At 44.3% G+C, this 72,089-nt stretch overlaps 1 protein-coding gene across 1 annotated transcript; it reads right to left on the minus strand.

Annotated features, from left to right (window-relative positions):
• Positions 1 to 1,293: 1,293 nt before the first annotated feature.
• Positions 1,294 to 31,724, minus strand: LOC143925743 (NXPE family member 4-like). The gene is made up of 5 exons (XM_077450195.1): positions 31,617 to 31,724; positions 21,114 to 21,835; positions 14,079 to 14,140; positions 6,064 to 6,282; positions 1,294 to 2,527 (listed from the first exon to the last, which is right to left on the minus strand). Exons 1-5 carry the CDS (start codon positions 31,722 to 31,724, stop codon positions 1,980 to 1,982), a joined length of 1,659 nt encoding a protein of 552 aa, XP_077306321.1. The 3' UTR covers positions 1,294 to 1,979.
• Positions 31,725 to 72,089: the final 40,365 nt, after the last annotated feature.

Genomic DNA, 72,089 nt, shown 5'->3' on the forward strand with positions numbered 1-72,089 from the left:
CTCCACCCTAGCTCCTATCAGACAACTCTATATTAACCTGTGCACTGCTAGCCTATCCTGCTGATCAACCTTTGTGTGTTAGCTTCCTGTTTCCTGCCGTGTGCTCTGCTACTGTTTTCCGTTACCGACTTTGGCGTGTTTTGACTATCCCTGTTTGCCTGTGATCCTGACCTTTTGGCGTGTACCCGACTATTCTTGTCTGCTTGGGGCCCCGACCTTGGCTTTGTCCCTCACCATCCCTATCCTCCTGTTGCCTACTGTGGGTGTGAGCTGGGGGACCCTGGGGGTCGCGACCTGGAGCCAGTTGCAGCCAAGTCCATCCTCACCACTCGAGGCTCTGGTGAACACCTGCTGGCTCTTAGACTCCGCGCCCCAGGGAATCTTACGCTCCAACCCCAGTGGGATTTGTCCCCCATCTGCAGCAGTCAGCCATAGGGTCCACAACCTTGCGGTGCACCCCTAAACCCTACGGTGTGCATCTGTCACCTGGGCTCTAGGTGACCTGACACGATGTGTATGCAACAGTTTCGGACACAATCCGTCGGACTAAATCCGACGGACAAAATCCGACGGATTTGGTTGGCAGAATCTCCGACCGTGTGTACAGGGGCTAAGAAGGTAAGAACTGGATGGTAGGCTTCAAATTATGGAATAGCCAGCACAATCAGCAGACTCAAACCCCATTGAGCTGGTTTGAGGATGAACTGAACAGAAGAGTGACGGCAAAGCAACTTACTTTTGTGAGAACTTCTGCAACAGTGTTGGGAAGAACTTTCCAAACAATATTTGATTTCCATCAGAAAAAGAATGCCACAAGTGTGTTCAGCTGTTATATCTACAAATAGTGGCTATTTTGATAAGTCAAAAATGTAGATTACTTTTTTTTTTTTTTAAAGAAAACGATGATGTCCAATTGTTTATTTTTTCTATGATTTCTTTTCAGCGTACATTGAGATATTAAACTGTGTAAATTTTGTAAAAAAAACTGGAAAAATTGAGATGTTCTAAAATGTTTAATCAGTAGTAGGTTTATATAATATATATTGTGTAGGACGCCAAGTATGGGTTCTAGATGGGAGTACACAAAAGGTGAAAGGTGAAAATAACCCAGCAGTTGAGCGGTTAACTGCTCACTGACTCACCAGTTAGGTGCGGTATATGCCTGATAGAAAGACTAAATTCGGGAAAAAAACAGCTGTTTAGTACAGAAGCAGGCACTACAAATTATCCAAGCAACGCAGTATGAAAAAAGTTTAATGAAAAATTAATAAAAACATGTAGAATAACATCCACTTGAAAAAGTAAAAAGAAAGAAAGGAGGAAATGTGAGGAGAAGAGAGGGAGCAGAAATTATAAAGCCATTATGCATTGTCTTGCTGTGGATTAAATAAATGTTCTATGACCACTGAAGACTTTATATAGTCAGATGGATATACCTTCAGACTGTTCAAAGGTGACCTTTTTTGATCTCTACATATCCCATCCTCCGTAATCTACTCCCCTATGGGTTTTTGACCCTTTCTCTCAGTTCTTGCTCTCTGATCTTCTTCCTTGATCCCTTCCTTTCCTCCTGAGTTTATACCGTTCACCTCTCTAACCAATTTTCACCATATCCTTCTTTTTCCAACCCTTCTCCCTTCTCAGCGTTTTGTCTTGTGCTTAACCAGTGGTCTAGACGGAGGACCTGTGATTATAGGCCCATAAACAGGTCCTCAAACAACACTTTATGATAGGCCTAGAAAGTTCACTGCAGCAAATATTTCTTGTATACTTTAGCTTTATGGTCTGTGATCTCTATCAGATACTTTAGCTCCTGTTTGGCTGTGTCTTCAAACCAGTAAAAACAACTGTAACAGAAAAGTGACCTTTTGTTTATGACAAATACAATGTCATTATGTCAGCGGATATGTTCTCTGAACTATTAATTGCAGCTGACGAATTAATAATAGATGGCTCTCAGTCTCTTTTTGTTAAACCATTTATGAACAGGCAAAACTGAATGTCAGGCTTATAATACCCTCCAACGTATTCCCCGGAGGATGAACTGTCTCTGTTGCGGATGCCACTGTCATGTCCCAGGCATCTACAAAACCCACATTGACCCCTTGGAAAACCTCTTTAAGCACCAGGTATTGAGAATAACCATGAAAATCACCAATTCTTTCTGGTGGAGCATGTCTTTCTCTGGTGTTTTCAGTTTTGATGATAACCTTGGTTTCTGGGCTCCGGAGGAAAAGGCGTTCCACCGCTCTGCGGATGTTCAGTGCCCGTCTAATAAAAAGATTCAGAGGGAATTGTCGGAAGTGCTGTCCCATGGTAATGACAAAGATAGTGTCCTTTCCCCCACCTTGTCTGTCAATCTGGCGGCTCGTGTACATGTCGTCCATGAAGTTGTAGAACTCAAAGCTCTCAAGGGGAAACCCATGTCTTTTATAAGATACATAAATATCCTTTTCCATGTTTATAGCCTCAAGAGTCTTCTCCCAATAACTCCATCCAGTCCAGTGGTACCGAAAATATTTCACAACTGGGTGAGACAAGAAAAACCTACCATGTTATATATGCTCACTGGATAATATCATCATTTGCATGGTCTTTTCAAGTGTAAGTAAGGGAAAAATAAGAAATATTTGTTTGCATCTTTACAATACAGTTACAGTTCCCCCTGATTTTATCTCTTTAGAGACCAACCATGGGCCATTTTTCTATATAAGGGCCTGCAGCCAGTTACAAAATATAAAAAAGCAGCCCAGCCTTCGATATTTGCCTTCAAACCAAAGTTTTCCCTTGCAGTACTTTGTTTTTGGCATAAGATGTATCACTAATGCCCAGTGTAAGACAAAGGACATGCTAAGAATGCCATGACCCCACCATCTCATGGGGGCAACACTCTGAAGTGTATTTATGCAGAGAGTGGAGCTGATGTAATTTCCTCCACATCTTCGGGGGTCACCTTCCCCTGAGGAAGATCAGGGAGGAAGAGGGGTCTATGGGTGCGATTTACTAAAACTAGAGCACATAGAATATTGTGCAGCTGTGCATAGTAACCTACTGTATACACCTACAGTATATAGTAACCATTTCTAGTAACCAGTTAGCTTCTAGGTTTTATTGTTAAAATTTTATTGAACAAGCTGAAGTTACGCTGGCCATACATTATACCATTTTCTTACTCAATTTCCTTTAGATTTACCTTAAACTATTTAGTGTAAGGGATTGTCTAATTTGCATACGTTGAAAGTGTTTAGGTTTGACCTCATATTATATGGCTTTGGTAAATCTAAAAGAAAATTGTATAATAACATTGTATAATGTATGGTCAGCCTTAGAAGCTGATTAGTTACTATGCTGCACCAAATTCTGTGTGCTCCAATTTTAGTAAATCCTCCCCTATGTGTCACATGCAAGACCATTAAAACATGACATAGGACAGCTCTGTATTTCTGACATGATGAGGCCTGCCTCAATTTCGTGGATGAAAGACATCCAGAATCCAGCATCGCCTAGGCCTTACCTCCCCATCATTACTGTTCTTGGTCTACCCTCTTCAGTCATTGGTCTTCAGTTCTTTCAGTTATGGAGGCTCAGCATCACATTTGGGTAATCTGCATAGGGTGTCCTGCATGCAAATGCAGCTTTCCTAGGAGCACCCACCCCTCCAGACTGACAACTACCGAGCAAGGCATTTTGATATTTTCATAAAAACAAATCAGAATAAACTTCAGCTTAATCAGACCAAAATGTTCATAGTCAGGGTTTACATATACATTTAAGTTGTATTTAAGATTCCGTTTTTTCTTTTCTTTTTTTTTGTTTATAACAAGCATATCATACCTGCTCTGTCCTGGTCCTCCTTTTCTCGGGTCCCTCGTCTGCACTCCTCCCCCTTGACCAGTGCCCCCAATAGCAAGACACTTTCTATGGTGGCACTGGTGCGTGCTCACTCCTGAGCTCTGCCTTGTGCATCCATAAGACACATAGAGCTGCCGCTCAACCCTGCCCCCCTCTCTCTCCTCTCCTCTGGCTCAATGGGTGTCACTAACATCAGTGGGAGCCAATGGCTCTAGCTGCTGTCTCGGTCAATGAGGAAAGGGAGTCTCGGGACAGCCTAGGCTCTCGTGCTCACCACCGGATAAGGAGGGGGCTCAGATAGGTATTAGGGGGCTGTGGGGGCAGCAACACAAAGAAGTTTTTTTTTACCTTCATACAAAGAATGCAACCACTTTAACAAATAAAAGCAAACTATAGTTAACCTCACTGGCGGTATGATTATTTCAGATTTTAGGTGCTGAAAGCGGTACCATTATTTTGCATGAAAATTTGGCATTTTATATTGTAGTCCTGTAATTCTTAGGAATAACTCACTTAAATCTGTCCAAACCAGAGTCTAGCAGACATCCCGGGTATGATAAAGTTTGAAAAATGAAATAATAAATTATAATATAATAAATAACTATAAATAATTATACCAAATAATAATATAACAATAATAAAAATTATTCAATAATGTAATCAAATCAAAAACACTGAATTTTGCTCAGTTGCAGAATTGTCACTGTCATTACTTTTCAGTATTTGATGACGGATCTCCCCAAAAATCACTATCGCTCAATTCTGCGAGTGATTCTAATTTATTATCGCTGTTTTATAGCTGGTCTAAAATCATTTTTGATGTAAAGGGACAGTTTTGGTTGCTATGGACAATCTCCAGTTTCCAGGCATTAAGAACAGTTTTTATAATATAAAACTGCATGCAGGACACTGGGCAGACCACTAGGGACAAAGGGGATGTGAAATAATTACATACAGCAATGTAATCTGTAAAATTACATTATACTGTAAGTAATGTGTGTGTTTCACTTTTTGAATTTGGCGCCGTTCTCTATCCCCGTGCGTCGCAGCGCTCGCAGGGAACGGAGATTGGCTCCGTGATAGATCGAGCGTAGCACAGCTCGCTCGTGCAGTGGGGAGACATCGCTAGATCCAGGGGACAAAGTAAGTAAGAGCTCCCTGCATTCAGCGATGTGATCCCGAGTCTGGCTCGGGGTTACCACTTTTGGTATAAAATTTCCACCCTGAGCCAGACTCGGGAATACCGGCAGCGGGGTTAAACATAAACCTGTCAATGTTCCCTAGTTTCAAAAAACATACTGACTGAGAATTTGAAAAATACTCTTTTTTTCATTAGTCTAGTGCAGTGGTCTCCAGACTGTGGCCCATGGTTCAAATGTGGCCCTTTGCTTGCCTGTATGCGGCACTATAAGAGGCACTATCTCTTTCATTAACACCAATTGATTGGGCACTATTCCTTCCACTGCCACAGCAATGGGGTACTAGTCCACCCACTGACACCAATGACAGGGCACCATTCATCCCACTGACAATGATGAGGCACCATTCCTCCAAATGACACCAATGATGGGACACAGTTTCTCCCACTGACACCAATGATGGGGCATCCTTCCTTCCACTGACACCAATGATAGGGCATCCTTCCTCTCACTGACACCAATGATGGGGCATCATTCCTCCCACTGACACCAATGACGGGGGACTGATTCTCCCACTAATACCTATGATGGGATACTATTCCTCTTCCAACTGTCCAGGAGCTATATCATTTTTTAACTCCCACTGACCACAAAGGCTCAAACATTGTTTACACCCACTGGCACTTGGGCATTTTCTATTCCAACTCTCCATAGTCCGCCCCTCCTAAAGTCTAATAGAAAGTAAGCTGTCCCTTTATTTCAAAAGTTTGTAGACTGATGTCTACGTCTAGTGCATCATCTGATGTGGGCAGGATCGCTTTGAGTCAGCTGGACTGATTTCCCCCCCCCCCCCCCCAACTTGTTCTTCACCACAATTGGCAGCCTCATTGACCAGTCATGAGGTTCCCCCTCTAAATCCCACACTTTCTATTTGGTCTAGTGCTCACTAGCCAATAGTAAGCCATTAAAAGGGAACTAACTTCATGGTTAAAATATGTATTTGCCTCTAAAAGAGTGCTCTGGAATTGAGGGCTCCTGCCGTCAGGGTTCAGGCATGTTAGAAAGTACTTACTTTGGATGCCCTCTGTGAAGTGCATGATGAACTGTCGCAATGTTGAATCTCCAATCAGGAAGAGGTTCTTCCCCTGTAGGCATTTCACAAAGTCCTCTGCAGCTTTGTAGGTGGTCATTGTGCAGTAGGCAGGATTCCAAATATTATTAAAAAAGAATCCACTTGGAAATGTGGAATTCATTCCTGGTTGACATTTCGGCTTTGGAGTTAAATTGGTTTCTGAAAGAATGATGGTTTTGCAAAGGGAGTTAATATTACATAGTAAAATCGAAGGTATAAAGTCAGTCTTTAAAAGGACCACAAGTTCAACCTCACAAAAATTGTCCTTTGCACCCATAGAACTCCGAGGGACCTATCTTTTATAAGATTGTTTTGTATAAAAAGGTCAGCTAAATATGAAAGAAAGGTGTTCATGAAGAGAAAAAAGGTACTGCTCTTTACTTAAAAAGCAAACTTAAAAAAGGTCCATCCACCTGAATTCACTGGAGTTACCATAGTCATAGCAGGCTATGCGTACTACACCACTTCTCTTAATGCTTGTTGGTTGTAAGGATTTACAATAACCACGCCAATACTGGGCACTTTCAGTCCCTTTCTACCCAGGCCAATTGTCAGCTTTCAACGTGGTCTCATTTTGAATGACAATTGTGCGGTCATGCAATGCTGTACCCAAACTACAGTTTGATCAGTTTTTTGAGACAGACATAGCTTTCTTTTGGTGGTATTTAATCACCACTGGGTTTTTTATTTTTTGCTAAACAAATGAAAACAAATCCAAAATTTTGAAAACAAAAAAAAGTTTTTCTTAGGTCCTGTTACACATTTTTTTCAGTACAGTAAGTACATTTTTTCCTCTACTGATGTATGCTGATGAGGTTGCACTGATGGGCACTGATTAGGCTGCACTGATGAGGCGACACTAATATGCAGCACTGATGGGCACTGATAGGTGGCACTTATGAGGTGACACTAATATGCAGCACTGATGGGCACTGATATGCAACACTGGTGAGCACTGATAGGTGGCATTGATGAGCACCGATGGGCAGCCTTTATAGGCACTGATGGGTACTAGTAAGTGGCACTCATGAGCACTGATAAGTGGCACTGATGGGCACTGGTGGGCGGAACTGATGGCTGGCACTCACAGATGGTACTGATAGGCAGCACTGATGAGGAGGCACTAACAGGCATCATTGATGGACACTAAAAGGCAGCACTGATGGACACTGATTGGCATCACTGATGGGCACAGGTGGGCATCACTGGTGGGCACTGGCAGGCATTCCTGATGGAACTGCACTGATAATCAATGTACTGATTATCAGCGCAGAACCCTCATGTCAGGAGAGCCGATAACAGGTACTTCCTATTTACACTGTGATCAGCTGTGATTGGACACAACTAATCACATGGTAAAGAGCCTACATCATACAAACATTATCTATACACATCCACTACTTAAAGTGGTTGTAAACCCTTACAACACTCTTTGACCTACAGGTAAGCCTAAATTAAGGCTTATCTGTAGGTCCAAGAAATATCTCCTAAACCTATATGATTTAGGAGATATTTGCCCGAAGACAGGCATCGCTGTCTACGGCGCATGCGCCGCACTGAGCACGGCACCGTCAACTATGGAGATGCCGTGCGTGTCGGCTCCTGTGCGCATGCGCGGGAGTGACGTCATCGCGGCTTTGCCGAATGACAGCGGCAGAGCTGCGAGACCCCACCGAGAAGATGGATGCACCGGACTACAGGGGACAGCGGTGACTTCGCTGGCTCCTGTGTCAGGTAAGTGACACATAATGGACTACTATGTGATGCACAGTAGTCCATTATGCTTTGCCTTTGCAGGGAATGAAAGAGGAAGTAAACCCATCAGGGTTTACTTCCTCTTTAATGACACTGTAATCTATTTTTCATGAAATTGTATAACTGCCTTTTTATGGCTCCTTATAACTCCCCTCCATGAGCTTCAGAACCTCTCATTTTCCTCCCTCACTTCCATTTCTTTGGGACAAGCAGCGCATGTTAATTGTGGTCGTATACTGTAAACTGATTTATGCACACCACACATCCCATAGTCCATAAGCCATAGTCCATTTCAGGAGCAAGCAAGCAAGAGTGGCTACATCCCTTCATTGAGTGGGACCATGGAGAATAAACATAGCCACCCTCTAACAGAGAGTCAGGTCACAGCTGCAAAATAAAAAGAAATTTGGAAATTTGGAAGATGCTGAAAGCATTAAAAGGGACTTTTCGAGCCCCCCCACCCCCCCAAAAAAAAATAATACTTACATATCATTATTTAAAACAGTGTTTAGTGTTACTTTAATTCACTGAACCATTGCCCCTCCCCCACCTCACCCCCACTTCACTAGCCACTAAGGCCCCATTCACACCTGAGTGTTTTGTAGCTTGAGGCCTGAAGGCACAAAACACTGGAAGGGAAATAATCAATTATTCTCTATGGAGATGATTCAGATCTCCACTCCAAAATGCCTGAAGCTTGAAGCTCCAAAACGCCTGAAGGTCAAACAAGTTCTGGAACTTTTTTCTTAGGCAGATTACGGGCGTTTTTCTGCTTTTTATAATGGTGACCTTTTGACCTGTACAAATTGCTGCAAAAACACGTAAAAATCGCTCCAAGAATCACGGTAAAATCTTGTTGAATGCCTGAAAACACTACGCTCCAGAACAGTCTACTCTGCTCTTCCCAAGACCTTCTGCTCTCTCAAAATCCCTCGTCATCCCACCATGCTCACCTCCAGGACTTCTCCAAAGCCTCTTCCATCCTCTGGAACTCCTTACCCCAATCTTTTTGGCTATGTCTTATTCTGTCAATCTTTAAGCGGTCAACTCTTCTTTTCAGGGAAGTCTATCCTGCCTCCACCTAAAAACTGTACTTCTACTTTCCCCATCAGCTAATCCCTCACACTTTTATACCACTTTGCCCACCCTTTTAGATGTTAGGTTTCTCCTAATTGTCTTGTATTGAATTGTGTAGTGACATATTACTGTCTTCTTTTATTTTGTAAGGCATCTCACAAACCATATAAATCCTGTATAATAATACAACATAATAATAGAAACAGATGTTTTGTAGATAAACGCAAAGAAAAGTTCAAGTGCACTTACTAAATCCTCCTCACAGTCTTAAATGGTTGTGTCTACGATCATTCAATTATCAAGAAAATGAAGAAAGATAAAACAACAAATATACACAAAGACCCAGAACCTTCTCCATCGTTGACTCCACCAGTTGTATTGCTCTTGGAATGCGAGATGCGAGTTTTTTGCCCCCAAGTACATAAATTTCCATTTATCAACATCAAACCTAACTTGCCACATAGTTGCCCAATTAACCACTTCAGCTCCTGAATGTTTTACCCCCACCCCCTTCCTGACCAAGCCATTTTTTGCGATATGGCGCCGTGTTGCTTTAAATGACGGTCGTGCGACGCTGTACCCAAATAAAATTGATGTCCTTTTCTTCCAACAAATAGAGCTATCTTTTGGTGGTATTTGATCACCTCTGCGGTTTTTATTTTTTGCGCTATAAACAAAAGAAGAGCGACAATTTTGAAAAAATAAAAATAAAACATTTTTTTTGCTTTCTGCTATAAAACATATCCAATAAAAAAAGTTAAAATGTCTTCATAAATTTAGGCCAATATGTATTCTGCTACATATTTTTGGGAAAATATCACAATAAACGTATATTGATTGGTTTGCGCAAAAGTTATAGCGTCTACAAACTATGGGATAGATTTAGGGACTTTTTATTTTTTAAATATGTTTTACTAGTAAAGGCAGCAATCAGCAATTTTTAGCAGGACTGCGATATGGCGGCGGACAAATCTGACACTAATGCCACGTACACACGATCGAATTGTCCGGCGTACTTAGTCCGGCCAACAATCCGGCGGATAGTCTGGCGGACTTTCTACCGAGCGGACTTGGCCACACACGGACACACAGCGTTTGCTAGCGCAATGGCGTACAGCACGTACGACGGGACTAGAAAAAGGAAGTTCAATAGCCAGTAGCCAATAGCTACCTTTTCGTACTTGCTTCTGAGCATGCGTCATTCTTAAGCCGCGTACATACGGGCGGACTGTCTGTCCAACTTAGTCCGCCGAAACACATTTCAGCGGACAGTCCGCTCGTGTGTGGGATTCAGCTGACTTTTTCAGCGTGCAGTCTGGCGGACTAAGTCTTTCGGAATTTCCGTAATATTGTCCGTCAGACTTTGGTTTCAGCGGACAATCCGCTCGTGAGTAGGCTAGTTGGACGGACTAAGTATGGCGCATGCTCAGAAAGGATTTACACGGCGAAAGGTTGCATTGCTGTGTATTGGACGTCCTATTTCTAGTCCCGTCGTACGTGCTGTACACGTCATCGCGCAAGCTTTCAACGGACTGTTTGTTCATCGTGTGTGGTCAAGTCCGTTCATTCGAAAGTAGGACGGACTGTCCGTCGGATTGTCTGACGGACTAAGTTGGCCATACAGTCCGCCCGTGTGTACGTGGCTTTAGTCCGCTGGACTAGCATACTGACGAACGTATTGTCCGCTGAAACCCAAGTCCGGCGGAAAGATTGGACTGCAAAAATACTTTATAAGTCCGCCGGACTTTACACTGAGAAAGTCCGCTGAAGCCCACACACGATCGAATTGTCCAGTGAAATGCGTTTCGGCGGACTAAGTTTGATTGTGTGTACGCAGCATAAGTGGCACTTTTTTGGGGACCAGATACACCAATACAGGGATCAGTGGTAAAAAAAATGCACTGTCACTGTATAAATGACACTGGCAGGGAAGGGATTAACAGCTGGGAAAATAAAATGATTAAAGTGGAAATAAACCCATCGATTTAACAGTTACGTTCCTGGTATGTGCTGGAAATGTATGGGCTCATTTACACTTCAACACACATTAACAGCTAGTTTACACTTGCTTCAAAACAAGGCATCAGACAGGCTTTGTTAACCACTTGCTTACTGGGCACTTAAACACCCTTCCTGCCCAGACCAATTTTCAGCTTTCGGCGCTCTTACACTTTGAATGACAATTACTCAGTCATGCAACACTGTACCCATATTAATTTTTTGTCCTTTTTTTCCCACAAATAGAGCTTTCTTTTGGTGGTATTTGATCACCTCTGGGGTTTTTATTTTTTGCGCTATAAATGAAAAAAGACCAAAAATTTTGAAAAAAACGCATATTTCTTTGTTTCTGTGACAAAATTATGCAAATTATAAATTTTTCTTCATAAATTTTGGCCACAATTTATACTGCTACATGTCTTTGGTAAAAATAACCCAAATTAGTGGATATTATTTGGTCTTTGTGAAAGTTAAAGAGTCTACAAGCTGTGGTGCGAATCATACAAAATTGATCACATCTGATGTACTGGTGGCCTATCTCACTTCTTGTGACCCGAAAAAGCCAGGAAAGTACAAATACCCCCCAAATGACCCCTTTTTAGAAAGTAGACATTCCAAGGTATTTAGTAAGAGGAATGGTGAGCTTTTTGATGTTGTCATTTTTTTCCCACAATTCTTTGCAAAATTAAGATTTTTTATTTTTTTAATTTTTTTCCACAAAATTGTCATTGTAATAGGTTATTTTTCTCACATGGCATGTGTATACCATAAATGACACACCCAAAAAAATTCTGCTACTCTTCCTGAGTATTACAATACCACATGTGTGGGACTTTTTCACAGCCAGGCCACATACTGAGGCCCAACATGCAGGGAGCGCCATCAGGTGTTCTAGGAGCATAAATTACACATCTAACTTGTTGACTACCTATTACACTTTTAAAAGCCCTGGAGCACCAGGACAGTGACACGTGACACTGATGACTGATGGCACTGATACGTGGCAATGATGACACTTATACGTGGCACTGATGACACGTGGCACTGATGACAGATGGCACTAATATGTGGCACTGATGACAGATGGCACTTATACGTGGCACTGATGACACGTGGCACTAATACGTGGCACTGATGACACGTGGCACTAATACGTGGCACCGATGACAGATGGCACTAATATGTGGCACCGATGACACGTGAGACTGATGACAGATGGCACTGATAAGTGGCATTGATGACACGTGACACTGACAACAGATGGCACGTGACACTGACAGGTGGCACTGATGAAAAATGGCACTGATACGTGGCACTGATGACAGATGGCACTAATATGTGGCACTGATGACAGATGGCACTATGTGGCACTGATGACACGTGGCACTGATGACAGATGGCACTTATACGTGACACTGATGACAGATGGCACTGGGGACAAATGGCACTGACAACAGGTGGCACTGGGGACAGATAGCATTAACAGGTGGCACTGGGGGGATGGCACTGGGGAGGATGGCACTGGGGTGGATGGCACTGGGGCGGATGGCACTTTTTCTTTTTTTTTCACTTACGGCCGCTGCAGCCGTTCATCTCTCCCCTCTCACACGCTGTCTGTGTGAGGGGGGAGAGCGGCGCTGAGAGATGATCTCATATGTTTACATATGAGATCATCTCACATTGGACACGCCGATCGCGCTGTAAATGGCTGCTGTGATTGGCCGTTTACAGCGATCTGTGTTTGCCTGTCTCTGGGGGACATGGCAAACACAAAACTTCCCTTCCCCGTGGCGGCGCGCATTGCGGAAGTAAATACCAGGACGTCCAGGGACGGCCTCCCGGACAAGAGCGCCCGCTCTATAGCCGTCATTCGGCTATAGGGCTGGCGGGAAGCGGTTAAAGCTCTCTGAACACCAGTCAAAGCTCTTGTCACTAAATAAAATGGTTAGCTTACAGTCCTGTTTACACCTTGCTTTTGTTTTGCTTTGCTTTGGTTTTTCTTCAAAAATGATACCCCATGTAGCTTTAGTTGTGCTTCAAAGCATCTTCAAAGCCTCCATAGAAGTCTATGGCAAAGCTCACTTGAAGCCCCACTGAAGCCCCATCGAAGCCACATTGAAGCCTCATGAAGCCTCACCAAAGCCTCATCGAAGCCCCATAGAATCTCCACCAAAGCCTCATCGAAGGCCCACTGAAGCCCCACTAAAGCCTTATCGTAGCCCCACCAAAGCCTCACCAAAGCCTCATCGAAGTCCCATCGAAGCACTAAGCAAAAGCAAGGTGTAAACAGGACTGTAAGCTAACCATTTTATTTAGTGAGAGGAGCTTTTACTGGCATTCAGAGAGCTTTAACAAAGCATGTCTGAAGCCTTGTTTTGAAGCAAGTGTAAACTAGCCCTAACTGTCACATTGTTTGTCCTGTCAACCAAACTGTCAAACGATCCAGAAGCTGGTGTCATAACTAATCACATGTACAGCATCATGGTCGTTGAAGCTCAAATAGAGGCCAAGATGGCAGCTTCCTTGGCTGAAAGTGATAGGTGGGTTTACTTCCACTTTAAATGTGTTCCCTGTGAGTGCTTTTTAACTGTGGGGGGTGCTTTGACTAAGGAAAAACAGAGAAAGCAGAAACACAAGATCTCCATTTTCCTCTCTGGCAGAACAGCAGTCTACCTTGTTTACAGACATTCTGCCTCTCTCTGAGCAATCGCTGGGTCCGCCAGACGTGCTGATTGATTCCAGCTCTGTCCAATCACGTAGGAGAAAATCACATACAGGGAAACCCGTATCCAATTTGCAACAATGTGAACTCAGCCTTAAACCCTTTACATTCTACAATTTTTTTTTTTTTTTTTTTAAGTTTATGTAAAGCTAATTCGGACGCAACAGTTGGGTAATTAGGATGCCAGAGGAGGCATATATTATCTTTCTTTAAGATAATAACAGTAGTTCAGGGAAGTTCCACACATTATTGTTGAGTTATACCCTGTACATCCTAACAATTATTTTATTTTAGTTTTTAAGCCTATGTAAAGCCAATTAGGATGCTATGGTGTTGAAACTTGAGACAAGCAGAAATTTGTAATATCCAAGGCCAATACCTTCTAATTAATGAATGTACTTACCATTGCATTTTGTAACTGTTATAGGTCCCAATTTTTGGGCAATTTCGATGCCCACGCTTGACCTACAAAAAATGTTTGAAGTTACTTTCAAATGTATAGCTAGCAAAGCGATCTGGTAAAAAAAAAAAGAGTAAAGATTCCAGAACAGCCTTTCTCAACCTATTTACTCCAGAGGAACCCCTAAAATAATTTACATTTCTTGGGTAACCCATATTAAAATCGGTTCATCAGAGATCAATCAGAAGAATACCCCTGACATTGGTGGTCAGTAGAAAGAATGAAACCCTTACAGCGGTGGACAGAATACCACCCTCAAAGACAGCTAAAAAGATCATTGGGGTCATGTTGTTGGCTCCGTCAAGTGGTGTTGGATTTAGAATTGTGCAAGTAAATGGGAATTCAACCAGCCACAGTCCAGGGAAAACCTAGAAACTGTAAACCCCTGTACACACGGTCGGAGATTTCCACAACCAAATCCGTCGGATTTTGCCCGTTGGATTTTGTCCGTCGAACTGTTGCATACACACGGTCGGACAAAGTTGGCGAAAAAATCCGATCTTTCAGAACGTGATGACGTAATTTAGTTACGATGGGACTACATTCAGGCTAGTAGCCAATAGCTTTTGATGTAGGAATTTGATCTCAGCATGCGTGGCACTTGGTCCGATCAAAATTCTCTACACATGATCGGAGTATGTCCGATCAGCCCAGTTGGTCGGGAAATATTTCCAACATGTTGGAAAATTGGGTCTGACGGATATTCGGATGGAATCAGTCCGATGTATATCACACACAGTCGGATTATCCGACACGGTCCGATAGGACACATTCCGACGGATTCTCCGATCGTGTGTACAAAGGCTTAGAGGAACCATAGAATTTCACAGAAGCCTGGTTGAGAATGGCTGTTCTAGAAGAATGTAAAAGATCTAAAGCTCCAATAAAAAAACTAAATTATCCACTTTTCTTGCTTGACCGTGGGTTTATTGTAGAAAATATAGACACAAAAACTCAAGGTTCTTTTATTGATTTCAATTCATTTACATATACTTTTCTACAATGCAACTTTGCCCAAGCAAGGAGAGTGGAGTGGTTTGATTTTTGTGAAGTTTCACTTCAGAAGGTCTGGGCAAGGTCTGAAAGCCTCAAGGCCTTGGGATGTGTGGAGCTGATGTCCATGTGGCAGCAAAGATCTGCTTCACTTTTTATTTAAAGTGTATGCCAAAATGTTTTTTTTTTTTTTAGTCTTGAATAGAGTGGGAGAAGTTCTGTTTCACCAGAGAGAAAATTTTCAACAAGAACACAGACAAAAAGAAAATCACAGTGGTTCTAGTCTACCCCTACGCAACCAAATAAAATCTCAAAAGAAGGTGCTCTATCTAGCACATTTTGGAATACTGTTTAAATATTTGACTGTTAAAGAGTTTGAAGAATGTCTGCAATCCTAGGCAGGATTGTAAATGGTTGAGTGGAGCTTAGTGTAAAGTATGGAATTTCACTTCTGATTTGACATAAGGAAGTTTAGGGCTGCCTTTAGTGGCAAAATGAAGAACAACCAGGCTCACATCTAACCTATGCTCACCTTACCTCCTTCGAGTCCCCTTTAGGATCTACTGATGGCAATGGTGCTTTGCTTACCATAAAACCATACCGTTTGAGAACCAGCAGAGACAGCCTGCTGTCTTTGATGATATTGCAAGAAAAGTAAACTATGACCAATTACGTTGGCATATGACCAAAAAGACAGACAACAAGAACTCTCCAATCGGCAAAGAGCAAACGTTTTTGTGATGGAATAGCTATACGTCTGACACAACCATGGGTGTGTTGGACCTCTGCAGAGAGATCACTGCTGCCAAACTGAAAGTCATTATCTACAGCCTTATTTTGCATCTTTTTCACACTTAAATCACTCAGATTAGAAAACGAAGTGTAATATTACACAAAGATAATCCAATTAAATACAAAATGCATTTTTTAAATGATGATTTCATTTATTAAGGGAAAAAATCTGTCTAAACCTGCATGGCCCTATGTGAAAAAGTAATTGCAACCCCCCTTGCTAAATCATGAGCGAACTGTAACCACATTTTTTGGAAAGTGGAGTAAATCTCAATTGGCACTCCTGGGCCTGATTACTAAAGGGCCTGATCTAAAGAAATTCAAGAACAGATGAGAAACAAAATAATTGACATGTATCAGTCTGGAAAGGGTTACAAAGCCATTTCTAATGCCGGGTACACACGATCGGACTTTCTGGCAGAAAAGGTCTGACAGCATAATTTCATTGCATATTCCAAAAATGTTTGAGCTTCAGGTGACTTTTTTTTTCAAAAAGTCTGACAGACCTAGAAATAGAACATGTTTAAAATCTTTCCGATGGAATCAATTCCTATCAGGAAAACCTCTTGTCTGTATGCTAGTCCGACAATCCAAATATGACGCAATGGCAGCTATTGCTACTGGCAATTGAACTTCCTTTTCTAGTCCCATCATACTTCATCGAAATGAACAGACTTTGGTGTGATCATTAGTGATGGCCGAACGGTTCGCCCGGCGGTCGTTTCGCCGCAAATTTCGGCTGTTCGCGGTCCGCCCGTTCGGCGGACTATTGGCGCCGTTCGCCCGGCGGACTTCCGTGTTTACTGTGTAAAAGAACTTTGACCTATGATGACACATCCATCATGGGGTACAGGACAGCCAATTGAGACATTACAGCACATGGACACTTGGACATTCCCCCTAACTTATAAGTACACCCGATCCGGCGGCCATTTTACATTCTTTCTTCTGTCACTATAGGGAGAGGTTGCTGTGTGGAGCAGGGAGAGATTGCAGTGACCCAAATCATTAGCTATTTGGTACAAAAAAGTTCTTTTCAGGACTGGTATAGGTGTTAGGTGTATATAGGTTTGCTGTGCTACTGGTTGTTGCAGCAGCCTGAGTGTCTTTTGTCAGTTTAGAGAAAGGGACAGGACGGTGTGTCTGCTGTAGGGACAGTCAGTTTAGTCATTAGCTGTTAGTATCAGGTCCAAAAAAGTCCTATTCCAGTTATTGTTCCAGTAGCCTCTGTTTTGTCAGTTTATATAGGGACAGGCAGGAAGCAGTGTGTGAGGCAGTGAGGGTCAGTTTAATCAGTAGCTGTTACTATATTAGGTCCACAAAGGTTCTTTTCAGGACTGGTATCAGTGGTATGGTAATAGGCTTGTACACGTATAATATTCTTTCTTCCAAATATAGAAAGAATATTATACTTGACTGCTGCCCTTCTGCTGCAGTCTGCTAATCATTCACAACCTACTTGTTCCACAAAGCTCCTTATAAGGACTGGTAACTTGGTCTGTCTAGGGTGCTACAGTACATAGGGTTAAGTGAGGTACAGTCTGCCATTCTATAAGTACTGGTATAGGTCCACAGTACATAGGGTTGAGGTGCACTACTGCTGACCGCTGCCCTATACTGCAGCAGTCCTTCATCGGTATAGGGACTGACGTACAGTCTGCTAATCACTCACACACAACCTACTTGGTCCACAAAGGTCCTTATAAGGACTGGTAAGGTATAGTGTACTACAGTACATAGGGTTGAGTGAGGTACAGTCTACCATTCTATAAGGACTGGTATAGGTCCACAATACATAGGGTTGAGGTGCACTACTGCTGACCGCTGCCCTATACTGCAGCAGTCCTTCATCAGTATAGGGACTGACGTACAGTCTGCTAATCACTCACACACAACCTACTTGGTCCACAAAGGTCCTTATAAGGACTGGTAACTTGGTCTGTCTAGGGTGCTACAGTACATAGGGTTGAGTGAGGTACAGTCTGCCATTCTATAAGGACTGGTGTAGGTCCACAATACATAGGGTTGAGGTGCACTACTGCTAACTGCTGCCCTATACTGCAGCAGTCCTTCATCGGTATAGGGACTGACGTACAGTCTGCTAATCAGTCACTTCCTTTTCTCACTTCCATGGCTCACTTCCTTGTCCAAAAAAAGCACACCGTACTATATGCCCGTACCCTCCTCTTTGAAGAGGTTGAGCGGTGTCATATTTCTACTGGGGCTGCTTATTATGAGGAGCTCCCACAATCCCTGTGCTGTGCTGACATCCTCCTGGGGCTGTACCTCTGCTGTGCATATTATGAGGGGCTCCCACCATCCCTGTGCTGTACTGACTTCTTCCTGGGGCTGTACCTCTGCTGTGCATATTTTGAGGTGCTCCCACCATCCCTGTGCTATGCTCATTATGAGGGGCTCCCACCATCCCTGTGCTGTGCTGACTTACTCCTGGGGTTGCTTATTATGAGGGGCTCCCACCATCCCTGTGCTATGCTGACATCCTCCTGGGGCTGCTTATTATGAGGGGCTCCCACCATCCCTGTGCTATGCTGACATCCTCCTGGGGCTGCTTATTATGAGGGGCTCCCACCATCCCTGTGCTATGCTGACATCCTCCTGGGGCTGCTTATTATGAGGGGCTCCCACCATCCCTGTGCTATGCTCATTATGAGGGGCTCCCACCATCCCTGGGGCTGCTTATGGTGCAGGTGTCAGTGCTGTATATCACGGTGCTGATGTCAGTACTCTCTATCACTGTGCTGATGTCAGTACTCTCTATCACGGTGCTGCTGTCAGTGCTGTATATCACGGTGCTGGTGTTAGTGCTTTATGTCACGCTGCTGATGTCAGTGCTCTCTATCACGGTGCTGTTGTCAGATGACTCTATCACGGTGCAGGTGTCATTGCTGTATGTCACGCTGCTGATGTCAGTGCTCTCTGTCATGGTGCTGCTGTCAGTGCTGTATATCACGGTGCTGGTGTGAGTGCTTTATGTCACGCTGCTGATGTCAGTACTCTCTATCACGGTGCTGCTGTCAGTGCTGTACATCACGGTGCTGGTGTGAGTGCTTTCTGTCACGCTGCTTATGTCAGTGCTCTCTATCACGGTGCTGCTGTCAGTGCTGTATATCACGGTGCTGGTGTGAGTGCTTTATGTCACGCTGCTGATGTCAGTGCTCTCTATCACGGTGCTGTTGATAGATCACTCTATCACGGTGCAGGTGTCATTGCTGTATGTCACGCTGCTGATGTCAGTGCTCTCTATCACGGTGCTGTTGTCAGATGACTCTATCACGGTGCAGGTGTCATTGCTGTATGTCACGCTGCTGGTGATCATCTCCTGCACCCTCTTCTTTGCCTACCCTGGTCCCTGACCTTCCCTCTCCTCCATTGCCTTCATGCGCTCTACAGTCCTGAATTGTCACAACAATTTCCCATATAAAAAAAGAATGCTTGTAGTTGTCGATCCCAGATTCACCTCATACATGTGTTATGTCATTGGCCATGTGGTGGGACTATGTTTGCACAGCTATTAATTATTTTGTGGCTGCAAATTTGACCTGTAGGTTTGCAAAGTTCGCCTCCCATTGAAGTCAATGGGGCCCGCCGCGAACGTTCCGGTTCGCGAACTATCGGCCGCGTTCACGGTCCGCGTTCTCGAAACGTCCCGTCGGAAGTTCGTCCATCAATAGTGATCATGTATAGGCCAGTCTGTTCGGTCATAACTCCATTGGAAACTCAGTCAGAAAGACCGTCAGAGTTTATTCTGATGGAAAGTCCGGTCGTGTGTACGCGGCATAAGGCTTTGGGACTCCAGCGAACCATGGTGAGAGACATTATCCACAAATGGAGAAAACTTGAAACAGTGGTGAACCTTCCCAGAAGTGGCCAGTCTACAAAAATTACTCCAAGAGCACAACGATGACTCATCCAGGAGGTCATAAAAGAATCCAGAACAACATTTAAAGGACTGCAGGCCTCACTTGCCTCTGGTAAGGTCAGTGTTCATGATTGAACAAGAAAGAGACTGGGCAAAAACGGCATCCATGGGAGAGTTCCATGGCGAAAGCCAATGCTGACCAGAAGGAGCACAAAGGCTTGTCTCACATATGCCAAAAAACATCTTGACTATCCCCAAGACTTTTGGGCAAATATTCTGTGGACAGATGAGACAAAAGTTGAACTTTTTGGAAGGTGTGTGTCCCGTTACATGTGGCGTGAAATGAACACAGCATTTCATTAAAAGACCATACCAACAGTCACCCAAGGTGCTAGTAGTGTGATGGTTTGGGGCGGCTTTGTAGCTTCAGGACCTGGACAACTTGCAATAATTGGTTGAACCATGAATTCTGCGCTCTGCCAGAAAATCCTGAAGGAGAATGTCCGGCCATCAGTTTGTGACCTCAAGCTCAAATGCACTTGGGTTATGCAGCAGTAAAATTATCTGAAACACACAAGCAAATCCACCTCTGAAATTATTGTTTTGGAGTAGCCTAGTCAAAGTTTGGACTTAAATCCCAATGAGATGCTGTGGTATGACCTTAAACAGGTTTTTCATGCTGAAAAATCCTCCAATATGGCTGAATTAAAATAATTCTACAAAGAAGAGTGGGCCAAAATTCCTCCACAGACATGTTAAAGACTCATTGCCGGTTATCTCAAATGCTTGATTGCAGTTGTTGACGCCAAGGGTGGCACAACCAGTTATTATGTTTAAGGGGCAATTACATTTGTATTTTTGTAAATATCTCTTAAACTGTGTAGGTTTAGGAGATATTTCTTGGACTTACAGGTAAGCCTTAATCTAGGCTTACCTGTAGGTCAAAGTGATTTGTAAGGGGTTACAACCACTTTAAGACTTTAGAACCACTTTAACTGTGACAAATATGCAAAAATATATAAAAATCAGGAAAAGGGGAAATACTTTTTCACAGCACTGTATGTATATTAACAGTATTACCCATTGTTCTCTTCAGTTGGAGCAAACATAAGACTATAAACAATTCCCATGAAGAATGCATCATACTGGGTCTTTTTCATGGTTAAAAAGGATCTTCTCTGTCTAGAAATACCTACAAAACAATGTTCACATTTCCCAGTATGTTATTAACTTAGCATTCATACACAGTGAAAAAACCCTAAATAGTTTGTGGGGTATTGTGTGGTATTTTTCTTGTTTGATATATATTTTACCCTTCAACCAACGGTTTCTCTTCAGGCTTCAAAAAAGATGCACGGAGGTCCACGGCTCTCATGTCTCTTAAACAGTCACAAGGTAAGTTAGGAGGTTTTTGGCAGTAGAACACCTCTTCATAGAGTTTGTCTTTATATTCACAAATCTCTCCAGCTGAATTCGGTTGAAAGCCACAAGTAGAATAAGCCTCTTGACCTAAGTAGACATATTTCCCCTGGAAGCCAATAACTCCCAAACTTGCATGTCTTGACCTCCAGAGGGCTGCAATCCCTTCACTGGGGTGCCATATCAAAATGGAGACCTTGATTTGGCCTGCCCAGTATAAAGGAAAGTGGACAAGGTAAGACCCATTGTTCATGTCTTCCACCTTTCCTGATACAGAAGCTCCAAGTTCTATAGAAAACAGCCTAGGTCTTAAAAAATCCCCTCCATAGATCTTTCTGTTATACAAATAATCATACATGTCCACTTGTATAATAAAGTCTTCCCCAACACAATATCGTTCTCTGGGATTCACTAAAAACACTTTGCTGTTTTGCGCGCTGGTGGTTTTGTTAAAAGTAGTGAATGTCACATTAGGGATAAGGCTTTGAATTTTGTTAAAAATGGCATCAGTTTGAATTTGCAGTTGACTTTTTTTTGGTGGAAGTTCTGGCTCTGGGACTTTCTCCTCCTTCTCCGGAACAATATGTAATATTCCCAGCGTACCACTGAAAGAGTGCTGTAAAGGAAATAAAAAAGTTTCTTAATGTTTTTTTTCCTACCAGTGCTTAAATACTGTAATATTAAAGTATATGTAAACCCAACATTTCAAATTCCTGATATGTGCCTGCTGTATCATGTACTTGTATGAGAAAGTATCCTGTTGTCTTTGTATTGCTTCCTTTGTGGTAAATCCCTGGTGTTCAGTGGCATATCATCCATGCGTATAATGTGTCCAATGCACATGGGCCCTGAAGGGAGTGGGGTCCACTGTGCTTTAACGCACAATACACCCGTGGAGTGAATAAAAAAATGCAACCGTACCCAGTCATATCATTTACATTTTGTATCATCCTGCCTCCAGGCTAGAGGATCCTAAGCTGACCATACATTATACAATTCTCTTATTCAATTTCCTTTAAATGTAGTATAAAGGCCTGGCTGGTTGCATACAAGTTGAACGTGTTTAAGTTTGACCTCATATTATATGGTTTTGGTAAATCTAAAGGAAAATTGTTCAAGATAATTGTATAATGTGTGGCCAGTCTAAGTGCAAGGGACTGCACCCCAGTCCTGCCTGCTGTGGCGCTGCCTGCTCCCTGTACAGGATCTCGTGTGATTTCTTCCAGTCATACACAGATCCTGCAGCTTACTATGAGCAGTCCGCGGCTATCTGGGGTGGAATCGGCATCAGTGAAGGGGCAGGGCAAGGGTGCAATTCTAACTGCACCTGCACCCAGGAGAGAAAAGAAATTCCCCATGCCGCTTAGGTATATAAATTTTTGGAGTGGTTACTGTGCACTCTGTGACAGGCTGATCTGGGGGTGGGGGTAATTGTGGCTGTGTACCCTGTGACAGGATGATGGGGGTGTGAAGGGATTGTGACTGTGCACCCTGTGACATGCTGATCTGGGGGAGGATCAGGGACGGACTGTCCATTAAGGGCTCATGGGCCCCTATCCATGTGTCCAGCCACCATGCAGGACGCCAGATGCATGGATTCCAATGAGGGGGGTTGAAGTACATGATTAGAGCCAGAGACTCTAATAGGCTTCAAAATAGGGTGGGCTCAGGGCACAGAGCACTGCGAATTGAGCCTACTCAGGTGTGTTACAATAGCAAATGAATATTTTCTATTGTCACACTGATCCTCCTCCCGGACAATCAGGAAGCAGGTCCTGAGACCCGTCACCCAATTGGCTGAAAGGACAGGTGATCCAGTTGGACGCCTAGGAGGAGGAGACGCATGGAGGAACCCGCTGTGATGCAGATGAGGACAGATACTCCATATTCCCATTGCACACATTCCTGGATAAGCTCTCAAAAGTTTGGGTGCAGCAACAACTAGCTGGAAACTAGCTGCTAACTGGTTCAGAAATTCACAAAGCACATATTTGCAGGACACACCATGGATCAATGAAGTAGCATCCAAATGGATTGTTTATTGCATGACCACATCAAAAGAACAGTGCAGTGTTTCAGAGTCACCCAGGACCCCTTCGTCAGGCATGTGATGCCTGACAAAAGGGTCCTGTATGACTCAGAAACTTTGAACTGGTAATGGGATCATGCAATAAACAATCCATCTGGATGCTACTTCGTTGAGATTTTGGTTTTGGTTACTTGTGATAATTGGGTTGTTGGGCGGATCTATGGACAGTGGACACGGAGAGAGTACTAAATGAAGTTCCCCATATTTGAAAGACATCTACAGCTATGTTTTACATGTGGTGTTTGCCTTCAGTAGAGGGAGAATCTCCCAGTCTCCCGGAGCATACCCCTCTCATTTGAGTAGGGGTACTCGGGGTGGGAGGTATTTGGGGAGGTTCTCAAGAGGGACAGGGACTGTATAGCAGAGAGAAATCCCTCAAGTGGTAGATACATTTGGGCAAGGTCATCTAGAGAAGTGGTTCTGAACCTCAGGCTTCAGATACCCCAAACGGGCCATGTTTTGGGAACTTCCCTTCGATAAAATAGCTCTTATCAATACCATGTCATTAATCTTGATTTAAAGCAGCTGTGCAAAGTAAAGGAAAACCTTAAAACATGGCCTGTTGGGGGTACTTGAGGACTGAGGTTGAGAACCACTGCTTTAGAGCCCAGGGCGAACATGCAAAACTGCGCCCCCCCCCTTCAAGATGTATGAGCCTTGTGTCAGCAAAAATCCCCCCTAAAAACCTGAGCACTAATCTGCATGCTTAACCCCAAGCATAAATTCCCCCAGTACAAATCTGCCCCACTGCTGAAATCCCCCATCTCTACACAAATCTTTGTCCTCATCCGATAAATCCCCTCAACAAAAAAGTCACCCCTGCTAGCACAAATCCTCTACCACTCGAATTTTCCCTCTAAGTACACATCCTCTCCCACCCCCACTCCAAATCCCCCCTCTGAACACAAATACACCAGTGTGGTGGTGCATTTGCATTATTTAAATAGGTTCCTTTTTCATTGTTTGGTTTTGATAAGTAATGGATGTTCGTGTTTCAGGTGGATTATACGTAAGATTGATTGGGATGATGGTGTTTTTCTTTTGCATTTGTCATAGATTTAAAGCACTTATCCAGGATGGGAGGATTGATGACCTTTTACATCTACTGGTTGACAGTTTAATTCTAAGTATTTTTCCCCACCACTCCTCAATATGATTATTATGTTATGTCTGATCTCCATGTCATGGTTATCCAGTTTTGCTTTATTGGTAGCAGTTATTAGACATCCTTATGCTTATGTTTGGCAAGATATAGAATATAATGTTGATGAGATAAATGAACCACACACGCTGTGATTGCATATGCCAAATATAAGGTGAGGTAGGCTTACCTGGTAATCCTTTCATTTATATAAATCTGGGGTGGTGTTATGCTGTTGCTTTTCTAACATTGATTTGTCATATACAGTTCCACCCATTTGCATGAAACAACACATACTAATATCTCTGTGGACTCTTGTGAGTGTTGGATATCCTGGAGGGTGCTATCTGTTTTCTGTCCTTGTTTTGCCTCCCCACAGCCTTAGCCCTTGTACACACGGTTGGACATTCCGACAACAAAATCTGTCGGATTTTGTCAGACGGATTTTGTCCGAAACTTGTGTTGCATACACACGGTCGGACAAAGTTGTTGGAAAATCCGATCGTACGGAACGTGATGACGTTATTTCGTTACGACGGGACTACATTCAGGCTAGTAGCCAATAGCTTTGGTCTAGGAATTTGGTCTGAGCATTTTGTCCGATCGGAATTCTCTACACACAATCGCACAAAGTCCAATCGGATCGTGTTGTCGGAAAGTTTTATAGCCCAGCTCTAAAATTTTGTCTGACAACACGGTCCGATCGGACATTTTCCATCGGAATGTCCGACCGTGTGTACAAGGGCTTAGTGGGTCCGTGACTATCTCCCCAACTATATGTTGTTGTTGGGTGTCAGTAGGTGCCTGTTTTTTTCTTCTTCTTTTTTTGTGTTCTCTCATTTCTCCCTTCCCCTCCCAGACTGAATAGATTCTATATGTTTTTCAAGTATTACTATTGATGGATAGTTGAAAATTCTAGACACCAACCTAAGCAATATACTTATGTTTGTCTTTTGGACTTCTATATTGAAATTACATATAACAATAAGCATATGGTTGGGTGGGAGGGGAGCCTATAATCAAAAACTGGCACATTTCCCTACAATAAATGAACTATGTTGAAAGGATAGGGATATTGTGGGAAAGAAAGAGGGATTTTTAGGTTCCAGATACAGTATCAACTATGACAATATAGATTTTAAGAGATTCATCTAAATTTTATTTGTCCACAGTTTAAAAACATATATGACATCATGAATACACATTACATCAACAAAAACAATATACAACCATTCTGTGCAAACAAAGAATTTATGGATCATGGATCAATGCGTTTTGCCCAAAAACAGGAGATGGGCTTCTTCAGGAACCAGTCCCCCAATTAAATCCCCCTTCCCCCCATCCCCATGTCAGTCTGTCCCCAAGTATAAGCCCCATCCCATTTCAGTCTGTCCCTCAATCCAATCCCCACTAGGTCAATCTGTCCCCCAGTACAATCCTCTCATTTCCCAGGTCAGTCTGTCCCCCAGTGTAATCAACCCCACATCAGTGTTTCCTCCAGTTTTATCCCCCTAGGTCAGTCTGACTGACCGGTGGGATTGTACTGGGGAACAGGCTGACCTGGGGTGCATTATACAGGGGGACGAACTGACCTGAGGGTAATAAACTAGGGGACAGACTGACCTGGTAGATTATACTGGGGGACAGATTGACTAGGGATGGTTGATTGTGTAGACTGTGATAGAATGACTTGAGGGAGGTGGATAATTGTACTGGGGTCTGTCCCCCAGTAAAATCCCTCCCATCCCCATGTCAATTTGCCCCCAAGAATAAGCCCCTATCCAACTCAGTTTGTGTAGTATAATCCCCCCAGGTCAATCTGCCCCCAGTACAATCCTCCCATTTCCCAAGTCTGTCTTTTCCCCCCACTAAATACCTCCCCACATCAGTCTGTCCTCCAGTATAATCCCCCTAGGTCAGTCTGTCGTTTAGTATAGCGGTGCTGGGGAACAGACTGACTTGGGGGAGAACTATACTGGGTGACAGAATGACATGGTGGAATTATACTGGGGGACAGACTAACCTGAGTGATTATATTGGGGGAAAGATTAACCTGGGTTGTACTGGAGGACACACTGACCTGGGGGGAGTATACTGAGGGACAGCCTGACCTGGGGGGGGATTATACTGGGAGACAGACTGACCGGGGGAAATTATACTGGGAGACAGACTGACGGGGGATTCCACTGTAGGATAGATTGAACTGGGTGGGGAGTGTTTATACTGGGGGATAGATTGACCTGTGAGACACAATTTGGCCACACCCACTTTTTTCCCAGGTGTGCTATGTGCACCGCATTACTCATTTACTTTGTGCGCCCAAAGATGCCCCAGGTCTTTTACAATCCTAGCAAGACCCCTTGCATAATAAAAAACATCCCCACTCTTCACTGTGGCACACTAAGCAAACAACATTTTTTTTTATCATGCAATTGGGCCCAACTTATGATCTTGCACACAGGCCCACTAATTTTATAAAACGCCCCTGCTGGTTTTCTAGAGAGGCCCTCTGTTTTCCTATAAAAAAAACTGACCACACTAAGCAAGAAAACACATCGTGGTCAGTTCTAGCTTTGGTGGGAACTTCTTCTCCTAGCTCTTATACAGCTGAAAATAGAGGGAATGTGATCTTTCATAAAAAAAAGGTATTTATAATTTTTTTTTATATTAATACAAAAATTGTTTGCCTTTCTTTTCTATTTTAAACTGAATGGGTTGTTTTATAAGGTGAGTGTTTACAATTACTTAAAAAAAAAATCTATGTACCATATCTGGTGGGAATGTCCTAGGATATGTGGTATTTGGAATGTCATCTTTGCAGTGATTCAAAGGGTGTCCCTCATACTTCCTACATATCGCTTCTTAACGCCTCCTGTATCCGTTATCTAACTGTTTACAATGCCTAATATTTTTCATTTTACTTGGGTCTATGATGACTTGTCTTGCTAAGTCCTGCAAACAGCCTACTGTATCCTTGGCACAGACTAGGCAAAAGGTCACCTGGATTATGTTACATGAAAATATTGTTATTATCTGTCATGATAACTTAGTGCCCCTGTTCCTCATTTCAGCACCCGGGTGTTGGCTGCCTCCCATTTGTCTGCCTTGCTTTGCTGTTGGATTTCCCTGTGTATGACCGGGATCAGATATTGGACTATTCCCTGAACTCAGCCTGCCTTATTACCTGGACCATCTTAAAACCACACTATCAGTCTGCTAAACTGCAAGTAGTCTGTTGTTTGCTCTGTTCGTGTGCCCTGGTGTGGTGGCCAGGCACTATAGCATTGTGTATAAGTCCTGGGGGCAAGTACCGGTAGGCCTGTTTGTCTTAAAGGAAAGGGGACTGCTATAGGTGAAACACACAGTAGCTAGCTATAGTGTCTGACCACCTGTAATGAGGTAGACATGACATTTGTGACAGTATCTTGAAGGACATTGTCAAAAAATTTGAATGGACTTGGGAGCCATGGGCTATTTATATGTATGTCTCTCTGGTACATTTGTTTATTTATTTAATTTATTTTTTATTTTTTGGGGGTTGGTTGTGGTTTGGTTTACCTATTTTGACCCCGGGAATGGACCTTCTCTTCATTCTTCCCCTCTTTCTTTCCTTTCCCTTTTTCTTTTTTGTTGCTTTTCATTATTTCTATGTGCCTGACTACCCAGGATTATTTTGGTCCTGAGCTCTATCAGTAGAGCTTATTGACAGATGGGTGGTCTCTAATTTATCTGTACCTATCTGGTTGGTGCATTAGGAAAAAGATCAATGCCCTGCAAGCAGTGTTAATTTTGACACCAAATTTTGATTTAGTCTTAGTTAATGTCCTTTGACTAAAATGCCATTTTAGTTTTAGTCGTATTTTAGTCATTGGAATTGTTTTAGTCATATTTTAGTCGACTAAGAACTCCACTACATGTTAGTTAGGGTTGCACCGATACCAATAATAGTAATCCCGGACAGGTGGCAACCCTAACTGGAACTAGGCTATGACTGGGGAATTAGGGACACTCCAGGGACAGGATGACAATAGCAAGGACTGAGACCAGGATGCAAAACACAAACTAAATGCAAGTTATTATTAGGATCACATGCTAACTTCATGCTTTATCAGGCAACTGGGGATGAATAGTAGGGCGTTTTTTAAATTTGTAAATTAGTAAAGCAATAAGAAGGATGTTCTTAGCCACAACTGCACATGTGCACAAGCCAAATAAACAGATAACAGATAACTAGGGTAGGCAGCAATTCATAGTAGAGACACCCTAAGGTAGGAAGTGTGCTACTGACCAGATCACCAAGTGAAAATAAAGAAATAATGCTTCCAAAAAAAGCTGGCCACCACATTGTAAGATGGGTAAACTGCAATATATTACATTTTTGTTTTTGGGTTTAACACATCTTTAACACACCAATTTATTCATTATCTGCATGAGACCGTTGATAACATCAATAATAATAGTAATAATTGGTTCATTTTGATTTACCTGCTTTGCTGTCCAGTGCCATAGGAAGCCCAGGAACAAAATAAAGATTACAAAACGCAGTAGTAACTTTCCATTGACCATTCTGTCACGTGATAAGGCAACCTGATAAAGGAATCAATATTTTTATCTCATTTAAATGATCAGTGAACTTAAAGAAAGGTTTTGCTTTAACCCCTAATAAAGAAAGCTGCACAAAATGAATGAGTGATAAATATCACCTTTATCTTGGCTTCACCAGTCTATTACAGTCTAAAAGAGATTCAACAATTAAGTATTATTTATTTCATTCTCACGAGGTTGTCACCCTTGGTCTACTTTTGAGAGCATTTGTCTATTCATAGCCAGTCTTTAGCCAGTGTTGAGCTATGGTCAGAGATTAAACCGTACAATGCTTTATATGAAAAATTATATGAAATATATGAAAAATATGGAATGCTAATATAATGCTAATAGTCAACACTTCTAGTGCTAAGTGTGTGTACACCCAATCACTACATTTTCATCAGATCTAAATCTGTGGCTTTCATGATGATACCATAATATTACCTGGAGGGTCTGCAATAAAAGTATTTTTTCAGGTCTTTTCTGTTATAGGGTGACAAGTGTCCCAATTGTTCTCCTGCATGGTTACCCTGTCACGTGGATTTTCAATTAAGAGTACAGGTGACCATTTCCACACACATTATGCAGGCATGGTCCACTTTTGTCAACATCAGGAGTGCCATGCAGCCATCACTGGAGTGTGTGTGGACAGGACTGATATGAAGAGGTGATGTCCATATTGGGGGGAGTTGCCTTGCCAAAAAGAAAAATTGTGGCAATCAAAAAGGCCCAAAAGAGACAGGAGTGAAAAAGGTCAAGGTTCCACAAATTTGTCTTAGTGCCAGGCTTTGCGGTGAGGGAGACCCTGAAGCTCTCCAGGAAAGACTTTAAACCTTCAAAAAAGTATGGGAGATGTTGAGGGATTCGTTCAAGACTTTGAGTACCAATGTGTAATATTTGAGGTTCCTCGCATTCACTGGCATTTATAGGGTCTTCTGAAAGGAGGTGTTATGGATGCCTGATAAATGATAGATTCTAAATGAAAGCCAAACTCCAACACTATTAAGCAAGCCATCCTGGAAAACTATACAGTGACTGTGTGTTGGCGTATTGGACTCAATTCCAAAAACATCCTGCAGGTTAGCTTTTAAAAAGGTTGCACACAAGATGCCCTAAATGTGTTTATGATGGGTGGCGGGAGAAGAAGCCTTCACCGCAGAACAAATAATTAATATAATATAATAAAAATAAGTGGTCCTAAAGGAGCAATTCTTTTCTGAGCATGGGTAGGGGCAAAGAAGCTGATCACTCATAAACAAGCGGCTAACTTAGCTCATGAGCAAATTTTTTAAATTGTTGCTGGTTGCCATTTTTTTAAAGACCATTTTCCAAGTTATATTATAATGTTAAAGCTTACATTTTAGTGGTCGGGTTTACATATTGCTATGGGCTGATTAGGGTGCATCAGGTAGTTGTTGCTGACAATCCATTCAGGAGTTGACTTTTTTAATGCCTCCCAACTTTCTGCGGTGGGAATGAGGGACACCTATTAGCAAAGGTATGTAGGCATAGAACACACCCCCTATCAGGCACTCCTTAAAGTGGTTGTAAACCCTTACAAACCACTTTGACCTACAGGTAAGCCTAGATTAAGGCTTACCTGTAGGTCCAAGAAATATCTCCTAAACCTATACGGCTTAGGAGATATTAACAAAAAGACAGGCACCGCTGTCTATGGCGCATGCACCAAAGATCACGGCGATATGCCGCTCGTGTCGGCTCCCGTGCGCATGTGCGGGAGAGACGTCATTGCGGCTCCGGCGAATCACAGCGCTGGAGCAGCGAGGCCCGGAAGTCACTCCGGGATACATGGCAGCGGCGAAGATGAAGATGGAGGACCAATTCGGGGGCTTCGTTCTCAGGTAAACTATTCATAATGAGCTAGTATACTATGCATATTAGCTCATTATGCCTTTGCCCTGCAGGTTGCATTTTTTTTTTAAATAGCCTTTACTTCCTTTTTAAAGGGGAATTTTGAAAAAAAATACCACTACTATTCCTTTATATTGGCTTTTGGAATGTACAAATGCAGCAATTTAGAAATTGGATGAAAGGTTTAGCACTGGGAAACACTTTTTTATATATAAATTGTGCATTTAATATACAACTATATAGATCAGACCAAAATGAGGGACAAATGAGGAGGAAAGAGGGACAAAGGGACTTTGTGCTGAACAAGAGACAGCCCCTCCAAATCAGGGACAGTTTTGTTTTTTTGCAGCACCTCAATGCATCCTTTAATAAAAAGAAAAATGACACGCACCCAAAACATGGGACACCCCACCCTAGGTTATTAAAAGTCTGCTTTTCTATTAAAAATCCTACCTGCTGCACTGAAGGCCATCTCCTACACATGTAGTAGGGCAGGCTAGTACCTCAATTGCATTTTGGGCCACCTCCAGCCACTGGTACATTTTTAATGAATATAATTGCTTGTAAGCCTTTAGCTACAGCCTTACCATCCCCACCCATGTTTGGTTGATCAGGGCAAGGACAGCTTTATGAGGATATAAATGAAAACATAATATTAAGTAAATGATAAAAAAAAATGTTGATTTCCAAATGATTTTAAAAGTATACCCTGCACAGGACAGAGGGTACACTATCCAGATTGTCCATGCCAATCTGGTTCCCTCTGCATTTCCACTTCAGAAATGGCTCTTCCAATCCTTTGTAGACATTCCTCATTCTACACTCACCTGCAAGTTAGTATTGCTTGAGGCTATCACTTCTGTATTGGGACAAGTTAATTTTGACACCTATGATTTTTTTTTCTTGTCTAACAATAGTACCCAGTTTGCAGTGATGTATTCTCCATAGGTGCAATGTGTGCTGGGCCCCAAGGTGGGTGGGGCCCACTGTGCCCTCTCACAGTGTACAACACCAAGTGTGGGGAAGTGCTTTTCAAATCTGACTTCTGTATCTCAGCTGTAGCTATGCTTATCACTTGCAGCTACAGCAGTGTTAAGATCTGTGTTTGTATAAGCCAGAGAGGGAGCTGGTGTTGATGATCCACTGAGGCCAGAGGAAGCAGGGGCAGTTCTCCATAGCAGGGTTGTGGGGTTAAGGTTGGCTCCTGGACTTTAGCCCTGCCCACTGGACCCAGGGAGAGGAGGAAGAGAGCTGGAGCTGCAAAGAATGACATGGGGTCAGCTGTGCAGGGGAGAACAGCTTGACTGTATTATGAGTCAGAGGGCCACTTACTACTCACCTCTGAGTCAGTACTGACCCCCGAACTCCCCATTACTTAGTATTGACCCCTGAACTCTTTATTACTACTGACCCATGAACTCTGCACTATTACTGACCCCTAAACTCTGTATCACTACTGACCCCTAAACTCTCCATTACTTAGTACTGACCCCTGATTTCTGCATCACTACAGACCCCTGAACTCTGCATCACTACTGACCCATGAACTCTGCACCATTATTGACCCCTGAACCCTGCACCATTATTGACCCCTGAACCCTGCACCATTATTGACCCCAGAACCCTGCATCACTACTGACCCCTGAACTCTGCATTGCTACTGACCCCTGAACCCTGCATCACTACTGACCCCTGAACTCTGCATCCCTACTGACCTCTGAACCCTGCACCATTACTGAACCCTGCATCCTTACTGACCCCTGAACTCTGCATCCCTACTGACCTCTGAACCCTGCACCATTACTGAACCCTCTATCACTACTGACCCCTGAACTCTGCATCCCTACTGACCTCTGAACCCTGCACCATTACTGAACCCTGCATCATTACTGACCCCTGAACTCTGCATCACTACTGACCCATGAACTCTGCACCATTATTGACCCCAGAACCCTGCACCATTATTGACCCCAGAACCCTGCACCATTATTGACCCCAGAACCCTGCACCATTATTGACCCCAGAACCTTGCATCACTACTGACCCCTGAACTCTGCATTGCTACTGACCCCTGAACCCTGCACAGATATTGAACCCTGCATCACTACTGACCCCTGAACTCTGCATTGCTACTGACCCCTGAACCCTGCATCACTACTGACCCATGAACTCTGCATCCCTACTGACCTCTGAACCCTGCACCATTACTGAACCCTGCATCATTACTGACCCCTGAACTCTGCATCCCTACTGACCCTTGAACTCTGCGTCCCTACTGACCCCTGAACCCTGCACCATTACTGAACCCTGCATCATTACTGACCCCTGAACTCTGCATCACTACTGACCCCTGAACTCTGCATCCCTACTGACCCCTGAACTCTGCATCCCTACTGACCCCTGAACTCTGCATCCCTACTGACCCCTGAACTCTGCATCACTTACGGACCCCTGAACTCTGCATCCCTACTGACCCCTGAACTCTGCATCCCTACTGACCCCTGAACTCTGCATCCCTACTGACTCCTGAACCCTGCACCGATACTGAACCCTGCATCCCTACTGACCCCTGAACTCTGCATCACTACTGACCCTTGAACTCTGCATCACTACTGACCACTGAACCCTGCACCGTTACTGACCACTGAACCCTGCACCATTACTGACCCCTAAACCCTGCACCATTATTTAACCCAGAACTCTGCATCACTACTCACCCCTAAACTCTGCATCACTACTGACCCATGAACTCTGCACCACTACTGACCCATGAACTCTGCACCACTACTGACCACTAAACTCTCCATCACTACTGATCCCTGAACTCTGCACCATTATTGACCCCTGAACCCTGCATCACTACTGACCCCTGAACTCTGCATCGCTACTGACCCCTGAACTCTGCATCCCTACTGACCCCTGAACTCTGCATCACTACTGACTCCTGAACCCTGCACCATCATTGACCCCTGAATTCTGCATCACTAATGACCCCTAAACTCTGTATCATTACTGACCCCTGAACTCTGCATCATTGCTGACCCTTGAACTCTGCATTATTGGCATCATTGCTGACCCCTGAATTCTGCATCATTACTGACCCCGGAACTTTGCTTCATTGGCATCACTGCTGACCCCTGAATTCTGCATCACTACTGACCCCTAAACTCTGTATCATTACTGACCCCTGAACTTTGCTTCATTCACATCATTGCTGACCCCTGCACTCTGCATCATTATTGACCCCCTGCACTCTGCACTATTAGTGACCCCTGAATTCTGTATCACTACTGACCCCTAAATTCTGTATCACTATAGACCCCTAAATTCTGCATCACTACTGACCCCTAAATTCTGCATCACTACTGACCTCTAAACTCTGTATCATTACTAACCCCTGAACTTTGCTTCATTTACATCATTGTTGACCCCTGCACTCTGCATCATTATTGACCCCCTGCACTCTGCACTATTAGTGACCCCTGAATTCTGCACCACTATTGACCCCTAAACTCTGTATCATTGCTGACCCTTGAACTCTGCACTATTAGTAACCCCTGAATTCAGAATCACTACTGACCCCTAAATTCTGTATCACTACTCACCCCTGAACTCTGCATCACTACTGACCTATGAACTCTGCATCCCTACCAACCTCTATCATTGCTGACCCCTGAACTCTGCATCACTACTGACTCTTGAACTTACCACTGACACCTAAACTTTATGTCACATACTTCTGACCTCCGCATCACTACTGACCTTTGGAAACCATTCATACAGCCCCTAACCACACCTTTTGCAGGAAAGGAGCAGTCTAGTTGGCCAAAAAAGGCTTTGAACTTCAAGCAGTATGTGCTTAGCCTCAATATTCCCTCTCTCTTCGCTCTCCTAGTCCCTCTCTGTGTTCAACATGACTTTTGTCTCAATTGTACAATAAAGGTTGAGCTATACCTTGGTGACACATCTGTGTTTCGTGAAGTGCTCCTATGAGGAAATGGTTACCCGTTTAAGCAAATATTATCTCAGATAATTGCATTATTGTGGCTGTATGATGTCTTTATAAAGTGTGTATAACAATCAAAAGCTACGAGTGATACATACAGTCTTAGCCCCTGTACACACAGTCGGACATTCCGATAGAAAATGTCCGATCGGACCGTGTTGTCGGATAATCCGACTGTGTGTGGGCTCCATCGGACTGTTTCCGTCTGAATATCCGACGGACAAAGTTTTAGAGCTGGGCTATAAAACTTTCCGACAACATGATCTGATCGGACTTTGTCCGATTGTGTGTACAGAATTCCGATCGGAAAAAGTGCCATGATTGCTCAGGTCTAATTTCTGGACCAAAGCTATTGGCTACTAGCCTGAACATAGTCCCGTCGTAACGAAATAACGTCATCACGTTCTGAACGATCGGATTTTCCGACAACTTTGTCCGACCGTGTGTATGCAACATAAGTTTCGGACAAAATCTGTCAGACAAAATCACACGGATTTGGTTGTCGGAATGTCCAACCGTGTGTACAAGGGCTTACACAGTCCTTGCCCAGTCCTGCCCAGTCTTGTCCCCTCAGTCCTCAGTAAATCTCATCAATGATGTAGGGATTATACCCAAGCCATATCCAGACTATAAAACAAGAAAAAAAAAAAAACTTTGATCAAAATGTGCTTCATTTATTCTTATACTGCAGCCCAAATTAAAAATCAAATGCCATCTCAATCATCATCAATATCAATTTTTGCGTGGAGTTGACTTTAACCCTTTTCTTTGCTGACATGAAAAAATGCTTAAAACCCCAAAACATAATATATTTTCTTAAAGCAAAAACAATAAATTGGTGGTTGTTGCAATTTAAAAAAAACATTAAAATTACTTTAGGGCACAAAAAAACTGAAAAGTCTTTTTGACCCAAAATCTCTCTATAAAGTGGACCCGTCATCCTTATTTCTAAGGGATGTTTACATTCCATGCAATAGGAATAAAAGTGATAAAAAAATATAGGGACAGTTCAAAAAATAAAAATAAAATAAATACAACATAAAATATAAAGTGCCCCCATCCCTCCGTGCTTGCACGCGAAGCAAACGCATATGTAAGTCGCGCATGCATATGTAAACACCCATATGTTTGCACCCCACACATGTGTGGTATCACCGCGAACGTCAGAGCGAGAGCAATAATTCTAGCATCAGACCTGCTCTGTAACTTTAAACTGGTAACCTGTGAAAATTTTTAAAGCGTTTCCTATGGAGATTTTTAAGTACCGTAGTTTGGGGCCATTCCACAAGCATGCGCAATTTTAAAGCATGACATGTTAGGTATCTATTTATCGACTTATTTGGCATAACAGCATCTTTTATACTACACAAAAAATGGGATATATATTGTATTGTTTTGCATTAAAACTTACTCCAAAAAACCTGCGTTTGAAAAATCACTGCGCAAATACCATGTGACATAACAGATTGCAACAATTGCCATTTTATTCTCTATGGTCTCTGCTAAAAAAATATATAATGTTTGGGGGTTCTGAGTAATATTCTAGCAAAAAAATACAGAATTTTACATGTAGGAAAGAAATGTCAGAACTGGCCTGGGTGGGAACTGGAAAAGGAAAAGGAATTTTGGCTGGTTCACTTTAACCCCCAGCTCACCATGCCCTTTGTTTGATACTCCCTTGCCTATGGGTCTTAAAAAGAGAGGCAAATGTTTTTCCTTACATTAACTTTAGTGGGGTTCAAATCGCCTCCAATGAGATTTGCTAATCACTTATCCTGACTTCAGGACCTTGTGGGGTACTGACCTGGAACAAGCGTGGAGGATAAGAATTCTCTGGTTCAGGAGGACATCTCGAAACGTGGAGCTTTGAATATGACCAGATCTCTATCCTGGGTCCAGCAGCTTCCCTATCAGTCAGACACAGTTGGATCCACCAGGAAAAACGCAGCAGTGAACAATCTTAAAATACAGAAGCCACAAGCTTTTATGATATTCTATAAATGTCTTCATATAATTGATGGTATCAAGGTTTGGGGTTGACAAGTTAAGTCATTTTCCCATTAAATTAGATTTGCAGATTTATTGTCCTAATTGTGACCTAATTTTAGAACTAAAAAGTAGAACCTGTCACTTAAAGCATAAACGTGTAATCTGGTGTTTCAACTTAAAGCGGGAGTCCGCCGGGAGTCCGCAGTTTTTTTTTTTTAAAAGCCAGCAGCTACAAATACTGCAGCTGCTGACTTTTAAAATAATGACACTTACCCGCCCAGCGCGCCCGCGATGTCGGCACCAGAAGCCGATCTCTCGATCGTCTCTCGGGTGCTGCCGCCGCCATCTTGGGTATGGGAATCAGGAAGTGGAGCCTTTCGGCTTCATTTCCCGGTTCCCCACTGCGCATGCGCGAGTTGCGCTGCGCAATAAGGATGGTCCCCGCTGTCTCTGGGATCCATGTGTTTCCCAGCAGGGGCGTAGATTCTGCGGAAAGGGGCGTACCTTCTGCAGAATCTACGCCGGACGTGGGTGCAGATACCTGTACTGTACAGGTACCTGCACCCCCCTCCCCCCTGAAAGGTGCCAATTGTTGCGCAGCCGGAGGGGGGGAGGGTTCCAATGAGCGGAAAGTCCACTTTAGGGTGGACCTCCGCCTTAACTTTATGTAGTCCTGACATATTCTTCAAGCACCATACATGTATATCAAACCATGCAGAGTGGCTAAAGACAGAAGAGCTTACATTCTTTGTTTCTATCACTCACATACAGTACACACCCTAGAAGTCGTGTATGAAAAAAAGACGGTTCCAAATAAAATACTATAAGCAATTAGGATTGTGCAATCCCATTTTCTTTGTATTGCTTACTTTGTGTGAAATCCCTGGTGTTCCTACCAGTTTCTCTGCTTTTCTTAATAAAAACTGACCACAATGTGATCAGTGTTCAGACTGTGCTGGGAGCTTATTTAACCACTTAAGGACCGGGCCTATTTTTCAAACTTGATGTTTACAAGTTAAAAAAAAAAAATATATATATATATATATATATATTTTTTTTGCTAGAAAATTACTTCAAACCCCCAAACATTTTATATATATATATATATATATATATATATATATATATATATATATATATAATTCAGGATTTATATAGCGCCAACAGTTTGCGCAGCGCTTTACAATATGAGGGCAGACAGTACACTTACAATACAAATCAATACAGGAGGGATCAGAGGGCCCTGCACGTTAGAACTTACAATCTAGAAGGGAGGGTATATATATATTTTTTTCCCCAGACACCCTAGAGAATAAAATGGCAGTCGTTGAAATACTTTATATCACACTGTATGTACGTAATTTTTTTGAGGGGAAAAACACTTTTTTATATTGTGAAAAGAATGTAAACATCCCTTGTAATAGAAAAAAAAGCATGACAGGACCTCTTTAATATGAGATCTGGGGCCAAAAAGACCTCACAGCTCCCACTTAGACCCCTTTCATACTGCCGATGTTTTTCAGGCACTACAGCGCTAAAAATAGCGCCTGTATAGCACCTGAAAAAAGCGGCTCCATTCACTCAAGTGTGAAAGCCCTCGGGCTTTCACGCTGGAGCGGTGTGCTGGCAGGACGTCACAAAAAGTCCTGCCAGCAGCTTCTTTGGAGCGGTGAAGGAGCGGTGAACTCACTGCTCCAAAGAAGCAACTGCTCCAGCGCTGCTCCACCACTGCTCCCCTTTGAAATCAGTGGGGCAGTGCTGCGCTACCACCAACAAAACGCCGCTCCGGTGGTGTTTTGCGGGCGGATTTACCCCTTTTCGGTCGCTAACGGGGGTTAAAACCGGCCCGTTATCAGCCGAATAGCAGCGTTAAATGACGGTAAAGCAGCACTAAAAATATCGCTGCTTTACCACTGACGCCCTAGGTGGCGCGGTGTGAAAGGGCTCTTACATTAAAATGCAATTTTTAAAAAAAAGTCATCTTTTTTAATCCAATTTTTTCCCCCTTTAAGACCATTGGACGGAAGTGACATTTGACATTGCTTCCACCATCCAATGGTATGGAGCCGAGTGGGCGCCATCTTTCCCTCAGTTGGCTCCAGGCTGTTGAGGGGAGAGGACCCGATCGTCTCCGACAGATCGGCTAAGTGGTGGTGACCACCATTGTGGGGAGGCTGGCTGTTCAGCCTGCCCATACATGGTTCAAATCTTTGCTGAACTGGCTGAGATTTGAACCATCTATGGCCGGCAGCTTTCACACTGCTCCATTGGAAAAAAGTGGTTAAAAAAGACATATGCAGTTTTGTTTCTGGTGCGCTGGCTGGTTGCCTGACGTCACCCTGCACCTCTGAAAAAATTGCAAATGTCTCAAAAAATGCACCACAAATGAAACCGCGGATGTGTTTTTGATGCATTTTTGTCACGTTTTGGATGCATTTCCATTCATTTCAATGGAGAGGTACTTTTTTGGTGCATCAAACAGGCACCAAAAATGCAACATGCAGTTGACCTGCAACTGACTGGTGAGAAGTGTTCCATAGGATTTAATAGTCATGCATTTTTCTTCCGCTTTTTGTAAAGGAAAAACTGATCAGTGTGAAAGGGCCCAAAAGCTAGGTTTTAGTGCATTTTTCACTTTTAAACCCTCTTTTTTTTTTATGCGTTTTTGCATGCAGTTTTCATGTATTTAAATTTTTTTCTCTTTAAACACACTGTCAATTGCTGGTTGCTAAGGAGGGGGCCGGGAAGCTGGCCGGCACATCCTTAACAACCAATGCGTCATCAGCTGTCAGCGGGATTCCTTGCTGACAGTTGAATGTAAAAAAAACATGGCCAATTTTCTTTGTTTTAAATGGTGTGGGGTCCCCCCCAGGTCCATACCAGCCCTTTTTAGTCTAATATGGATTCGGATGAGAACCCCCACAACAACATTTTGTTAAGAAATAGCGTGTGGTCCCCCAAAAATGCTTTTAGAGCCTTATCTGAGCAGGCAGCCTGGCAGGTCAGGAAAGGGAGAGGACAAACGAGTGTTCCCCCTTCTGAACCATACCAGGCTGCATGCCCTCAATATAGGGGGATGGGTGCTTTGGGGCGGGGCGCCGGGATCTAGGGGCCTCCTTGTGATAGGGGCTTTCAGATTCCGATAAGCCCCCCACCCTCAGACCCCAACAACCACCGGGCAAGGGTTGTCGGGAAGAGGTCCTTGTCCCCATCAACATCGGGGGTGCAAAGCCCCCCCTGCCCCAAAGCACTCACCCCCCATGTTGAGGGCATGCAGTCTGGTATGGTTCGGGGGGGAGGGGTGCTTGCTCGTCCCCTCCCTTTCCTGACCTGCCAGGCTGCATGGTCGGATAAGGGGCTGGTATGGATTTCCATACTAGACCCAAGGGCCTGGTATGAACTGGGGGGGGGGGGGGGCCACGCTGTTTGTTTTTTCAAGTTTTTTTTTTAGCCGCCAATTTTTTTTTTTTACATTCAGCTGTTAGTGGGGAAGCTCGCTGACAGCTGATGACTAATCAGTTGTTAATGATGTGGCGGCTGGCTTCCCGGCCTCTCCTTAGCAACCAGCTATATAAAGTGTAAAATAAAAGAAGGCAAATCAAGGCAAAATCGCTGTAAAACCACGGTACTTTGAAGTCTATTACATGCAAAACGTTGCATTTTGCAACGTTGCATTTCCATTTCATTCCCACTGATCTTCTTTAGCCAATCTACCGTACTACTTCCCTCCAATAGGGTTAAATTAGGGGACACTGCCACCATATATATGCATGAGTTCCCTCCTCCCCACATTCCCTCCAGCAAAGAGGAGATAGATCGGGGTTCATTTTATGCAGTTTTATTGGGACATAATATCACTTAATTAGTCATTTATAATTCGTTTCCTTCATCCTCCGTCCACTGAAGACTAGTGAACATAATCAAAAACTTTACTTCTCATTATTTCAGGCAATAGCCGATTTAGTTCTAGTTCTCAACTCTCCAAAAGACACATGGAATCCACATCTGGGGGAGTCATCAACAACCTATATACATTGGAAATCCCTTGTCTATTTTTTCCCTTTTAGTCGACTTGCAATTTTAAAACTTTTTTCTTTTGTAGATGTCAGTGCTAAAAAAAAAATTAACCCATAAATTCTAATTCTGAAAATAGCCTATCAATGAATTACTCAAATCCTCATCCCGATTGTTGTTGGTTTACCCATTGGAGAGATTTATCCTCACTTCCTATAGTTAACAACTTGCTGACCGTATACTGTATATATATATATATATATATATACACAGTAGCAAGGCGACTCTCCTGCACAGGATCATGTACGTAGCACGTGATCCTGCACTTCAGGGTCTGTGGCACTGCAATATCGCTGTCCCTATATAAGAAAGAAGAGCTGGCAACTCCAATGTCCTTGTTGCAAAAAATGTATTGGCTACATATGAACATGATAAAGCAAACACTGACACGTTTCGGTGTGAGCCTAATGTCACGTACACATCTGACACATTTCGGCGTGAGCCTAATGTCACGTACACACAATCAGAATTCTCGTCGGAAAAAGCTCTGATGGTTTTCCCGACGGAATTCCGACATAATTCCGCTCAAGCTGTCTTGCTTACACACGGTTACACCAAATTCCGATAGTTTAGAACGTACAACACATAAGACGGGACTAGAAAAAGGAAGTTCAATAGCCAGTAGCCAATAGCTTCCGTCTCGTAGTTGAATCGGCGCATGCGTGATTTTTGGCGTGTCGGAATTGCATACACACAATCGGAATTTCTGATAGAAAGTTTTTCCGTCTGAAAAATTGAGAACATGCTATCAATTTTTGTCTGGCGGAAATTCGACAGCTAAATTCCGATGGAGCATACACATGGTCGCATTTTCCGATGAAAAGCTCTCATCGGTCTTTTTCTGGCCGTAATTCCGATCGTGTGTACGTGGCATAAGGCTGGCCATACACTATACAAAAAAAATTCAGTCATTTCGACAGTTTGTTCATTTTTCAGCCAGTTAATGGGCACAAATCGGTAATCAATTGGGACTTTTTTGAGCCCAAAAAACAGGACAGGTTTGGAAATTTTCTGCCAAAAGAATGTTAAATTGAAAGGTTAATAGATTTCCCGTCCAAACTGTTTGTACTAGGTATATGTGTATATGTCCACTGAACGATTTATCGGTCATTACATGATGCAACTATCGTTTGCTCTCACGTTAATTTTTCAAAAATGGGTTCAAACTATTTTTCGTATGGTGTATGGCCAGCATTAGTTGTAGCAAGTTTACAATGAAGTAATAAAAACATTTATAGAGAAAGCCCTTGTACACACGGTCAGACATTCCGACAACTGGTGTTGCATACACGCGGTCTGACAAAATTGCCAGAAAATCCGATCATATGGAACGTGATGACGTTCGGTCGTTACGACGGGACTACGTTCAGGCTAGTAGCCAATAGCTTTGGTCTCGTAATTAGATCGGAGCATGTGTGGCACTTTGTCCGATGGAAATTCTCTACAAACGATTGGATAAAGTCCGATCGGATCATGTTGTCGGAAAATTTTATATCCAGCTCTCAAACTTTGTTGGTCGGACATTCCGATGGAAAAAGTCAGATGGAGCCCACACACGGTCGGATTATCCGACAACATGGTCTGATTGGACATTTTCCGTCAGAATTTCTGACCGCGTGTACAAGGGCAAAGAGATACAAAACTCTACCCTCTTCTGAGGCACAAAGAGGGCTAATTACCTCATTATCATTCAGTAGTGTACCCTATATATTAGAGTACTCCCAGGAACGAGGGGTGAAGGGAAAGCACTGGGTCCTAAAGGAATGACATTAATAGCACTATAAGTCGCTGATTACCGCCATTACTAGTAAAAAAAAAAAAAAAAATATATATATATATATATATATATATATATATATATATTCCATCATTTGTAGACGCTATAACTTTTGCGCAAATCAATCAATATACGCTTATTGGGATTTTTTTTTTACCAATCGTAGTGTAGTGTAGCAGAATACACATTGACTTAAATTCATGAAGAAATTAGATTTTTTTCAAATTTATTTTTGGCATATGTTTTATAGCAGAAAGTAAAAAATAATTGTTTTTTTTTTTCAAAATTTACGTTCTTTTTTGTTTAAAATGCAAAAAACAAAAAACGCAGAGGTGATCAAATGCCACCAAAGGAAAGCTCTATTTGTGGGAAAAAAAGGACAATTTTGTTTGGGTACAATGCCGTACGACTGCAGAATTGTCATTTAAAATAACACGGTGCCGTACAGCAAAAAAATAAAAATAACCTGGTGATGAAGAGGGCTAAATCCTTCAGAGGTCAAATGGTTAATAGAAATTCTCATAAATCTCCCCTTTGACAATTTTTTTGATGGCAAAAAAAAAAAGAAGAAATTGTCATACTTTTTCCTCATTTCGCCTTACACTAAATCATCTTTCCTTTCCTAGGTTTGGTAGTCTGACAAGTATGCCATTTGAGTCCTATATATAACACCATACCTCCCAACATTTTGAGATGGGAATGAGGGATACCTACTAACAAATGTATGTAGGCATAGGATACACCCCCTTTACCACTTAAGCCCAGGACCGTTTGGCTGGCCAAAGACCAGAGCACTTTTTGCGATTCGGCACTGCGTCGCTTTAACTTACAATTGCGCGGTCATGCGAAGTGGCTCCCAAACAAAATTGACGTTGTTTTTTCCCCACAAATAGAGCTTTCTTTTGGTGGTATTTGATCACCTCTATAAACAAAAAATAGCAACAATTTTGAAAAAAACGCCATATTTTTTACTTTTTGCTATAATAAATATCCCCCAAAAATATATATATATATATAAAGTTTTTTCCTCAGTTTATTCTTCTACATATTTTTGGTAACAAAAATCGCGATAAGCATTTATTGATTGGTTTGCGCAAAAGTTATAGTGTCTACAAAATACTGGATAGTTTTATGGCATTTGTATTAATAATTTTTTTTTTTTATTAGCAATGGCGGCAATCAGCAATTTTTATCATGACTGTGACATTATGGTGGAGAGATCGGACACTTTTGGCGCGATTTTTTGACCATTCACATTTATACAGCGATCATATAGCGATATATATATATATATATATATATATATATATATATATATATGTGTAATACCCATATAACTAAAAGTAGACAGGGCAGATTGGACAATGCAGATAAAACACCTTTTAATAAAACCAAGTTGAAAAAAATTGTACTTACAAAGTGATGGCTTGGTCAGAATGTATCCCAGGTGAAGCAAAGTCTAGGTGTAGGTCAAGTCCTACAGGAGCCCAGAGTTCTTACAGGGCAGTCAAAAAAAGGAGAGTAGAGGCCATCATTGGTGACTCTGAGGAGGACATCCAAAGGAAATGCTCTGCAACTTTACCAGAATAGTAAAGCTATAGGTGGAGGCCAGGAATTCAGTTGGGACTGACGTACTTCATGTTGGTTAGATGACCTGTCAAACAGAAGAACGTGCCTCCAAAACTCCCTCCTAAAAGGGGGCTGGTTGGACCAGTGCAAATTTCAAACCAAAACCAGCATCTATACATAATTGCCCTAACTGCCATACATTTGCCGAAAGGCAGAATTTGGATTTGGAGCTTCAGTACCCCCAACAACTGCAAACGTATATAACAATAGCCCTAGCAACCCAACAAACAATGGCTGCTACATAGAATCCCACACAAAACAAAATCCTTCAGGCTATAACAAAACTAAGAGCTGTTTGTTAGTTCTGAAAAAAACAAAAAAACAAAAATCTGTTAAAATAAATTTGTAGAGTTATAGGGTAATTGTAGGAATATGAAAAATAAAAAGTACAGAGCTCCTTATTTTATTATAAATATAACCTCATCTGCATATGTGCATAATGAACAAAATGATCACACTCTGAATTAAATAAAAAAACAACTCATCCAAAATATCCCACATATACAAAATAATCAGTGACTTGCATCAGCAATGTGATACCATCCATAAATGTGAAAATACAGTACGTGCTAATAATATAATGCTCAATTTAAAAACCATTTAACAATAATAAATCGTAATATCCCCAAATCCATTTATATCCATATAATCAAACAGCCTGAATCAAATGTCCAACCCATGCTCCACTGGCCGCATGCGGCCCAAAACAAAATCGTAAAACTTACTTAATTTTGTTTTTAGATTTTTTTTTTTTTTTTTATGTGTTTCACAGTGTTTCTTTACTGAACTTTTATATGTTTTATCTTCCCAAAGAAAAATATCCCACTCTTCAAATTCATGCCTTATTCATGTCATCAGTTTTTCGGCAGCTCCTATATTTGTGAGCAACTATTTTCCAGGATGAAGCTCACAAAGTGCAAAATTAGAACCAAAATATCAGATGAGCACCCTGAGAATTCATTGAGAATTGCTCCTACATCCATCCAAGCAGATATTGGCACGTTAGTTTATGAAAAACCGTGTTAAATATCACACTCGTTTTATGTTGCCCTCTTTTACTTTTATAATTAAGATTAGAATTAGTTCATTTCATTTATGTTTCAGTTGTTTTTTTTGTCATTCGTTATGATCCAAATTCATAATATCGAATAAATTCGAAAATGTGTAAATTTGAAAAATTTGGAAATTTGGAAATTCCAAAATAAGAAAATAAGAAAGAAAATTCGAAAGAACAAAAATACGAAAATAAGTACTGAAATCAAAAAATTCTAAAATCCGATAATTTGAAAATGTGAAATAAAAACGAACTACCTAACTAATAAATTATATGTATTGGAATTTCCTTTCAAATTTGGCTGTTAGTGAATGTAACAAATACAAATTTATCCAAAGTTATAAATTATCCAAAATAATGAATGCCGCATCTAAACAAATGGAACGTAATGAATTAATAATAATAAATAATAATATTTTTTTTTTATTATTAATAATAATTTGTTACGTTCCATTCTTTAGATGCAGCATTCGTTATTTCAGATAATTCGTAGCTTCGGATAAATTCATATTCGTTACATTGCCTAACAGCCAAATTTTAAAGGAAATTTCAATACTTATAATTAAATAATTAGTAATAGTTATTATTAGTTAGTTAGTTACTATTTCAGTATTTCGAATTTTCGAGGTTTTGAATTTTTAGATTTTCATTCTTTTGAATTTTCAGATATTCATTCTTATTTTTGGATTTTCCAATTTTAAAATTTCCAAAATTTCGGTTTTTGGATTTTTGAATGTCTGAACCTTAGAATTTCAGATTTTTCAGATTTTAGAAAGGGTTTTCAGTATTTCAAATAGACATGTGCATTCGTTTTCGTCCGAATGCATTTTCGTCCGAATTTCAGCTATTTTCGTTTTCGTTTTGACAAACGATAACGAAAGCACAAAATCCGAAAAACGAAAGATCCGACATAAATAAATGCTTTATTTTCGTTTTCATTGTTACAACAGTTCGATATAGAATAGGAGATTCGACATGACTCTGACAACAATCTGTGTCTATAGAACCTGTGGTCGAATGTGCCTAACCTTACCTCTATTAGTCCAAGATTATATAGAGAAAATATTCGACAGAGAAAAAAGATTTGACAGAGAGAACAGATTCTGCAAGTTACTGTCCTAAAAAGTGTTTGGGGACCCGGGTCCTGCCCCAGGGGACATGTATCAATGCAAAAAAAAGTTTTAAAAACGGCCGATTTTAATAATGATTAAAGTGAAACAATAAAAGTGTAATATTCCTTTAAATTTCGTAGGGGGGGGGTTGTCTATAGTATGCCTGTGAAGGGGCGCATGTTTCCCGTGTTTAGAACAGTCCCTGCACAAAGTGTCATTTATGCAGGAAAAAAAGTCCTTTAAAATCACTCGCAGCTATTATGAATTGTCGGCTCCCGTAATACAGAGAACACTCATTGAAAGTCATTGATAAAAAAATAAATAAATAAATAAAAAAAAAAGCGTGGGGGTCCCCCAAATTCAATTACCAGGCCCTTCAGGTCTGGTATGGATATTAAGGGGAACCCTGCCTCAAATTTAAGAAAAAATTTGACGTGGGGTTCCCCCTAAATATCCATAACCAGACCCTTCAGGTCTGGTATGGATATTAAGGGGAACCCCGCGTCAAATTTTAAAAAAAAATTGACGTGGGGTTCCCCCTAAAAATCCATACCAGACCCTTTATCCGAGCACGCAACCTGGCAGGCCGCAGGAAAAGAGGGGGGGACGAGAGAGCGGCCCCCCCTCCCTCCTGAACCGTACCAGGCCACATGCCCTCAACATTGGGAGGATGCTTTGGGGGTCTGTGACCCCTCAAAGCACCTTGTCCCCATGTTGATGAGGACAAGGGCCTCATCTCCACAACCCTGGCCGGTGGTTGTGGAGGTCAGCGGGCGGGGGGCTTATCAGAATCTGGAAGCCCCCTTTAACAAGGGGACCCCCAGATCCCGCCCCCCCCTGTTTGAAATGGTAAGGGGGTACAAAAGTACCCCTACCATTTCACAAAGAAAGTGTAAAAAATGGTTAAATAAAACAAACACACTTTTGAAAAATTCCTTTATTAAAAATAAAAAAATAAAAAAAAGATTCCAGCGGCGGTAATCCACTCTTGCTATCCAGCGACGGACGGTCATCTCTCCAGCGATGTCTCATGTCATCCAGCGCAGCGAATCCTCCGTCCTTCTTCTGTCTCCGTGGAGGAGACACTGCAGGCATTCCGGCGGCTTGACGTTTCTTATATACGGTGGGCGGGGCCACCCGTCACCTGACCCCGCCCCCCTCTGACGCAAGGGGAAACCCGGGGTTCCCCGTGACGTATGGGTGACCCCGCCCCCCTCTGATGTAACACAGGCAGGTTTCCGTTACATCAGAGGGGGGCGGGGTCACCCATACGTCACAGGGAACCCCGGGTTTCCCCTTGCGTCAGAGGGGGCGGGGTCAGGTGACGGGTGGCCCCGCCCACCGTATATAAGAAACGTCAAGCCCCCTTGTTAAAGGGGGCTTCCAGATTCTGATAAGCCCCACGCCCGCAGACCTCCACAACCACCGGCCAGGGTTGTGGAGATGAGGCCCTTGTCCTCATCAACATGGGGACAAGGTGCTTTGAGGGGTCACAGACCCCCAAAGCATCCTCCCAATGTTGAGGGCATGTGGCCTGGTACGGTTCAGGAGGGAGGGGCCGCTCTCTCGTCCCCCCCTCTTTTCCTGCGGCCTGCCAGGTTGCGTGCTCGGATAAAGGGTCTGGTATGGATTTTTAGGGGGAACCCCACGTCAATTTTTTTTTAAATTTGACGCGGGGTTCCCCTTAATATCCATACCAGACCTGAAGGGTCTGGTAATTGAATTTGGGGGACCCCCACGCTTTTTTTTTTATTTATTTTTTTATTTTTTTATCAATGACTTTCAATGAGTGTTCTCTGTATTACGGGAGCCGACAATTCATAATAGCTGCGAGTGATTTTAAAGGACTTTTTTTCCTGCATAAATGACACTTTGTGCAGGGACTGTTCTAAGCACGGGAAACATGCGCCCCTTCACAGGCATACTATAGACAACCCCCCCCTACGAAATTTAAAGGAATATTACACTTTTATTGTTTCACTTTAATCATTATTAAAATCACTGCTCCCGAAAAAACGGCCGTTTTTAAAACTTTTTTTTGCATTGATACATGTCCCCTGGGGCAGGACCCGGGTCCCCAAACACTTTTTAGGACAGTAACTTGCATATTAGCCTTTAAAATTAGCACTTTAGATTTTGAATGTTGGAGTCCCATAGACTTTAATAGGGTTCTAAAGTATGCTATATATACTAGCTCCGTCGAATCTTCTTTATACATTCGAGATTCGACCGTAATTCATGTGGATTTTCGGACGAATGCAATTTTTGAACGAAAAACGAAATAAATAAAAACGAATTTCGGGAGTAACTAAATAAATTAAGTTTTCGGACGAAAACGAAATTCCGAAACAAAATATTTTACTCTGCACATGTCTAATTTCAAATATTTTTAAATAAATTAATTCGTCCAATTTCGTCGAAAAACTAATTTGGAACTAAACGAATTGCACAGGTCTAATTAAGATATAATATTAAAAAATTAAGTTTTATTACTCAGATAGGTACATTATTAATATCAGTGATCGATAACTTGAGATCTGCCCAACTTTTTCTTCTCATCAGTTATCTTTATTTTCAGTGTATTTCATGTGCGGCCCAAGACAATTCCTCTTTTTCCAATGTGGCCCAGGAAGGTCAAAGTTTGGACACCCCTGTCTTAAATGAATACATGCTAGGTGCATTTATAGAGCAGCAGAGCAGACGTGCCGACAGAGGCTCCGTCCCTAGCTCCAGCTCCAGCTCCAGCCACAGATCTCCACAGGTCTCCCCACAGCTCTCCCCACAGCTCTCCCCGGGACCCCCCCGAGACTTCCAGCAGCTTCCAGCAGCCTTACCGGCACACAGCGAGGACAGTGGTACGGGGTATAGGAAGCAATCCCCCCTAGCCACCCGATCCACCTCGTGTCCCTTGGTTCCTTGATCCTCCGCCGTGGCTACGGCCTGCCCGCCAGGCTTTCCGGGTAGGGGCTCAGGCAACACCACGGCTCCGGCCTAGTCCGGTCTTGTAACTACTCCTCCACTCTGCCTGGCAGCCGCCCCGTACTACATCCTTGAGCCGCCCCAGACCCGGGCTTTCACGCCGCTCGACTCCCCGGCATCCTGACCCTCATTGGGACCGTGCGCTGGGACGTGGGATTAGGGCCTAACCTGGCGGCCATCTTGGTCCACCCAACACCTGTGGTTTAAATTTACTTACCTCCCCCCAGCAGATCCTTGTGATCGCCCCCAATGTGCTAATTATTTAGACAAGGCAGACCGGTGGCTGCGGCTGAGCTCCAGCCCACACAACTCTCCTCCCACTATCCCACCTCCATCCACCCAGCAGGCTGAAGGGCCCCTCCATACTAAAGACTCCCCTGCATGTAGCAACAGGACCACTCCCCAGAAGCGCCAGGTGTTACAGCAAGCCAGGACCACTACAACCGGACCACCTCACAGCTAACTGGGGCCACCGCAACCAGGTAAGCTAGCACCTTCCCCCCAGTGATTGATCCAGGGGCTGCGTCTGATCGCCTCCGGGGGTCAGGAAGGAATTTTTTCCCCACTGGTGTGATTGGCCGCCACTGCCAGGGTTTTTTTCGCCTTCCTCTGGATCAACGGGCGGGCCGTAGGTTTAGCATACCCCTACCACCCACTCCATGTCCATTTCACACCAACTTTAGGACTACCATTCCGCATCACCACCAGATTTCTATTCTGGGCGGGGATCTTCGCCTCAAGCAAAGGTAGCTGGAACAGCCAGCAACTCACGACCCAATACAACAACTCCCTCCACACAGGCATCCCTTGAACAACTTGCACGCTTACTAATAGCCATAGCACGCTGACAAGTCTGATAACTAGCCCGTCCTCAGGTTAAAACCCTGTTCAGGATCATCATCTTAGGACCCTAGTACTATCAACCTCATCCATGGATCATGTGCCACTTCAAATACTCAGCAGGAGTTCTCCACAGACTAAGGAATACTAACACAACATTGCCATCTTCCATACAAAAAAATCCTTCAAAAAGAACAACTACTAAAGACCGGACGACAAGCAACCATCAAATACAGGAAGATATCTACTCAACCACAACAATTAGATTGCGCCTTGATTAACGCCAGGTTTGCAGTCAAACACAGACTGGAAGTACACGACTTCCTCACCGAGAACAACGTAGATTGCCTCTTCATCACCGAAAGCTGGCTAACCCCTGACTGCAACACCATCCTCATTGAATTGGTGCCGAAGAACTACAGGATCCTAACCGAGCACCGGAAAGGGAAAAAAGGAGGAGGCCTAGCAGGGATCTTTAAATCTCACCTGGTGCTCACCAAACCATCTTCACAGAACCCAGTGCCTTTTATGGAGACCCTGACGCTACATCTTCAATCAACACCCCATGACACCACTCATATTCTACTATGCTACAGACCGCTGGGACCAAAGTTCAATCTTCTTTCACCTATCACGGAATTTATCGCAATACACACCATAAAATTCAAAAATGTCCTGGCACTCGGAGATTTGAACCTCTGGGCAAACGAGCCCCAAGACCCCATCGCGACCGCCTGCATCAATCAACTGGAAGAACTGGGTCTCCAGCAACTGATAAAGACTCCCACACATGGGTCAGGACACACCCTGGACCTCATCTTTAAACTAAACATTGACATCAACATACTCGACAACATGACATTGCCATGGACGGACCACCACGCCATCAAATTCAAAATATCTGTCACGTACCTGGTGGTTGAGCCCACGGATGCTGGGAGCGGCTACTCGTATTCCTCCCGCTCAGGAACTCCTGGTAGAGGAGACAGAGGTTCAAGAGCGCGGAAGGGGCACAAGTGCCAAGCAGGACACAGGTGTCAAGCTCCGGGTACTGGAGAGGAGCAGATGCAGCAGGAACAGCGACCAGCAGGAGGTGAGAGCAGCGGAAGATGCACACGCTGAAGCAGCGGGGAAGGTGTTCTGTGGTACGGCTTCTCACAGCAGACCCGTAAGCAGGTAAGGCAGGATACTGGAAGACTGGCACCGTAGAGGGACAGCAGACTGGACGAAGTCGTGGACAAGCCAGGTCAGGAACAGGCAGGCAGATAGGTACCGAATCAGCAGGCAGAAGAATCGTCAGACAAGCAGGGGTCATGGGCAGGCAGCAAACAAGTAGTCGTCAGGGTAAGCCGGGTCACAGGAGTAATAAGTAACAAGCAGGAGCAGAAGGGTCACGACAGGAATGCTGTAGACCGGACAGCAAGGAGGCAAGGCAATAGGTCCCTTTAAGTAACCCCTTTGGCGCCAAGAGCCGTCACGGCGCGCTCCCGCGCACCCGCGTGCGCTCAACACCAGCGTGCACCCGCGTGCGCCCAGCTACGTCAACGCGCACCCGCGTGCGCCCAACAGCGTTAACGCGCATCCGCGTGCGCCCACCAGGACATCTGCGCACCCGCGTGCGCCCGGCTACGTTAGCACGCACCCGCGTGCGCCCACCTGTGGTTAGCGCGCACACTCACAACAGGGGCTTTGCGGCCCGAACCTTCAGGAGCAGTCGGATGACTGGGTTGACCTTCTTGACATTGCCCCCCCCAAGGGGCAGCCCCCGGATGCCCAACTGGGCCAGCTTAGCTGGGTGCGCTCTCTTGAAGGCCCGAATCAGCTTTTCAGCATGAATGTTACTTTCCGGCTCCCAAGAATTATCTTCAGGACCGTATCCCTTCCATTTCACCAGGTACTGAACCTGTCCCCGTCTCCTCCTGCAGTCCAGAATCGACTCAACTTCAAATTCGACTTCTCCGTCGATCAGGACAGGTTCAGGTGGACCAACGTCTCTGCCAACAAGGGATCTGGGACAGTGGGTTTGAGAAGAGCCACATGGAAGACTGGGTGGATCCGGAAAGACTCTGATAGTTGCAACTCGTACGCCACGCTGTAGATCTTCTTCTTAACCGGAAAAGGACCAATAAACTTTGGACCCAGTTTCCTGGAGGGACATGCCAGTTTTAGATTCAGGGTTGACAGCCAAACTTGATCCCCAGGCTCCAGGCTAAGTTCCCCTCTCCTCTTTCTATCAAAGATCCGTTTATAATATTCCTGAGTTCTGGACATTGTTTCCTGAAGAAGCTTGTTGTTGTTGCTGAAGAAGGTCAAAGTTTCCTGAGCGGCAGGTACCGAACATTCCGGAAGATTATTTGTTAGAAACAGGGGGTGAAATCCGTAATTCGCAAAGAAAGGGGTTTGCTTGGTGGCAGAATGGACAGAATTGTTGTAGGCAAACTCAGCGAGAGGTAAGAGGGAGACCCAATCATCTTGAGAGAAAGATGAGAAGCAACGTAAGTACTGTTCCAGAGTTTGATTTGTTCTTTCCGTCTGGCCATTAGTCTGCGGATGATAAGCAGAGGAAAAAGAAAGGTTGATCTCCAGGGAACCACATAACGCCTTCCAGAACCTTGAAGTAAACTGTACCCCCCGATCAGAGACAATGTCCACAGGAATCCCATGAAGCTTCACAATTTCTCTAACAAATACCTTAGCAGTCTCAGCAGCGGAGGGGGTACCTTTCATGGGAAGGAAGTGCGCCATCTTTGAGAGCCTGTCCACAACTACGAAGATGGTAGAATGGTCTTCAGAAAGAGGCAGCTCAACAATAAAATCCATGGAAATCATCCTCCATGGTCTTTCAGGGACAGGCAGAGGTTTCAGCAGACCCCAGACCTTGGATCTGCTGCCCTTGTTCCTCGAGCAGACCGTGCAGGATTCCACATAATTCTTGCAGTCCTTCGCCAGTTGTGGCCACCAAAAGGTCCGCTGAAGGAGTTCAAGTGATTTGAGCACCCCGAAATGACCGGCCAACTTATGGTCATGGCAGGCACTGAGAACAGCTACCCGTACCCCCTGGGGTACAAAGATCTTTTCCAGATGCCACAAAAGATTGTCTCTTGCCTGCAGAGTGACACCAGGAGGAGGAGAGACATGGAGTGAGGCCCGTTTGATTTGATACAGCAGGTTTTCCTGAAGTAAAAGGAAATTCCCGGAAGATAGGATGGTATCCGGGGGAGAAGAGGCCTCAGATCCGCAAAACATCCTCGAGAGGGCATCCGGCTTGGTATTCTTCGACCCAGGTCTGTAGGTTATGTGAAAAGAAAATTGAGTAAAAAAGAGTGCCCACCTGGCCTGACGTGGTTTTAGCCTCTTAGCGACCTTCAGATACTCGAGATTCTTGTGATCAGTAAAAATGAGGATGGGGTATGCTGCTCCCTCCAGAAGGTACCTCCATTCCTCGAGTGCCGATTTGATGGCCAACAGTTCCCGATCTCCCACATCATAATTCCTTTCAGCTTCCGAAAGCTTACGGGAGAAGAACGCCACCGGATGCAGAAGGGCCTTGGAACCTTGCCTCTGTGAAAGAACAGCCCCAACCGCAATTTCAGAAGCGTCGACCTCTAAGATGTGAGGCAGAGCTGGATCAGGGTGCTTCAGGATTGATGACGAAGTGAACAGCTTCTTGAGGGCCACAAAAGCTTCCTGGGCTTCGGAAGTCCAGTGGAAACGACAGCCCTGCTTCGTGAGCTTCGTGATGGGGGAGATGATGGTAGAGAACCCCCTGATGAATTTCCGGTAAAAGTTGGCGAAGCCCACGAAACGCTGAACGCCGTTCTTATCGGAGGGAGCAGGCCAGTCCAGAATGGTGGAAACCTTCTGTGGGTCCATTTGAATGCCTTCCACAGAGATGATCAAGCCCAGAAACTGAATACTCTGCTGCTCAAACACACATTTCTCTGGTTTCGCGTACAGGCCATGACAACGTAGTCTGGTTAACACCTTTTTGACGTGCTCACGGTGCTCGGACAGAGAAGGGGAAAAGATCAAGATGTCATCAAGGTAAATTATAACAAACAGGTCAAGATAGTCCCTGAAGATGTCATTCACGAAGTGCTGGAATGTAGCAGGCGCATTGCATAGTCCAAAGGGCATGACCAGGTACTCGAAATGCCCGAACCTCATCGCCGCTTCGGATGCGAACCAAGTTATAGGCCCCGCGAAGATCCAGCTTAGTAAATACCGCCGCCGTCCCTAGTCTCTGGAACAGTTCGGGTACCAGAGGTAGAGGGTACCGGTTCTTGATAGTTATTTTATTCAGTTCCCGATAATCAACACAGGGGCGCAGCGAGTGGTCTTTCTTCTCCACAAAAAAGATTCCGGCTCCCGCAGGGGAGGTAGAAGGTCGGATGAATCCCCTTTCCAAGTTTTCATCAATATACGTCTTCAAGGTGCCCAACTCCAGCTCAGTTAGGGGAAAGATCCTTCCGAAGGGAATTTCGGCTCCAGGAAGGAGCTCGATCGGACAATCGTAAGGCCTATGTGGCGGGAGAGTTTCGGCACCTTTCTTGTTTAAAACGTCCAAGAACTCGTGATAGGCCTCAGGGACAGATTGGTGAATCTCCTTGTCGGCTTCCAAGCACAACAAAGAAGGGGAAATATCGGTAGACTTAATTAAGCAATGCTGGTTACAATAGGAAGAGGAGAAGTTAATCTTCCCGGTGCGCCAGTCCACCTGAGGGTTATGGGCCTTCAGCCAGGGCATGCCAAGGATGATTGGGAATAAGGGAGAATCAATAATGTCCAGGCATAAAAGTTCTTGATGATTCTCAGAGATGGTGGTCAACAGGGGTCTTGTTTCCTGTGTAACTGGCCCGGACTTAAGAACAGATCCGTCGGCCAAGTGTACTGAGAGTCCCTTCGCCCGAGGTCGCAGGGGAACGTGATTTTTGATGGCAAAGGTCAAGTCCATGAAGCCACTGCAAGCTCCAGAGTCAATAATTGCGGTGGCCCGGATACTCCTTCCTGGAAGCTGTAAGAGAGCGGAAACAGCCAGATGAGAAGCATAATCAGGTAAGGTGGATACAGGAACAGGAGTAGCGGCTTGGCACTTACGGAGCTTGGCTGGGTAGGTCCTTACATAGTGTCCGGGTTCCCCGCAGTACAGGCACAGATTATTAGTCCTCCTACGCAGACGTTCTTCTGGTGTGAGAGAGGGCCGCAGGAGACCAAGTTGCATGGGTTCCGAAGAATCGGAGGAAGAAGATACCGGAGCAGAAGAAGCTGGCTGAGGGTAACTGGTGACTCGTGGAAGCATCCAAACTGGACGGGAAGGACCGACAGAGCGTTCTGATCTCCGTTCTCTTAACCTCCTGTCGATCTGTATGGAGAGGTTAATGAGAGCTTCTAAAGTCTCTGGGATACCCACTCGGGCCAGCTCGTCCTTCAAGTTTTCAGAGAGACCTGCACGAAATTGGTAGCGCAGGGCGGCGTTGTTCCAGTTGGTATCGGAACTCCACCGCCTGAACTCAGTTACATAGTCCTCTACAGGTCTGCGGCCCTGCTGTAAGGAGTGCAAGGCCGCCTCCGCGGTAGCTGTCAATTGAGGGTCCTCATAAAGCTGGGACATCGCCTGGAAGAAGGAGTCCAAGTTGTCAAGGGAGGCATGCTTCTGTTCGAGAAGACGGTGGGCCCAAGACTGTGGTTCCCCCAGTAACAGGGAAATGACGAACCCCACTTTAGTGGATTCAAGTGAAAAAGTCTGAGGTTGCAGGGCAAAGAATAAACTGCAGGCATTACGGAACGCCCTGAATTTGCTTCGATCCCCTGAGAACCTCTCAGGCGTGGGGACCCTTGGTTCGGGTGGCATCATTACCACGGACGGAGTGGGAGCTGGACCTGATGAAGGAGGTGAAGATGCCGACAAAGCCTGAACTTGACCTTCCAGACGGTTGTACCCTTCTTGTAGGTTCTTCACAGCCTGAGTGAGACCAGCAAGATGGCGGCAGAGTTCATCCATCGGGGAGGCTCCCGACGTGGGCTCGGACATGGCTGTCCGGTACTGTCACGTACCTGGTGGTTGAGCCCACGGATGCTGGGAGCGGCTACTCGTATTCCTCCGGCTCAGGAACTCCTGGTAGAGGAGACAGAGGTTCAAGAGCGCGGAAGGGGCACAAGTGCCAAGCAGGACACAGGTGTCAAGCTCCGGGTACTGGAGAGGAGCAGATGCAGCAGGAACAGCGACCAGCAGAAGGTGAGAGCAGCGGAAGATGCACACGCTGAAGCAGCGGGGAAGGTGTTCTGTGGTACGGCTTCTCACAGCAGACCCGTAAGCAGGTAAGGCAGGATACTGGAAGACTGGCACCGTAGAGGGACAGCAGACTGGACGAAGTCGTGGACAAGCCGGGTCAGGAACAGGCAGGCAGATAGGTACCGAATCAGCAGGCAGAAGAATCGTCAGACAAGCCGGGGTCGTGGGCAGGCAGCAAACAAGTAGTCGTCAGGGTAAGCCGGGTCACAGGAGTAATAAGTAACAAGCAGGAGCAGAGGGGTCACGACAGGAACGCTGTAGACCGGACAGCAAGGAGGCAAGGCAACAAGTCCCTTTAAGTAACCCCTTTGTCGCCAAGAGCCGTCACCCGCGTGCGCTCAACAACACCAGCGCGCACCCGCGTGCGCCCATCTGCGTCAACGCGCACCCGTGTGCGCCCAACAGCGTTAACGCGCACCCGCGTGCGCCCACCAGGACATCTGCGCACCCGCGTGCGCCCACCTACGTTAGCGCGCACCCGCGTGCGCCCACCTGCGTTAGTGCGCACCCGCGTGCGCCCACCTGCGTTAGCATGCGCCCACCTGCGTTAGCGCGCACCCGCGTGCGCCCACCTGCGCTAGTGCGCACCCGCGTGCGCCGACAGACACTCACAACAGGGGCTTTGCGGCCCGAACCTTCAGGAGCAGTCGGATGACTGGGTTGACCTTCTTGACAATATCCTCCAACATCACCCACGAAAAAATGGAAACCTGCAACAACAACGCATTGGACCAGATCGCAGAAAAAACTGTACTTCGAATCCTTAAAAACCACTCTATCCAATAAGATAACTACAATGAACTTAAGCCACTCTGCGGAGCAAACACTCCCTGAACAAGGCATTACTACAATCGGCAGACTCAGTAGCCCCAAAACGCCAGACTCTCATCAGTAAAAATAACTCGTGATGTTTTAATGGCTCCCTCTCTCTACTAAAGCAAGAACGCAGAAGAGCTGAAAGAACTTGAAGAAGAAATCCCACCGAGGAAAACCACTCAAACTACAAAGGACTCACAGAGAATTATCACAAAGCAATCTTCAAAGCTATAAAGGATCATTTCTCATATACGATCTCAACAGCCTTAAACCACCCTCGAGAACTGTTTAAAATAGTCAATCAATCAATGAACCCGGTATGCCTAGAGCCCCCAGCAAACGAATCCCAGGATTACTGCAACAAACTGTCTGATTTTTTCATCGATAAAGTCGAAACCATCAGGAAAACAATTTTTCTGAAGAAAATAGCCAACCTCAGCCATCAAAAACAAAAAGATGATACCTACACCAACATTCCACAACCACCAAAGTTTTCACTGACCCCAATTACCGCGGACACCACAAAAAACATCACCAATAAACTTTGTGACAGTACATCACCAATTGACATCATCCCCACAAAATGACTGAAAGAATTTTCTGACATCGTGGCTCCCACTATAACGCACCTCATAAACCGATCATTCCAAGAAGGGATCATTCCTGGCACCTTCAAACAAGGCATAGTCAAACCCCTGCTAAAGAAACCTAACCTTGACCCTCAGGACCCAAACAACCGTAGGCCAATTACAAGCCTTAACCCCATTTCCAAGATAATGGAGAAAGCTGTAGTACAACAGTTACAACTCCACCTAGATACACACAAACACCCAGGCCATGGAACAGAAACAGCTCTCCTCAAGATATGGAACAACGCCCTCGAAGCAGTGGATGACGGAGAGTTATGTCTCCTGGTACTGTTAGACCTCAGCGCAGCGTTTGATACAGTAGACCACAATACTCTACTCGTCCACCTCACAGAAGTAGCAGGAGTCAAAGGCTAAGATCTCCAATGGTTCACATCCTTCCTAGGAAATCGTTCACAGACAGTGACACTAGGAGAATTCTTCTCTGAATCCTGGGCAGTCGCCTGCGAAGTGCCTCAAGGATCACCCTTTGTCACCAGTCCTCTTCAACATTTACATCCGCCCGCTCCTCCAAATCATCAGATGTTCAGACCTCTGCTTCCACTCGTACGCTGACAACACGCAACTTTATTTCCGTATCACTGGACAAAGAGATCACCACCAACAACTAGAAAATTGCCTCAATTTAATAGAAGACTGGATGACCACCAACTCCCTCAAACTCAACGAATCAAAGACAGAGCTTCTTATCCTACACCCAAATCATAATTCCGTAACCAAAACCTCCTGGACACCACCCGCCATCTTTGGACAGACCATCTCCCCAAAGACCAAGGCCAAGAGTCTCGGGGTCATTTTGGACTCACAAATGTCAATGGATGCACAGATAGGAGCAGTAGTCAGTGGTTCTCACCATCTGCTACGTAGAAGAATGACAAAGCAGTGGTAGTTGGAACAGTCATTAATTCACGACTGGACTATGCAAACTCCCTTTACATAGGATTACCACAATATCAACTTGCGCGATTACAACTTATCCAAAACACGGCGGCAAGGCTGATAACAGGAAAAAAAACCTGGGAATCAATCTCCCCTTCCCTGAGGAACCTACATTGGCTAACCGTAAAGAATCGGATCACATTCAAGACCCTCTGCCTCACCCACAAATGTGTGCATAGAGACGCTCCTCAATACTATTTGAAAAAATAAATCATTACACACCAAACCGCAGTCTTCGATCAGTCAACAAAAACCTCCTCCTCGTGCCCAAATCCCGGTACAAATCTAAGGGGGATCGGAGATTCGCTGTCCAAGGACCTCGGCTATGGAATGCTCTACCAACCAACATCCACCTGGAAGAAAACCACCTGGCCTTTAAGAAAAAACTCAAGACCTTCCTCTTCTAGATGATGGACAACCAAGCTCTTCACAGCACCTTGAGGCAATTCAGTTTGCGTTGTGCGCTATACAAATATTTCATTCATTCATTCATTCAGGTGTGCTGTAAATGCTTACACCCAGAAATGTGCTAAAATCTCAAACTTAAATAAATATGAGTCCATTAAAAAAAATCATTAATTACACGTTTGATGGCCCTGGAGCACCAGGACAATGGAATCGTCCAAAAAATTACCCTATTGTGGAAAGTAAACACCACAAAGTATATACAGTATTCTATGAGGTATAATGAGTCTTTTGAACATGTGATTTTTTTCCACAAGTTTTAGGAATATATGGAAAGAAAATGAAAACATTTTTTTTACACAAATTTGTCCATGTATAAGATATTTCTAACACATAGCATGTACATAGCAAAAATGACACCCCAAAATACATTCTGCTACTCCTGAGTACAGGGAGCACCATTAAGTGTTCTAGGGGCATACATTTCAAATTGAATTTGACTACCTACGTATTACACTTTTGTGAGGCACTGTAGTGACCCTTAAAAGCACTGATGTGGCATGAATGTGGCATGGTTGAGCACTGATGTGGCATGGATGTGGCACAGATGAGAACTGATCTGGCATGGAAGAGCACTACACGGATGTGGTACAGATGAGAACTGATGTGGCATGGATGTAGCATGGATGAGAACTGATGTGACATGGATGAGAACTGATGTGGCATGGGTGAGAACTGATGTGGTATGGGTGAGAACTGATGTGGCATGGATGAAAACTGATGTGGCAGGGATGCGGCATGGATGAGAACTGATGTGACATGGATGAGAACTGATGTGGCATGGATGTAGCATGGATGAGAACTGGTGCGGCACGGATGTGGCATGGATGAGAACTGATGTGGCATGGATGAGAACTGATGTGGCACGGATGTGGCATGGATGAGAACTGATGTGGCATGGATGAGAACTGGTGTAGCATGGATGTGACATGGATGAGAACTGATGTAGGGTAACCACTGGGTAGCGTAACCACTTAAGGACTGGGCCTATTTTTCAGACTCTGTGTTTACAAGTTGAAATAAGTTTTTTTTTTTGCCAGAAAATTACTTAGAACCATCACAATTATATATATATACATATATGTATATGTATATATATATATATATATATATATATATATATATATATATATATATATATATATATATATATATATATATATATATATATATTTTTTTTTTTTTTTTTTTCTAACACTATAGAGAATAAAACGGCAGTTATTACAATACTTTATGTCACACTGTATTTGGGCAGCGATCTTACAAGCACACTTTTTTGGGAAAAAATACACTTTTTTTTATTACTTAAAAAGTAAGACAACAGTAAAGTTATGTTGTGTTATCTTCACGTGCACACAGCTTTTCTATGTTTAGTTTCTTTAAAAACCCTCCACCCCCAAAGGATTTTCCTTTAGTAAATAACCCCCAAGGGGTCACAATCAGCAGCAACGTCCGGAACCCTAATAATAAAATGATGGAGTTGTGTTATCTTCACATGCACACAGCTTTTCTGTTTAGTTTCGTTAAAAGCCCTCCACCCCCCAGAATAGGCTTTTCCACCCCCAGACCTAATAGCAGTCGCCTGGGCCGTTATGACTATTGTTATGGCAATGGGTGTTGTTAGTAATCATCATCATCAACAAACCTACAGTTATCAGTTATCTGTAGTCACTCAGGAAATTCTTTGTTTTGTTTACCAGGCATTCTGCAACAAAACATATTCATACACTTTCGGCTCTAAAAAGTAATAGATACCAAATATAGAAAGCTTTACAATTGTGTGTATTCATAAAACTGCAAAAAATTGCAATACACAAATAGGCAATCAAATATGCGCGCTAGTACATATTAAACACAATATGTGCACACTAATTATAAATATACTAATGACATCACACAGATATCATTCCATAGTGACACCAAAATCATACAGTGCATATACAATAAAAATATATACATTGGAAAAAAAATATATAAATGTGTGAATGAATAATGAAAAGATCAGTGTTCAAATAAGACATACAGAATATCACAAAAGTGAGTACACCCCTCACATTTTTGTAAATATTTTATTATATCTTTTCATATGACATCACTGAAGAAATGACACTTTGCTATAATGTAAAGTAGTGAGTGTACAGCTTGTATAACAGTGTAAATTTGCTGTCCCATTAAAATAACTCAACCCACAGCCATTAATGTCTAAACCGCTGGCAACAAAAGTGAGTACACTCCTAAGTGAAAATGTCCAAATTGGGCCCAAAGTGTCAAAATTTTGTGTGACCACCATTATTTTCCAGAACTGCCTTAACCCTCTTGAGCATGGAGTTCACCAGAGCTTCACAGGTTGCCATTGCAGTCCTCTTCCACTCCTCCATGACAACATCACGGAGCTGGTGGTTGTTAGAGACCTTGTGCTCCTTCATCTTCTGTTTTGAGGATGCCCCACAGATGCTCAATAGGGTTTAGGTCTGGAGACATGCTTGGCCAGTCCATCACCTTTACCCTCAGCTTCTTTAGCAAATGAAGTGGTTGTCTTGGAGATGTGTTTGGGGTCGTTATCATGTCACGTTATCATTGTCTCTAAAGGGGGGGGGTCGTACTCTGCTTCAGTTTGTCAAAGTACATGTTGGCATTCATGGTCCCCTCAATGAACTGTAGCTCCCCAGTGCTGGCAGCACTCATGCAGCCCCAGACCATGACACTCCCACCACCATGCTTGATTGTAGGCAAAACACACTTGTCTTTGTACTCATCACCTGGTTGCCACCACCACACACTCTTGACACCATCTGAACCAAATAAGTTTATCTTGGTCTCATCAGACCAGGGGACATGGTTCCAGTAATCCATGTCCTTAGTCTGCTTGTCTTCAGCAAACTGTTTGCGGGCTTTCTTGTGCATCAGAAGAGGCTTCCTTCTGGGATGAAAGCCATGCAGACCAATTTGAAGCAGTGTGCGGCGTATGGTCTGAGCACTGACAGGCTGACCCCCCCCCCCCCCCCCCCACCCCTTCAACCTCTGCAGCAATGCTGGCAGCACTCATACATCTATTTCCCAAAGACAACCTCTGGATATGATGCTGAGCACGTGCACTCAACTTCTTGGTTGACCATGGTGAGGCCTGTTCTGAGTGGATGGATAAAAGAAAACTGGGCTATTGAATAAATAACAAGCTGCAACTTAAAGTGATATACAACACCAACAAAACATATAAAAGGGAATGAAGCTGCTCTAGATAAAAAAAATTACCTGTGAATAAACATATAAATGCGTGTATCACAAACACAGTGAAAAGTGTAAGCCTTTGTACACACGGTCGGACATTCCAACAACAAAATCTGTCTGATTTTTTCCGATGTATTTAGTCCGAAACTTGTGTTGCATACACACGGTCGGACAAAGTTGTTGGAAAATCCAATCGTTCAGAACGTGATGATGTTCGTTCATTACGACGGGACTATGTTCATGCTAGTAGCCAATAGCTTTGGTCTCGTAATCTGATCTGAGCATGCATGGCACTTTGTCTGATTGGAATTCTCTACAAACAATCTGACAAAGTCCGATTGGAGCATGTTGTTGCAAAATTTTATATCCAGCTCTCAAACTTTGTTGGTCGGACATTCCGACGGAAAAAGTCAGATGGAGCCCACACACGGTCGGATTATCCGACAACACAGTCATTTTTTACGTCAGAATTTCCGACCGTGTGTACAAGGGCTAATAAATAATGTCCACCAATAATCATACAGATAAAAAAGTGATAGAAAATGTCAAACAGTGAAATCCGGAGATGACCAAATGGGTCGTAATGTGAAATAAACCATATGGATAAAAAAAAAATCTGGATGAATGAGTGTAGAAACAATCTATATCATTAATGTTGAAGATGCTGGAACATTTCAACACCTAGTTACAGGTCTATAAAGGACACAGACTGTGAACCCACCACTAGGGATGGCCGAACGGTTCGCCCGGCGGTCGGTTTGCAGCGAATTTCGACTGTTTGCGGTCCGCCCTATCAGCGGACTATTGCCGCTGTTCGCCCGGCGGACTTACGTGTTTACTGTGTAAAAAAACTTTGACCTATGATGACACATCCATCATGTGGTACAGGACAGCCAATTGAGACATTACAGCACATGGACACTTGGACATTCCCCCTAACTTATAAATAGACCCGATCCGGCGGCCATTTTACATTCTTTCTACTGTCACTATAGCAAGAGCTTGCTATGTGAAGCAGGGAGAGACTGCAGTGACCCAAATCGCTAGCTATTAGGTCCACAAAAGTTCTTTTAAGGACTGGTATGGTATAGGTTTAGTTCAGGATTAGGGATGAGCCGAACACCCCCCGGTTCGGTTCGCACCAGAACTTTCGAACGGACCCCAAATTCGTACGAACGTTAGAACCCCATTGAAGTCTATGGGACTCGAACGCTCGAAATTAAAAGTGCTAATTTTAACTGCTAATATGCAAGATGTCCTAAAAAGGGTTTGGGGACCTGGCTCCTGCCCCAGGGGACATGGGTCAATGCAAAAAAAAGTTTTTAAAATGGCCGTTTTGGAGCACTGATTTTAATGACGATTAAAGTGAAAAAAAAAAGTGAAATATTCCTTTAAATATCGTGCCTGGGGGGTGTCTATAGTATGCCTGTGAAGTGCCACGTGTTTCCTGTGTTTAGAACAGTCCCTGCACAAAATGACATTTAACGGAAATAACGTCATTTAAAACTACTTGCGGTTTTAATGTTCCTGCAATATGGTTGAAAATCACTGATAAAAATGGCATGGGTAGCCCTCCCTGCCCATTACCAGCCCCTTTGGGTCTTGTACGGATATTAAGGGGAACCCCGTACCCATATTAAAAAAAGGAAATACGTGTGGCCCCCAGGCCCTATATACTCAGAACAGCAGTATACAGGCGGTGCAAACAAGACAGGGACTGTGTAGATTTGTTGTGTTAAGTTGAATCTGTTTGTAATTTTCAACTGGTACATTTTTAAAGTGTAGCTCCAGTCAAAAAAACTATTTTTAAGCTTTTTGGAAAACATAGGGAAGGGTTATCACCCCTGTATAATTAGTTTTGCCGTCCGTCTTTTTTCATCTCACTTGCTGTTGTCTCCCTCCGTTTGCAAGTAGGAGATGTTTGTAAGTTGGATGTTTGAAAGTAGGGGCTTGCCCTATATGCTCTGCAGAAATGGCGGAACAAGGTGTTATTTTTGCCACAACATTGTAAGCCCTCAAAGTGACTCTTGGTGGGCGCTGGAGCGCCCTGCTGTGAACGATCATATCAAGAATTGTAATTACATGCCATTGTTGAACAGTGGTAGAAAAATTGACATTTGGTGGTTGTGGTGCTGGTGCCACAACACTATAAGTCCTCACAGTTACTCTGGGTGGGCACAGGAACGGGCCCTCCTGTGAAATATTATATCAAGATTTGTAATTACACGTCCCTGTTAAACAGGGGCTTCAAAATTGGGCTGCTGGCACTGGTGCTGGTGCCACGACACTGCAACCTCTCCCATATACTCTAGTTGTAGTGCAGGAATGAGCCCTGCTGCAAAGCATTGCATCAAAAATTGTAATTAAACGCCCCTGTTAAACAGGGGCAGAAAAATTGGGCCTTAGGCACTGGTGCTGGTGCCACGACACTGCAACCTCTCCCATATACTCTAGTTTTAGTGCAGGAATTAGCCCTGCTGCAAAGCATTGCATCAAAAATTGTAATTAAATGCCCCTGTTAAACAGGGGCAGAAAAATTGGGCCTTAGGCACTGGTGCCACGACACTGCAACCTCTCCCATATACTCTAGTTTTAGTGCAGGAATTAGCCCTGCAGCAAAGCATTGCATCAAAAATTGTAATTAAACGCGGTGTATACTGGGTTCAGAGCACGCAGACAGCACGCACAATCTCCTACCACTGATTGCAAGCTCTATTTAAAACGAGCAAGATAGTTAGCAATATAGGTGGATATAGCGGTGTATACTGGGTTCAGAGCACGCAGACAGCATGCACAATCTCCTACCACTGACTGCAAGCTCTATTTAAAACGAGCAAGATAGCTAGCTATATAGATGGATATAGCGGTGTATACTGGGTTCAGAGCACGCAGACAGCACGCACAATCTCCTACCACTGACTGCAAGCTCTATTTAAAACGAGCAAGATAGCTAGCTATATAGATGGATATAGCGGTGTATACTGGGTTCAGAGCACGCAGACAGCACGCACAATCTCCTACCACTGACTGCAAGCTCTATTTAAAACGAGCAAGATAGCTAGCTATATAGGTGGATATAGCGGTGTATACTGGGTTCAGAGCACGCAGACAGCGCGCACAATTTCCTACCACTGACTGCAAGCTGGCTGCAAGCCTGTGGCCAATCATGGCTCTCCTCGCTGCCGGCGCTGTGATTGGCCAAGCATGCGGGGTCACAGTGCATGCTTGGCCAATCATGAGCCAGCAATGCACTGCGATGGCGCAGTGCATTGTGGGCCGTGAGCGCCACACGAATTTGGTGCGAACAGCCCATAACGTTCGGAATTCGCAGAGCGGGCGAACAGCCGATGTTCGAGTCGAACGTATGTTCGACTCGAACACGAAGCTCATCCCTATTCAGGATATAGGTTTGAGGCACTGCTATTCAAGTAATTGTTGCAGCAGATTGTCTTTTGTCAGTGCTGAGAGAGGGACAGATAGGACGCTGTGTGTTGCAGAGAGGGACAGTCAGTTTAATCATTAGCTGTTACTATTAGGTCCACAAAAGTTCTTTTCAGGACTGGTATGGTGTAGTAGTACAGGATATAGTTTTGAGTGCTATTCAAGTTATTGTTGCAGCAGCCTGTGTTTTGTCAGTTTAAATAGGGACAGACAGGAAGCTGTGTGTGGCAGTGAAGGACAGTCAATTTAATCAGTAGCTGTTACTATTAGGTCCACAAAGGTCCAAATATTGTACACATATAATATTCTTTCTTCCAAATATAGAAAGAATATTATACTTGACTGCTGCCCTTCTGCTGCAGTAGTCATTTATGAGTATAGGGACTGAGGTACAGTCTGCTAATCCCAACCTACTAGTTCCACAAAGGTCCTTATAAGGACTGGTAAGGTATAGCGTACTAGAGTATATAGGGTTGAGTGAGGTACAGTCTGCTAATCCTTAAGGACTGGTATAGGTCCACAATATATAGGGTTGAGGTGCACTACTGCTGACTGCTGCCCTAATCTGCAGCAGTCCTTTATCAGTATAGGGACTGAGGTACAGTCTGCTAATCATAACCTACTAGTTCCACAAAGGTCCTTATAAGGACTGGTAAGGTATAGCGTACTAGAGTATATAGGGTTGAGTGAGGTACAGTCTGCTAATCCTTAAGGACTGGTATAGGTCCACAATATATAGGGTTGAGGTGCACTACTGCTGACTGCTGCCCTATTCTGCAGCAGTCCTTTATCAGTATAGGGACTGAGGTACAGTCTGCTAATCACAACCTACTAGTTCCACAAAGGTCCTTCTAAGGACTGGTAAGGTATAGCGTAGTACAGTATATAGGGTTGAGTGAGGTACAGTCTGCTAATCACAACCTACTAGTTCCACAAAGGTCCTTATAAGGACTGGTAAGGGTGTACTATTTGGTGTGCAGTACATAGTTGTGTAATACACGTATAAAATACTTGCACATATAGAAAGCATAGTATAGTGCAATTCCACTGTGCAGCATTGTGACTGCTGAGCGGTTCTGCAGCGATACTACAAAGAGTGACAAACGCAATCCAAAAAAAAAGTATTGTAACTGGTGTGATAGACCAGTGGCCCCCAAAAACAACAGATTGAAGCGGGGTGTTATATACCTTCTTCCACATACATACTGCACGTCTCTAGAGAGTTTTGTCACAGGGTCATTTAAAAAATGACAGGCAGAGGACGAGGCAGGCCCTTCCGCAGGGGTGGTAGGGGTAGGGCAGGAGCAACGGGCTTGAGCCAAAGTGGGAAATTGCAGAAGGTGCATGCGATTACGTCAAAGGAAGCACCAGAATTGGTTGAGTGGCTCACTAAGCCTTACTCTTCTGCACCCTCCTCATCCTCTCGATCTGCACCCTCTTCTTCACTCTCTGCTATGTGCACCCCCAAAGACACTACCACCAACAACACCACCACCACCACATACCTTCCGCTTGAGTCACAGGAATTATTTTCCGATCCATATCAAGACATTTCTGATGCGCAGCCACTCTTGGCATTGGATCAGGAAGAGGAGGTAGCAACAACCGCCACTCAGCAGTCTGACGACAGTACCCAGATCAGCCCAAGGAGGAGGTTGGTCCCCGGTGTTGCTGCCTACTCCGAGATCTCTACTTATAGCGGTGGGGAAGGTGACGTCGATGATGATGTGTCTAGTGATGTCACGTGGGTGCCCACAAGAGAGGAAGAGGAGGGGAGTTCAGAGGGAGATATGGACCATCAGATAGGGAGGAGAAGCAGGAATAACTTACATTGCACAGGAGGGACAAAGCAGACTGCTAATGTATCAGGAGTGAGTCATCGACCATGTACGGTCACATCTGGCGCTCCCAGGACGTGTCCGTTGCTGACAATAGTGTTGCCATCTGCAATCTTTGCAGTCAACGCATTAGTCGCGGTAAGCCCAACACTCACCTAGGGACGACCGCCTTAAGAAGGCACATGAGCAGCCATCACCGAGCCGAGTGGGAGCAACGGAACACACAAAGCCACACTCCAGGCTCTCACCGTCCAGCCTCGTCTTCTACTTCTCCTTCTCCTCTCTCCTCACAATTGTCCTCCACTCCACCTTCCATCACGCCAAGCTCACGTTTTTCTGCAAAAAGGCAGTCTTCCGTGGGCCTAATGTTCGAGCGTAAAAAAATGATGACGCCGGATAACCCTCTTGCCCAACGGTTGACGACTGGCTTGTCAGAACTCATAGCCCGCCAACTACTGCCATATAAACTGGTGGACTCGGAGGCCTTTCGAAAATTTGTGGTCTTTGGAACACCACAATGGAAGGTCCCAGGAAGAAAGTATTTCTCAGAGAAGGGCATCCCAGAGCTATATGGCCATGTTCAGTGGCAAGTGAATGTATCTCTGGCACACAGTGTCGGTGCCAAGATACATCTGACCACAGACACGTGGTCTAGCAAACACAGGCAGGGAAGGTATATCACTTTTACTGCCCACTGGGTGAACCTTCTGACGGCCGTCAAGCATGTAACCCGAGGCCCCCGTGTAGATTTGGTTTTACCGCCACAGATTGCATGCAGGCCTGGCTCTTATTCTCCTCCTCCTCCTACTCCATCCCCCTCCCTCTCCTCCTCGGCTGACTCCTCCTTTTCCGCTGCTAGCGTCTCTTCCGCTGCGCTGCCCAAGCTCCCCAGAACCTATTCGACATGCCTGGTGCGACGTTGCCATGCCATGCTGCGTCTGTTGTGCCTGGAAGCCAAGAGCCACACTGGCCTGGCACTCCTTTCAGCTTTGCGTTCACAGGCAGATCAGTGGCTAACACTGCTCAATTTGACAGTTGGTAAAGTGGTGTGTGACAACGGTGCCAATCTGCTTAGCGCTTTGAAACAGGGCAAAATTACGCACGTGCCATGCATGGCACACGTCTTAAACTTGGTCGTGCAGCGATTCGTTGTCAAATACCCTGGGGTCCAGGACATCTTGCGGCAGGCAAGGAAAATCTCGGCCCATTTCAGCAGATCTTACACGGCCATGGTTCGCCTTTGCTGACATTCAGCGGCGACACAATCTGCCGGTCAGACGTCTTATTTGCGATTGCCCGACGCGATGGAACTCAACCTTCTATATGCTTGATAGGCTGCTCCAGCAGAAACGTGCAGTTAACGTCTACCTGTATGAACTCTGCGGCAGAACAGGTTCTGGGAAGCTGGGCTTTTTTTCACCGCGCCAGTGGCTGCTCATGCACGACGCATGCAGACTTCTGCGCCCATTTGATGAGATCACCAAACTGGTCAGTCGCAGCCATGGCGCCATCAGTGACATGGTACCTTATGCCTTCTGTATGGAGCGTGCATTGTGTCGTATCATTGATCAAGCTGTGGAGGAGCAGGAGCGGGAAGATGAGGAAGTCGCAATGCTGGATGAATTCCCAGGGGGGCTACTCTATCTGAGACAAGTGAACAACAGGAGTCTGAAGGGGAGTCAGAGGAGGATGGTGCCGGGGTGGATGAGGAGGAGCAAGAAGAGCATGCTTTAAACCTTTCTGGGATCCCTGTTGTTGTGCGTGGATGGGGAGAGGAGAATGAAGAGGACGACATTATCCTGGATGATGAGCAGGAGCCAGGCCACCACACCGTTTCCAGTTTAGTGCAAATGGGGGCCTTCATGCTCCAGTGTTTTAATAGGGACCCCTGTATAAAAAGCATAAGGCTCAAGGACCAGTACTGGGTGGCAACGTACTTAGACCCCCGGTACAAACACAAAATGGCGGAAATGTTACCGCCGTCACAGAGGGCTGTCAGAACGGAGCACTTCCAGGCCTTGCTTCGAGAAATGCTGCATTCTGCTTTTGGCCAGTTTGAAGATGTGTTGGTGACTTCTGATATGAGGTCATTCTTTCAGCCGACCCATCGACAGGTGTCATCCGGATCCAGCATCAGGGAACGCCTAGACCGTCAGGTGTCCGACTACATCGGGTTAACGACCGATGTGGACGCTTTGAGGAGTGATGAACCCCTGGACTACTGGGTGGGCAGGCTTGACCTCTAGCCAGAGCTTGCCCAATTTGCAATCGAACTGTTGGCTTGCCCCTCGTCCAGTGTCCTGTCCGAAAGAACGTTCAGCGCAGCAGGAGGGATCGTGACCGATAAGCTTACTCGCCTAGCTCACGACAGTGTTAACTACCTCACATTTCTAAAAATGAATGAGGCATGGATCTCGGAGGAATTCAACACATGTGACCAGTAGACCATGTATATGTCTAGAAACTATTTTTTTCATCGAGCACACAGACCTTCTTTCTTCATTTGGCTCACTTCCTTGTACAAAAAAAGCACACCGTACTATATGCCCGTACCCTCCTGTTTGAAGAGGTTGAGCGGTGTCATATTTCTCCTGGGGCTGCTTATTATGAGGGGCTCCCACCATCCCTGTGCTGTGCTGACTTCTTCCTGGGGCTGTACCTCTGCTGTGCATATTATGAGGGGCTCCCACCATCCCTGTGCTATGCTCATTATGAGGGGCTCCCACCATCCCTGTGCTGTGCTGACTTCCTCCTGGGGCTGCTTATTATGAGGGGCTCCCACCATCCCTGTGCTGTGATGACTTTCTCCTGGGGCTGTACCTCTGCTGTGCATATTATGAGGGGCTCCCACCATCCCTGTGCTATGCTCATTATGAGGGGCTCCCACCATCCCTGTGCTGTGCTGGCTTCCTCCTGGGGCTTCTTATTATGAGGGGCTCCCACCATCCCTGTGCTATGCTGACATCCTCCTGGGGCTGCTTATTATGAGGGGCTCCCACCATTACTGTGCTGTGCTGACTTCCTCCTGGGGCTGTACCTCTTCTGTGCATATTATGAGGGGCTCCCACCATCCCTGTGCTATGCTCATTATGAGGGGCTCCCACTATCCCTGTGCTATGCTGACTTTCTCCTGGGGCTGCTTATTATGAGGGGCTCCCACCATCCCTGTGCTATGCTGACTTCCTCCTGGGGCTGCTTATTATAAGGGGCTCCCATCATCCCTGTGCTGTACTGACTTCCTCCTGGGGCTGTACCTCTGCTGTGCATATTATGAGGGGCTCCCACCATCCCTGTGCTATGCTCATTATGAGGGGGCTCCCACCATCCCTGTGCTATGCTCATTATGAGGGGCTCCTACCATCTCTGTGCTATGCTGACTTCCTCCTGGGGCTGCTTACAGTGCAGGTGTCAGTGCTGTATATCACGGTGCTGTTGTCATTGCTGTATGTCACGCTGCTGATGTCAGTACTCTCTATCACGGAGCTGGTGTCAGATCACTCTATCACGGTGCAGGTGACATTGCTGTATGTCACGCTGCTGATGTCAGTGCTCTCTATCACGGTACTGGTGTCAGATCACTCTATCACAGTGCAGGTATCATTGCTGTATGTTACGCTGCTGATGTCAGAGCTCTCTATCACGGTGCTGGTGTCAGATCACTCTATCACGGTGCAGGTGACATTGCTGTATGTCACGCTGCTGATGTCAGTGCTCTCTATCACGGTGCCTGGTGTCAGATCACTCTATCACGGTGCAGGTGTCATTGCTGTATGTCACGCTGCTGATGTCAGTGCTCTCTATCACGGTGCTGGTGTCAGATCACTCTATCACGGTGCAGGTGTCATTGCTGTATGTCACGCTGCTGATGTCAGTGCTCTCTTCTTTGCCTACCCTGACCTTCCCTCTCCTCCATTGCCTTCATGCGCTCCACAGTCCTGAATTGTCACAATTTCACATATAAAAAAAGAATGCTTGTAGTTGTTGATCCCAGATTCACCTCATACATGTGTTATGTCATTGGCCATGTGGTGGGACTATGTGGGACTATGTGTGCA

The sequence above is a fragment of the Lithobates pipiens genome, unplaced genomic scaffold (genome assembly GCF_037356315.1).
Source record: "Lithobates pipiens isolate NorthernLeopardFrog02 unplaced genomic scaffold, aLitPip1_a1.2 Scaffold_22, whole genome shotgun sequence".
NCBI lineage: Eukaryota > Metazoa > Chordata > Amphibia > Anura > Ranidae > Lithobates > Lithobates pipiens.

What these genes read in the sequence shown, in the direction of transcription:
- LOC143925743 (XM_077450195.1), bottom strand. Translation starts at nt 31,724, where the DNA reads ATGAGGAATGTCTACAAAGGATTGGAAGAGCCATTTCTGAAGTGGAAA. An exon ending in AACAGTTACAAAATGCAATG is followed by an intron (nt 6,283 to 14,078) that starts GTAAGTACATTC and finishes TCATTCTTTCAG; the next exon opens with AAACCAATTTAACTCCAAAG. An exon ending in CTTCACAGAGGGCATCCAAA is followed by an intron (nt 2,528 to 6,063) that starts GTAAGTACTTTC and finishes TGTCTCACCCAG; the next exon opens with TTGTGAAATATTTTCGGTAC.